The sequence below is a fragment of the Hibiscus syriacus genome, unplaced genomic scaffold, assembly GCF_006381635.1.
Source record: "Hibiscus syriacus cultivar Baekdansim isolate YM2019G1 unplaced genomic scaffold, ASM638163v2 tig00112507_pilon, whole genome shotgun sequence".
NCBI lineage: Eukaryota > Viridiplantae > Streptophyta > Magnoliopsida > Malvales > Malvaceae > Hibiscus > Hibiscus syriacus.
In genome coordinates this window covers 836,596-908,684 of record NW_024063351.1, presented here as the reverse complement: position 1 = coordinate 908,684, position 72,089 = coordinate 836,596, and the positions used below count along the sequence as shown (strand labels likewise).

General features: G+C 32.2%; 1 protein-coding gene and 2 pseudogenes across 1 annotated transcript; 2 read left to right on the top strand and 1 right to left on the bottom strand.

Moving 5' to 3' along the window:
• Nucleotides 1-37,156: 37,156 nt before the first annotated feature.
• LOC120181072 (histidine-containing phosphotransfer protein 1-like) lies at nucleotides 37,157-38,390 on the top strand. Its single transcript, XM_039186290.1, has 5 exons — nucleotides 37,157-37,426; nucleotides 37,604-37,734; nucleotides 37,815-37,883; nucleotides 37,985-38,056; nucleotides 38,147-38,390. The coding sequence occupies exons 1-5, from the start codon at nucleotides 37,358-37,360 to the stop codon at nucleotides 38,259-38,261; spliced, it is 456 nt and encodes a 151-aa protein (XP_039042221.1). The 5' UTR covers nucleotides 37,157-37,357; the 3' UTR covers nucleotides 38,262-38,390.
• A 5,539-nt stretch (nucleotides 38,391-43,929) lies between these two features.
• On the top strand, nucleotides 43,930-44,544 carry LOC120181036 (annotated as a pseudogene).
• A 1,159-nt stretch (nucleotides 44,545-45,703) lies between these two features.
• Nucleotides 45,704-50,087, bottom strand: LOC120181025 (annotated as a pseudogene).
• Nucleotides 50,088-72,089: the final 22,002 nt, after the last annotated feature.

Below are 72,089 nucleotides of genomic sequence, written 5' to 3'. Positions count from 1 at the left end.
AATAAAGATAAAATACAATGCATGTATAAATAAATAAATAGCCAAGAGGGGGTGAATTGGCAATTAAAATTTTTATGGAAGCTTGACAGAAAAATAGAAATAATTTGCACAGCGATTTAGAGTGGTTTGACTTTCTCAACCAAAGTCTACGTCTACTACCTTAGCTATCCACACTAAGGATTTCCACAAATTCACTAATTTGTCTTTCTTTTGAGGACAAAGAGTAATCTTACAACTCCCTTAAGAATTATACCCTAAATTCTTGAGACACTATCTCTCAAAGAGAAATTACAAAGTTTCAAACTTATAAGAAACCTCACAAGAAAGATTGTTTGCACAATTCAAGAACAAATAAGAACACTCAAGAAATGAATACAAATAAGCACAAGTAGTGTTCTTTGGAAAGCAAAATGAATATAAATGAATGTTGACTTGATTTTGCTCAAACTTGAAGTTTAAGGCTTTCTCAATTGTTTTTCTTCTTTCTTGTTTTTCACCAATGGTTTCAAAACTTTTTTATATATTCCTCAGATCAATTCTGAACGTTGGAGTTGTTGTGGGAGTCAATAGAGCCGTTGGGATATGTTTTCCACTCAAAATGGCTGCTGGGAGCGTCTGGGCATTGGTACACCACTAAGGGGTATCTATACTACTTGTTCTAAATTTAAATATTTTGACCGTTGGAGCCAACGATATCGATACTACTATATATAGTAGTATCGATACTAGACCGTGGTATTAGTACCATTTTGAGATTTGTTAAAATTTGGAGTCAAAACCAAAAGAGTAGTATCAGTACTACTATGGTGTATGGTATCGATACCGTGCATGGAATCGGTACCATTTTGGCATTCTGTTGCCATGGTATCGATACTTGCTACGGCAGTATCGGTACTACCATGTTAAAATTGAATTTTTGACTCGATTAAAGTTCGAAATACTTAGTAAAAATTATTTCACAAATAATTTTTGTGTGAATCTCAATTTTTTCATTAAGGAGTAAAAATTGGCATTTTAAAACTTTGAGTAAATTTGTAATATTCAAATAATTTAATCGAATATAATCTTAAAATTTATAAAAATTAATTAACATATTTATTTGTTATATCAAAATATCAAAATTTTTAACAATCTCCCCTTTTTGATATAACAAAACATTTTAGAGATTTTAAGATTTTCTTTTGAAAATTTACTTTGAAAAATTGTTCCCCTTACTTTAATATTTCTCCCCCTTTTTGTTAAATCAAAAAGACTTATAAACAAGATAGCCAATATATATATATATATAGCTGTAAAGATCAAGAAAGCCAAGAGAGGTTAGTCAACATTATCAATATTCAATATGTATTTGGGTATGGTCATAATTGTACTATGATGCATAATGATGAATAAATGCAAAAATATAATCAACATTCAATCAAATTCAAAATATCATTCAATCATCCAAAACATAAATAACCAAATCCATAATATCAAAATGTTTAAACAATGTTCAAGGTTCAAAAACAGAAATCAACTTAAGAATCATTAGCAAAGTATAGTTCATTCATCCGTAGGAGGGTCAGGATTGGATTGATGTGCTCTAAAGAAAGCGACATCCATAGTAAGTGCATCGAGCCTCTCATCTACTGTATTGAATCTATTATTCATTGCTTTGTATTGAGCTCACTTTCCAGTTGATTTTCTAACTGTTGAGTTGCAATAGAGTTAAATGGACTCCAAGGATGTGAATCGTAAATCCAATGTCTCCATAAACGATTGAAAGTATTTACTTAGAGAGGTAAAGTCAATTTGAGTACTAAGAGGTATGGCTACATCGAGGTCTACCCTAAGTCCGGCTTTAATGAACATGTTACTTAGTACACAATCGTAAACTAAGGATTCAACTCGTTTAGAGGGTATATTGTTAACGATTTCTGCTAACTCTCCAAAAATAATTTGAGGGAGGTTTATTCTTTATTGTTTTGTATACAATATATCCACCATATGTTTATACTACGAAATGAGGAGTATTTACTCACGGATGGTCTAAACCACCAAGAAATCATTAAGTGCACAAAACGTTCTTGGTAATCTAGGACACTATCACTTTTATTTACTTCATATAGTGATGGAACAAAATCTCTCTCATTATCTATCCTTGTATTTTCTAATCCAAAGGCATGGGCTATGGAGTCTGAATCAATGGTGATGTAATTTCCCAAAAGATAGGAAAGAATACTTTCAGTTGTAGTACGAGATTTATTTTGGATACACACATCATTGGAGTACAAAATACGAACAAACTGGTTATAGACAACGTGTTTAACTTTAAAGGTGTTGTCGAATTTCCAAGCTTGGAGAGTCAGGAGATATTTAAAGTTCATTTTCTACATAGCTTGAAGCGAAGGGAGATGTTCATCCCTAATATTATAAGACTCAAAATGATTAACGTACCTAGATTAGAGGTTTCTACGATTAGGTTCATTAAAGCAAGAATTTTGGATAGTCATTTCTTGAGGAATGAAAGGAGAATTTGGAAGAGGATTTGGAGGTGGGTTTGGTGGTTGATTGGAACGACTATAAAATGAACTAGCTCGTTTAGACATGTTTAGGAAAATCGGAATATTATACTTGTAAATAAACAACATATGTATGCAAACAATTAATCCCAAAACTCAATATGAGTCATCAATTCAAGGTATCCTACAACTAGTTTATAAGGGGCAAATTTTGAAAAAATATAATATGTATAGTTTTTGTGAAAGCAATATATATATATATATATATTTATGTAACCAAAAACAATTTATTTCGATTTTTTTTAAAATAATGATGATTTTGAAAAAAAAAATTGTATAATCTAGTGTAAAACTATAAACTAAGTAATGCTCATTCACTAATTTAACCTAAAACTTGTCCTAGATTCGAAAAAGGAATAAAATAATGTTAAAAAAATTTACCTTGAAAGATGGATTGAGGAAGGATTTTGAGGTTGAATGCACGATTTTAATGATTCTAGCAGGTGTAGGAGTTGAAGAACGAAGAAATTCTGACTTGATGTCGTTGGATTGAAGTAAGGAAGAGTTGGGGTTGAGAGGGTGAGGAACACAACGGTGAGTGTTTTAGATTTAGGGTTTTGGTAAAATGATGTTTTTAGGGTTAAATAGCCTAAAACCGACGAGTAGTATCGGTACTCCTCGAGGAGTATCGATACTTTAAGGCATTTTTTAGTAGTATCGATACCATGATACCCATTCAAGTAGTATCTGTACTAGATGAACAGTATCGATACTCAATAAGAACAATATCGATACTAGGCTAGTAGTATCGATACCGAACAAGGATAGTATCGATACTATGTGAGTATCGATACCAGGTGCACAAAATGGTCAAAAATTTGCAATTAAACACAAAGCAAGCAACATTTATAAAATCTAGTAGTATAGGCAACTCTAATTGAGAAAATTAATTATGTTCAATCAATCAAACATACAATTAAGCATTATTTGAACATATTTAATTTTTATGAAATATCATAAACTCCCACTAACTAATAGCATATACGACATTAAATATGTCATTTTTGCATGCATTTTTTTGTTCATAAAAGTGCTAAAATTATTTTAAGCACTAAATCAAGGTAGGTTGGTTAGACCTAATTCTCTCCTAAGTGCCCAAAATATTTATTTATCTAAAGGTTTTGTAAAAATATCCACTAATTGGTGCAAAATATCTACATATCCTAGAACTACATCTTCTTTTAAGACATGATCTCTAATGAAATGATGTCTAATTTCAATGTTTTTAGTTCTAGAGTGTTTGATAGGATTTTTAGTGAGACAAATAGCACTAGTATTGTCACACTTGATAGGAATGGTACCTACTTCAATTCCATAGTCCAAAAGTTATTGTTTCATCCATAAATTTGTGCACAACAACTACTAGCTGAAATGTATTCCGCTTCAGTGTTAGATAATGCAACACTATTTTGTTTCTTTGAAAACCAAGAAATTAACATGTTTCCTAGGAATTGACATGTACCGGAGGTGCTTTTCCTATCTAATTTGCATCCTCCATAATCCGCATCGAGAATGTATGCAAGCTAAAGCTAGAGTCTCTAGAATACCAAAGTCTTATACTAGGAATTTCTTTAAGGTATCCAAAGATTCTTTTAACGGCTTGTAAATGAGATTCTGAGAAATGCTTAATTTAGTTAATATTTTACTTTTAAATTACTCCTTAATCATTAATTTTTGTGGCTTATTTGTTCATTTTAATTCATTTTCTATACAGGACGTAAGATTCGGGAAATTGCACAAAAAGGACACAATTCTACAGATTTTTTATTTTTAGAATCAAAGCTGGCATGAATTCGGATTGGATCAAACTCAAGTTTAGGATAATATTTTAAACATTATATTTTATCTTTATATTTTAGTTTAAATAGGTTTTTAGTATTTTAATTAAGTTTTAGGATATTATTTTTATATTTTATCTTTGTTTTAGGTATTTTAGTTGAAATAGGTTTTAGTGTTTTAATTAGGATTTAGAATATTATATTATTTTTTAGGTTTTTAGTTTTAGTTTGAAGTGTTTTAACTAGGATTTAAGATGTTTTATCTTGTTATTAGGAATTTTACGGCTATAAATACCCTCTAAGGGTGAGCCTAGAAACATATCTCTCTTATTCGAGAATAAAATCTTCTTTTTCTCTCTAGCTTTCTGTCTATTTTTCGCATACTTTTCTATTATGCTAAGTATGACTTTGGTCATGCTTAGTTAATTTTCTTTCAAGCCACAGGCTAAAGCGAAGGCTCAATTCAAACGTGAGAATTGTAAGGTACTTAAATTGCTTCGTATTTTCTCTATGTTTTCTAAGCTTACTTTTCAAATCAAAACGATTTCGAAATTGGTTCGGATATTGTTCTGGTTAACGTTTGAAGAAAGATTTGCTTATTGAAGCATATTCCACTTTCTGAGAATACACTTAGCAAAATTGTTTGCTAAGAGGAAACTGAGATCGGAATCAGTTGTTATTGAAACGAAACAATCCGAGTTGGCAGCGAAAAATTGTTCTTGCAATAACCGACGTGAATCTTGAAGTAAAAATCTGTTTTGATGATCCGATGAATTTGAGACAAAGCTGAAGTCTGAGGCTGCTTTCACAATAAGTTTCTTTTATCTCAATCTCTTTAATTTGTTTATTTAATTATTTTTCTTTTATTTTATTTAATTCTTATTTTTTATTTTTTATTTAAAAACAACTTTTAAAAATCCCACTTTTATATTTATTAATATTTATTATTATATTATTTTTCCTTTTTTATTTATTTTATTTTAATATATCTTTTTAACTTCATCTGGAATTCTATCTTCTTCTAAAATCAAGAAAGAGTTTTATTAAATCAGAAACACTACAGTCCTTGTGGATTGAGCCTGCTTCTTTATACTACATTTTCCTTTTTATTTATTAAGAAGCCAGGAATTATCTTGATAGCAAAACGACAGGTATCAAATTGGCGTCGTTGCCGAGGACTAGTACTGATTTATTTTTCTAGTTTTTGATTTACGACCAGAAGAAACCCAGGTGAATAAGTAGATCTAGATCCAGAGATCAAAGCACGAGGACGAAGAATCCACACACAAACGCTTCGAGAAAAGAGAAAAATACAAGAAGAACAAGAGCAAAAATCAGAAACAAATCAAATTTGGACTCTGAAGTAGACGCATACAACATTCCGATGGCAGAACAAACGATCTGAGAGCTAGCCACAGCTCCTGTCACTCGGACGCCATTATGCATTAATTTCCTAGTGGCGTGACTCCATTTCAATTAAATACGGAACTCATTCATCTTCTTCCCAATTTCCATGGCTTTCCCACTAAAGATCCATACAAACACTTGTTGGAATTCCACATAGTTTGCACTAGCATAAAACCACAGGGAGTTACAGAAGATCAAATTAAATTGGGAGCTTTCCCTTTCTCTTTAGTCGACTTGGCTAAAGATTGGTTATTTTATTTACCTCCCAATTCAGTTAATTCATGGGTTGACATGAATTGAATTTTTCTTGACAGGTTCTTTCCAGCGCTAAAACAAGCGAGTTACGAAGAGCATTCTTTCCATTCAACAAAAGAGAGAAGAAAGTCTTTATGACTATTGGGAGTGATTTAAAAAGCTTTGTACATGTTGTCCACAACACGGATTAAATGAGCAGACTTTACTTCAATACTTTTATAAGGCCTTTTGCCAATGAAAATGAAGATGGTAGATGCCGCCAGTGGAGGAGAATTAGTTAACATGACCCCAACAATAGCAAAATAATTTATTTCAACTATGACAACCAACTCTCAATAGTTTTAAAGTGAACCCAGCCAACGGGTTCACGAGATAAGTATTTTTTCCCTTAGAATAAGTTAGACAAATTAATTGAAAAAGTTAATTCACTTGTTGCAAGAAAACCTGGAGCAACAAGAGCATGTGGGATATGCACAAAGCTAGACCATCCGACAGATTGCTGCCCACTGATACAAGAAGGAGGCAATGCAGAAATCAATACCATAGGGAACTTTCCAGGTCCTCCACAAAGACAATACAACCCATACAATAATCCTTACAATCCAGGATGGCGAGACCACCCAAACTTCAGCTATGCGGCAAATCAAAGATTAACTTATCAACCAAGACCTCCTCCCAACAGCAAATGTAAAACTATCATTGGAGGAACTCATAGGAAAATTAGCAATTTCACAAGAAAATCTATTGCATCCCAGGAAAAATTCACAGCCAAACCAAAACACATTTCAAGAGTTAGATAACCAAGTAAGCTGACTAGCTCAAACTATGGGAAAATTGGAGTCACAAGGAAGACTATATTCTCAAAATGAGTTAAATTTGAGAGAGAATGTTAGTGCCATCACACTCAGAAGTAGAAAAGTTATCACCGAAGTTCCAGCAGAAAAACACGCACATCAGGAAGAACAAGAGGAAACACCACCTCCAGAAATACAAGGTACGTCTGACTCACATCCTTCTCTTTCTTCTCATGAAATCACGCCACCACCCTTCCCATCAAGGTTGATGAAGAGTGATAAAAGAGCTGAAGAAAAGGAGATCTTAGAGGTGTTCCAAAAAGTTCAAGTCAGCATACCTCTTCCTGAAGTAATTCGACAAGTACCAAGGTATGCTTGATTTTTAAAATAACTTTGCACTACAAAGAGGAAATTAATGAGACACGAAAAGGTAAATTTGGGAGAACATGTCTTTGTAATTTTTCAACGTAAGCTCCCACCAAAGATGAAGGATCAAGGTATGTTCGCTATACCCTGCAAAATAGGTGATTTTAAAATTAAACGTGCAATATGTCACTTAGGAGCTTCTATCAACGTTATGCCATTATCTATTTATAAAATGATTACTAACGAGCCTTTGAAGAAAACGGGAGTAACCATACAATTGGTTGATCGGTTTGTGATCTATCCAGTGGGAATGATGGAAAATGTATTAGTGAAGGTCGATGTATTATTTTTTCATGCAGATTTCTATGTCATTGCCATGGAGCATGATAGGTCGGATACTTATTCCGAAGTGCTTTTAAGCCGACTTTTCCTAAGTACCGCACATACAAAGATTGATGTTAAAAGTGGCATACTGACAATGAAATTTGATGGTGAGATCGTTGAATTTGATGTTTACAAAACAATGAAATGCCCTAATCATGTTGAAAGAATTAATTATGTTGATGTTATAGATCCTTCAATTGATGAATATATTGAATCTAATCTTTTCATGGATCCCAAACTTTGCCACAAAGAGAAAGAAAGAGAGTTTGAAAATATTAATGAAAAGTATGTTTGTTTGTATGCGTGGCAAAGAATTCCTGGCTTGACAAAGAAGATACCTTTGAATTCTTCTTGAGTGGCTAAGAGGCATAGGTTGACTACTTCATCTTTATCATTGAAATCATTTTCATCACTCCAAGATACAACAAATGCCTTCTTCTTGCTTGACCCTTTTTTCTTTAGAAGAGGACATTCATGATTGACCTGCCATTTTCTTTGACAATTGAAGCACACCGGGAGACTCTTCTTCTTGGTTGATTCATGTTTCACTTTCTTGGAAATCATGAATCTCTTGTGTTCCTTCAAGAGTTTGGTCATATTTTCTTCTTGTTCATCATCGTCTTCATCAACCTCATCACTTGAATCTTTATAGCTTTCATTGGGGGATTTGAAGGCGATATCTACCTCCTTCTTCTTCTTCTTGTTTTTCTTATTTTCATTCGATTCCTTTTCCTTCACCATTATCTCATGAGTGGAAGAGAACCATCAATTCATCAAGTGTGTGAGACTTTAGGTTTATAGCTTCGATAATAGCGGTCTTATTCGATTGCCACGAACTTGGAAGAGAGTAGATCATCTTCCTTACAAGCTTCTCATTAGGGATTACTTCTCCAAATCCCCTGATATCGTTGACAATCACAGAAAATCTATCCGTCATAGCTTTGATGTTTTCATCGGTTTCATCTTGAAGTCTTGTAGCTATGGTTGAGAAGACTTTTCTTTGATTCCCTCACTTCTTCGGTTTCTTCATGAGTGACTTGGAGCTTATCCCATATCTCTTTGGCACTGAACAAGATGAGATTTTTCCATATTCATTTGGGTTTAATGCACAAAATATAATGTAGATAGCCTTAGAATTAAGCTGGAACTTTTTCTTCTCTTCAATACTCTAATCGTCGTATTCACAGGGTAGAGTGGAGTAACCCCTCATGATTGAGTTCCAAGCTCCTAGATCGTAAGCTCAAATAAAGTACATCATCTTATTCTTCCAATGAGCATAATTTGCTCCATTGAAGAAGGGTGACTTGTTGACCGGTTGTGAATTCATAATAGGTAAATCTTCAAAGTTAAAGGCACCGAGGTTGAAGCCATCTTTTTATCGATTATGCCAAGAATCGGTAGAGCTTCTTCGAGGATCATCTCAATAATGTTAAGCCTTCTAACTAGTCAAGATCTGATACCAATTGTTAGGTTAATCGATCGACGAAATAGCCAAGAGGGGGTGAATTTGAAATAAAATTTTGGTGGAAGCTTTGATAGAAAATTGAAAATATTTGCACAACGATTTAGAGTAGTTCAACTTTCTCAACCAAAGTCTACGTCCACTACCTTAGTTATCCACACTAAGGATTTTCCAAAAATTCACTAATTTTATTTCTTTTGAAGACAAAGAGTAACCTTAGAAATCTCTCAAGAATTATACCCCAAATTCTTGAGAATACTCTCTCCCAAAGAGAAACTTACAAATTTTGTAAACTTACAGAAAAACCTCACAAGGCAAGATGTTTGCACAATTCTAGAACAAAGAAAGAACACTCAAGAATAAATACAATTGAGCATAAATGTGTTCTTGAAAGCAAAATGAATATTGAATGAAAATAGGCTTGAAATACTCAAACAATAAGTTTAAGGCCTTTTCTTTTGATTCTCTCTCAATTCTTGTTGATCAATGGCTTCAGAACTTGTTTAAATACACCTTGGATTAATTATGAACGTTGGGGATCATTGATGAAGTTAATAGACCCATTTTGTATGTTTTCCATTTAAAAAATCTATTGGGAGCGTAGGAGTATCGGTACACCTTCAAAGGGTATCGGTACACCCAGTGTAAAATTCAAATATTTCAACCGTTATTTGACCAAGTGTATCGGTACCTCCCAAGGTATCAGTACACTAATTGCATTCGATGTTTCTCAGAGCCAATTATGTCATGAGGGTATCGATACATTTGGTTTTGTATCGGTACCCTTATTACATTCGAAATTCAGGGGTATCGGTACATCCAAAGTGTATCGATACACCCCTACTTAAAATTTATTTTTGGCTTGATTAAGGTTTGAAATACTTTGTAAAAATTGTTTCAAAAATATTTTAAGATTAAAACACAATTTTACACTTAAGTAAGGAGTAAAATTGACATTTAAAAACTTGGAGTAATTTTTTTATATTCGATTATTTTATTTGAATATTAGCTTTGAAATCAAATATAAAATCTTAAAATTCATTTACACTTTATTTGTTGGATCGATATTCAAGTCATCAATGGTCTCTACATCAAACTTCGACTTCGTTCTTGATTCTCAGCCCATCAATAAGCATTCTTTCTTCAATGAAGCTAACTATGCTTATTGGAAGAACAAGATGAGATACTTCATTCAAGCTAATGACATGGGAGCATGGAAAATCGTGATGAACGGATACTCTGAACCATCCACAGATCCGAATATGTGAAGTGAAGAAGAAAGAGAATGTTCCACTCAACTTAAAGGCTATCGATATTCTTTTCTGTGCACTTGGATTAGATGAATATGGGAGAGTTTTATCTTGTACAACTGTCCAAGGAAATATGGGATAAACTACAAGTCACTCATGAAGGCACCAACGAGGTAAAAGAATAAAAAATTAGTCTTCTTACTCATAGCTATGAAAATTTCAGGATAAATCCAGGAGAAGATATCAAAGCTATGATGGATAGATTTTCGGTGATTGTCAATGGTCTTAAAGCATGTAGAGAAATCATTCCAAACTAGAAGCTTGTGAGGAAGATAATTTATTCTCTTCCAAAAGCTTGGCAATCAAAGAAGACGTCGATTATTGAAGCTAAAGACCTAAAGTCTTTAACTCTCGATGAGCTTATTGGTTCTCTCCTTATTCATGAAATGATGATTCAATATGAGGAAGAAGACGGAGAAAAAGAAAAATGTTGGAGTTACTCTTAAATCCACAAAAGATGAGAGTGATTTTGATGATGATGATGAAGAAATGACATTATTTGCCAAACGGTTCAGGAAATTATGAAGCCCAACAGAGGAAGAAAATTCAAATGAAATGAAGGCTTCAAAAATGAACCAAAGGAGAAGGACCTTATCATTTGCTATGAATGCAAAAAGCACGGGCATGTCAAATACGATTGGCCACAATTAAAAAAGAAGGGTCAATCAAAGAAAAGCATAAGGCACACGTGGCTACTTGGAGTGATGATGATGAATCATCAAATGAAGAGGAACAAGAAGTAGTAAACCTGTGCTTGATGGCCACTGGGGAAGATTCTCAGGTAACCTCTAACTCATTTGATTTAGAAGATTATTCTTATTATGAGTTATTAGAGGAATACAATGGGTTGACTTTGGATTATGAGAAATTATTTTCAAAATACAAGAAAGATATTTCAAAATTGAAAAACGAAAATGATCTCATATCCAAGACCAATAATGATCTTGAAAGTAAAATAAAAAATTGCAAATCAAAATTGAAGATTTTGATAAGAAAAATCTAATTTGCATAATTTACTTTCAAGAGTCCATGATGATCATCAAAAGAAAATTGATGATCTTAAAGCTTCTTTCAATAAAGTTGGACCAAAACATTTAGAAAAAGAAGAAAATTCAAAATCCAACTATATTAGAAAAAGCCTTAAATCTTACAATCATAGAGGTCCCCAAATAACATCTAATGGTAAAATCGTTAGGAGTATATGGGTTCCTAAAGGACTCAATACTACTAAAGATAAGGATATTCTAAATAAATGGATACCCAAGGGGATTAGGATTTTAAGGACTAATGAATATGGACCCAAAAGAATTTGGGTATCAAAAATAAAAAATTAATCTATGTTTGTAGGAAAAAGAGCATTACTACAAGGCATAAAATACAAGTTCAAATTCATAGTTTCTTGATAGTGGATGCTCAAGACACATAACCGGAGATAACAGCCGATTTATAGAGCTTAATGACAAAAATGGAGCAGTGGTAACCTTTGGTGACAACTCAAAAGGTTACATTGGAGGATAGGTACTATAGGTAATACCTCTTCCATACAAAAATAGGTATTATATGTGAATGGTTAAAGCATAATATATTGAGTATTAGTCAATTATGCGATAGAGGATACAATGTCTTATTTGAATCAAATGGTTGTAAAGTTATTGACATTGCATCTAATCGGATTATGCTTATTGGTCATAGAATAGGAAACATATATATGGTCCATTTATATTCACTAAATATGACTAATTTATGCCTAGTTGCCAAGGATGAACATGATAGTTGGTTATGGTATAGGAGACTAGGACACACTAGCATGAGTGTTTTATAAAGACTAATTCAAGGAGATTTAGTAAGAGATTTGCCAAAGATAAGTTTAATAAAGATAAAATCTATGATGCATGCTCAAAAGGAAAACAAAAGAAAGTTTCCTTTAAATCCATTAATGATGTATCAACTAGTAAAGTATTACAATTGATCCATATAGATCTTTTTGGGCCAATTTTAGGAATATTAGTTTGGGTGAAAAACAATATGGTTTTGTATTGATAGATGACTATTCTAGATATACTTGGATTCTATTATTAAGTACTAAAGATGAAGCATTAGAAAAATTCATCACGTTTTCAAAAGTAATCCAAAATGAAAAAGATTACTCAATCTCAAGTGTTAGGAGTGATCATGGTACTGGATTTGAAAATCTTGGATTTACTGAGTTTTGTAATTCAAATGGAATTAGCCATAATTTTTCAGCACCTAGAACCCCTCAACAAAATGGAGTTATTGAGAGGAAAAATCGAACTTTAGAAGAAATGGCTAGAACCATGTTTTGTGAAAATAATTTGCCAAAATAATTTTGGCCAGAAGCCACCAATACCGCTTGTTATGTTATAAATTGAGTAATGATTAGGCCTATTTTGATGAAAACCCTATATAAATTTTCAAAATTAAAAAGCCTAACATTAGTTATTTTCATCCTTTTGGATGTAAATGTTTTATTTTAAACAACGGTAAAGATAACCTTGACAAATTTGATGCTAAAAGTGATGAAGGAATTTTCCTGGGTTATGCTTTAAATTCTAAAGCTTATCGAGTATTTAATAAAAAACTTTAGTGGTAGAAGAGTCTATTCATGTTGTTTTTGATGATAAACCCCTTCCGAGGAAGGATTATTGTGTTGATGATGACGTAGGTATTGTAAACGCACATGACGTTGGACATGACGTTGGAGAATCATCATCAAAGAAAGAAGTGAAGGATGAGGAAACTCAAGATGCCTTCAAGAATCTGACCATTGAAGAAAGGGAAATCTCATACCCAAGAGAATTCAACTATGTCAAGGATGGTGAGATTTTAGGTGATCCATCCAAATTGGTAACTACTCAATCTTCTCTTAGAACGTATGTAATTATGTTGTATTTATTTCATGCATAGAGCTTAAGAATATCCAAGAAGCATTAAATGATGAAAATTGGATTATGGCTATGCAAGAATAGTTAAATTAATTTGAGAGAAGTAAAGTATGACATTAGTTGAAAGGCCTAGTAATAAATCCATGTAGGTATAAATGGGTGTTTAGGAACAAATTAGATGAAAGTAGTAATATAGTGAGGAACAAGGCTAGACTTGTTGCTCAAGGCTATACTCAAGAAGAATGTATAGATTATGATGAAACATATGCTCCGTAGCTAGGATGGAAGCTATAAGAATGTTATTAGCATTTGAATGTTTCAATGAATTTAAACTTTATCATATGAATGTTAAAAGTGCATTTTTAAATGGTTTTATAAAAGAAGAAGTGTATGTGGAACAACCTCCTGGTTTTGAAGATTCAAGATTTTCAAATCATTTTTTAAATTAACAAAAGTTTTATATGTTTAAAACAAGCTCTAGAGCTTGGTGTGAAAGATCGTCAAACTTTTTAATAGAAAAAGGTTTTTCAAAAGGGAAGGTTGACACTACATTGTTTTTGAAACGAAAAAATAAAGATTTATTAGTAGTTCAAATTTATGTTGATGATATAATATTTGGTTATACTAATGATGCTCTTTGCCAAGAATTTTCTAAGCTAATGCAGAGTGAATTTGAGATGAGCATGATGGGGAGATTTCATTTTTCTTGGGGCTCCAAATCAAGCAAAGAAAAGATGAAATCTTCATCAATCAAGCAAAGTATGTCAAGGGTATGCTTAAGAAGTTTGGATTGGAGAATGTCAAACCCCAAACCACTCCAATGAGCTCTTCTACAAAGCTTGACAAAGATGAATGAGGTAAATATGTAGATGTTAAACTTTATAGGTATATGATTGGCTCTTTTCTTTATCTAACCGTAAGTAGACCGGACATTATGTTTAGTGTTTGCTCATGTGCTAGATTTCAATCATGTCCTAAGGAATCAAATCTAAAAGCTATTTAGAGAATCTTTAGATACCTTAAGGACACTCATAGTATAGGACTTTGGTATCCTAGAGAATCTAGCTTTAGCCTGCTTGCCTTCTCATATGCGGATTATGGAGGATGCAAAATAGATAGGAAAAGCACCTTCGGTACTTGTCAATTCCTAGGAAATATGTTGATTTCTTGGTTTTCAAATAAACAAAATAGTGTTGCATTATATACCACTGAAAATCCCATCCAACACACTATAACTAAGCACATTGAAATTAGACATCATTTCATTAGAGATCATGTCACTAAAGGAGATGTAGTTCTAGAATTTGTTGATACTTTACGTCAATTAGGTGATATTTTTACAAAACCTTTAGATAAAAAAAGATTTTGGACACTTAGGAGAGAATTAGGTTTAACTAACCTACCTTGACTTAGTGTTTAAAATAATTTTTGCACTTTTAATTAGAAAATGAAAATTGCTTATAATAATAACATTTTTGAATGCATTCTATGCTAGTAGTTAGGGGAGTTTATGATCTTTAGTGAAAATTAATAAAAATTTAAGAGTAAATTTGATTTATTGAACATAGTTAATTTTCGTAATATGAGTTGCCAATACCACTAAAGATGATTAATTTTTCATGCTAAGCGATAAAAAAGATTTTTGACATTTTGTGCACCAGGTATCGATACCCCTTGAACAGGTATCGATACCCTCTTTCGAGGTATTGATACTTCTTCAACATGTATCGATACCCTCTTTGAATGTGTATCGATACCCCTAGATGGGTACCGATACCCCCTGTCGGGTTTAAGCTTTAAATCCCTAAAAATCACTTTTTGTAAAAACTCCCAAAACCCCAAACACTCGCCGTTCATTCCTATCTCTCACCCAATCTCCATTTTTGCTCAAAACCTTTAATACAAGTCGGAATTCAACTAGTTTTCAACATATAATCCTGCTACATTCATCAAAATTGTGCAAACTAGAAGAATCCAAGAAAGGATTTTTGCCTATGAGACATGGCATTTCTCTTTCTAAGGAAATGTGTCCTTCAACTCTACTAGAAAGAGAACGGATGAATAAGATTCCATATCCTTCAGCTATTGGTTTTATAATGTATGCCATGATATGTACTCGACAGATGTATCGTATGCTCTAAGCATGACGAGTCAGTATCAAGCAAACCCTGGTGAAAATCATTGGGTTGCGGTTAAAAATATCCTTAAGTACTTAAGAAGAACTAGGGATAAATTTCTTGTCTATGGAGGAAGCAAGAGCTTAGTATAAAAGGTTATACTGATGACAGCTTCCAAACTGACAATGATGATCACGATCGCAATCGGGTTTTGTGTTTTGTCTTAATGGAGGTGCTATGAGCTGGAAAAGTTCGAAGCAAGACACAATAGTTGATTCTACAATAGAAGGTTGAATACATTACAGTCAGTGAAGGAGCAAAAGAGGTTGTTTGGATCAAGAAGTTCATATCGGAATTAGGGGTTGTTCCAAGCATATCAGATGTTGTAGAACTCTATTATGACAATAATGGAGCCATTGCATAAGAAAAGGAACCCAGATCTCATCAACGATCCAAACATATTCTTAGGTGTTTTCATCTCATTCGAGATATCATTGATCGATGAGATGTGGAAATATGTAGAGTACACATGGATGACAACATTGTTGATCCTTGACGAAACCTCTTACACAGCAGAGGCATGATCGTCACACTGAGTCACTCGGTATTAGATATGTGAGTGATTGTTCTTAGTGCTAGTGGGAGATTGTTAGAGTATTCCCAAAGACCGATCATATGATGATTGTAATAATACTTTTATTTACCGATTTTATTGAATAAAGGCATTGCCGCTATTATTTACATTTATATATATGTGTTTAGCATAAACTGAAAGATAATAAAGTCCATATAATGACATAATTGTTATTATTAAAAGATCCTTAATCAAGTATTATTATGGGCATGGACAATAATAATACGCTTAAGACTAACATGTTATTGATTGATGACAACGAGTTGTCATTGACATAGAGATGTCAGAATTGATACATGATTATATTTTTAGAGAACAATATATTGGATTGACCGACCATGAGCATATGTCTTGGATTATTTTGTGACAGTCATAACATTGCTCATGGTGGTGACTATATGTATGATCCTCAGACTTGAGATCAATACTATCCCAACATATATTGTTGTATGTTTTGATGCAGCTAAACAAGCTCCGTAACTGGTTGCTCTATAAAGACTGTTATTGAATATATCTTAATATGTATAGTGGGTGTGTATGATTAAGATATGATTTGTCCTTCCTACATAATAGGAAATATGTCACTTGCCACTTGATTGAGTAAGACTAGAAACGCATGGCCATGCTCGAGTAAGTTGATATGAGATATCATAAACTATTCATTAATTACAGTCTACTCTAGATATCAAGAAACAATAGATGGGTTATACAAGTGTGACTATTCCAAGACTTATGCCTATTCTAGATATAAAGGACATAAGGATGTAATACATAATAGAGTTAATCACCAAGATGATATGTCGAATCATAATTTCTTGTAACTTAGGTGACAACGATATATTGCTAGATGTCACTCATTGTATGTAATATTAGAATTGTTCTAATAATTATTGCTAACGTTACAAGAACCTACAAGGTCACACCCTAGGATTAAAACGAGCAAAGATGTACAATTTGGTGTATGTTACTAAAATATATATCTAGAGTTAATTAAATATATGTTTTAATAATCCCAAATATTTAATTTCAATTAATTAAATATATATTTAATTAATTTGGAATAATAAAATCCCTAATATGATTAGGGTTACTTGGATATAAAAGGATTATTAAATTCCAATTAATTAAATATATATATTTAATTAATTTGAAATAATAAAACCCTAATATGATTAGGGTAACTTGGCTATAAAATGGTGTGTTAAGTCTAGCAGCCGTTTTAGAACACACACACAAAACCTTCAGCCATTTTTCTCTCAAAATGGTTTTGGGGAAGAAAATTATTGCTTTCAATCGGGTGAACTGAGTAGAGGCCGAGACGTGATTTCATGGAGGCTTACGATTCGAACCGATCTACACCACCAGTATTCACTGTTGTCCTTGCTGTTTTTCAAGGAACCCGCTGTAAGTACTCGCATCCCTTCCTTCCGATTTCAGTTTTTTGTACTTGGATTGTTGGTGAGACCGTCGAGTTTTGTTTCCGCTGCGCCATGGGGTGCGCCAATGGTCCCAACATAAACAACAACAAATCTCACTCAAATCCGAATTTTTAAGGTAATTTTTCTAAAACCACTATTTTATTTATTTTTGAACATAAGAATAGTTTTAATTAGTTCGAGTTCGAAAAATATATCGGACCTTGCTTATATTTTGATTGTACACTAGAATTTACAACAAATTTCATCAAAAAACACAAAATTTTTCAATTTTTTTAAAAAAATTTGAAATAAAAAAATGTGTTTTGTTTTTATTTGTTGTTTCTGATTTAATTATGTTGGTTTCATGAAAAATATACATATTATGATTTTTCAAACATTGTTTTCAAAATAGTTTTCAAAATTGCCTATTAGGTTATTTTTAGAGAACCTTGAATAATGAGGACTCATATTGAGTTTTGGGATTGATATTGTTGCATACATGTGTTTTTCAAATTGCATATATCCTTATCCCATTCCAATTTAAAATCATGTCTAAACGCCTTAGGTCATCATCTAGTCGATCAAACCAACCTCCTATTCCACCTCCCAATTCAAACCCAAATGTACCCGAAATGACTATCTGAAATTTTTGTTTTAACGAACGTGGCCGTCGGGAAAATCTCTACACTAGGTTTGTTGACCTATTTGAGTCTTATAATATTCAGGAAGAATGTATCCCTTCTATTTAAGCTATGATTGATATGAAATTTAGATATCTTCCTGCCCAAAAATCTTGGAAACTTGATAAACTTTTTCAGCTTAAACTTGTCGTTTATCACCTACTCGTCCGCATTTTCTATTCCAATGCGTTTGTGTCCAAAATGAGTCTCAAACTACCACGGTTAGTATTCGGCCTTATCTCCTAGGCCAATACATTCATATTGACTCAAACGCAATCATCAACACCTTGGTTTAAATAATGAGGGCTTAGATAACGAGAGAGAAATTGTGGCTACTCTTTATAGAGCCAAGGCTAGTGCGAGTACGTTGTCAGATCATCATGAATGTTTCTTCTTTTAATCATCTCTTGGTGGTTTAGACCATCCGGAGGTAGATACTCAACTCTTAGAGCACTTGACCTTTGGTGGATACATTGTATCCAAAATAATAAGAAAATAAACCTACCACAGATTATTTTTGTTGAACTAGTTGAAATCGTAAACAACGTCCCGTCTAAACACGTAGAAACCTTAATTTACGGTTGCCTTCTTAGTAATATGTTTATCAAAGTCAAGCTTAGGGTTCAACTTGATGTAGCCATCCCTCTTAAAAACCAAATAAATCTAAAAACTTTGCGCAAATCGGGATGGTCCGGGGATAAAGATCGATGGGTTCGATCAACCCAGAAAACTCCGGGTGCTAGTTCTTCACGGGCTGCTCTGGCATCGACTGCTGATGATCCAGAGCTTGAAGATCTTCTTTGGGATGTCATGATCCCCTTAACCTAGCTGATGACGAGTCAGTCCAGCAAGAGAGTCATATGCCTCCATATTTTCGATCGTTCATAGAGACATTTGACGTGAGGTTTGCATCCATAGAGTCTCACTTAACCGCTATGGGGGGCTCAAAATTGGAGAATCAACGGGATATGTGAGCTAAACGAAGTATATGGCTGCTATGCGATAACATTTTCCTCCTCCCGACCCACCAATGGATGACTAAACCTTTTCTTGCTAGTTTTCATAGGTTGAATTTGAACTTAAAAATATTGTTAAAACATTTTGAATGATTTGGATGGATGTTTGAATATTTTAACTTGGTTGTGTTTGGATTTGTTTGTTTTTTGGTTTGAATAATTTTTGAATGGTAATTAGTTTTTGAACTTAAATTGAATTTTCAATAGTTTTTGCATCATTTACATATTAATATCATATGACCAATTACCATTACATATTGTTTATGAATATTGTTTATGGACTAATGACTAACAATTCTCTTGACTTTGTTCTTAGCAGCTATAGTTATATCTATATAAATCAATTGGTTATTTTCCTTAAAAACTTGTTTAAAACGTTTTTCATAGAGTCTTTTTGATTTAACAAAAAGGGGGAGAATAAAGTAAGGGGAAGTAATTTTTCAAAAATGATTTTCAAAAAGAAAATCTTAAAATTACTAAAATGTTTTGTTATATCAAAAAGGGGGAGATTGTTGAAAACATGTTGATGTTTCGATATAACAAATAAAGTGTAAATGAATTTTAAGATTTTATATTCGATTTCAAAACTACTATTCAATTAAATTAATCAAATATCAAAAATATTATTCCAAGTTTTTAAATGTCAATTTTACTCCTTACTTAAGTGTAAAATTGTGTTTCAATCTTAAAATATTTTGGAAACAATTTTTACAAAGTATTTCGAACCTTAATCAAGTCAAAAATGAATTTTAAGTAGGGGTGTACCGATATACTCTTCAGATGTATCGATACCCCTGAATTTTGAATGTAATAAGGGTACCGATTCACAGTCGAATGTACCGATACCCTCATGTCATAATTGGCTCTGAGAAGCATCGAATGCAATTAGTGTACCGATACCCCTGGGAGTACCAATACACTTGGTCAAAAAACAGTCGAAATATTTGAATTTTACACTGGGTGTACCGATACCCTTTGAAGGTGTATCGATACTCCTCCGCTGCCAACAGATTTTTTAAATGGAAAACATACAACAACGGCTCTATTGACTTCATCAATGATCCTCAACATTCATAATTGATCAAATATTTATTTAAACAAGTTCTGAAGCCATTGATCAACAAGAATTGAGAGAGAATAAAAAAAACCTTAAACTTATTGTTTGAGCATTTCAAGCCTATTTCCATTCAATATTCATTTTGCTTTCAAGAAAACCATTTATGCTCAATTGTATTTATTCTTGAGTGTTCTTTCTTTGTTTTTGTGCAAACATCTTGCCTTGTGAGGTTTTTCTGTAAGTTTGCAAAATTTGTAAGTTTCTCTTTGGGAGAGAGTGTTCTCAAGAATTTGGGGTATAATTCTTGAGGAATTGGTAAGGTTACTCTTTGTCCTCAAAAGAAAGACAAATTAGTGAATTTGTGGAAAATCCTTAGTGTTGATAACTAAGGTAGTGGACGTAACTTTGGTTGAGAAAATCGAACCACTCTAAATCGATGTGTAAATATTTTCAATTTTCTGTCAAAGCTTCCACCGAATTTTTTCCCAATTCACCCCCCATCTTGGTTATTTCATCGATCGATTAACCCAACAGTCCTTCTGATTTAATTCATTTTAAAGCCTTTTTTTCATTGGATTTTCTTCTTTTATTTGACTTCATTAATCTTTGAGTCTTTTGGCAAACAATGTCATTTCTTCATCCTTGTTGTCATCATCAGAGTCACTCTCATCTTTGGTGGATTTAAGAATAACACTAATATTCTTCTTATTCTCCATCTCCTTCTTTGAATTGTCTTTTTTCTCTTGATCTTTCTCATCTTTAACCATCATTTCGTGAGTAAGAAGAGAACCAATTAGCTCATCAAGAGTTAAAGACTTTAGATCTTTAGCTTCGATAATTGATATCTTCTTTGATTGCCAAGATTTTGAAGAGAATAAATCATCTTCCTCACAAGTTTTAATTAGGGATTATTTCTCTGAATCCCTTGAGACCATTGACAATTACAGAAAATCTATTCGTCATAGCTTTAATATCTTCATCTGGTTTCATCTTGAAATTTTCATAGCTATAATTAAGAAGACTTATCTTGGTTTATCATACCTCATCAGTTCCTTAATATGTGACTTGGAGATTATCCCATATCTCTTGGCGTTTGAACAAGATGATACTCTCCAGTATTCATCCGGTCCAAGTGCAATAAGATATGTATTGCCTTTGAATTGAGCTGGAATTGTTTATTCTGTTCTTCACTCCACATCTCCTTGTCTTAGGATGGTATAGAGTAACCTTTCATCATTATGTTCCATGCTCCCAAATCACTAGCTTGAATGAAGAACTTCATCCTATTCTTCCAATAGCATAGTTGGTTCCATTGAAGTATGAAGACTTGTTTATGGGCTAAGAATCAATAATGAACTCAAAGTTTGATGTAGAGATCATGAATGATTTTGATAACGATTAAACTCTTCAGGATCTTCTCAAGAGGTGGTAAAACCTTCAAATAAACTTGGCTCTAGTACCAATTGTTGAGTCAATAGATAGGATGAAATAGCCAAGAGGGGGATGAATTGGCAATTAAAAATTTTGTGGAAGCTTGACAGAAAAATAGAAATAATTTGCACAACGATTTAGAGTGGTTCAACTTTCTCAACCAAAGTCTAAGTCTACTACCTTAGCTATCCACAGTAAGTATTTACACAAATTCACTAATTTGTCTTTCTTTTGAGGACAAAGAGTAACCTTACATCTCCCTCAAGAATTATACCCCAAATTTTTTAGACACTCTCTCTAAAAGAGAAAATTACAAATTTACAAACTTATAAGAAACCTCACAAGGAATGATTGTTTGTACAATTCAATAACAAATAAGAACACTCAATAAATGAATACAAATAAGCACAAATAGTGCTCTTTGGAATCAAAATGAATATAAATGAATATTGAATTGATTTTGCTAAAACTTAAAGTTTAAGGCTTTCTCAATTGTTTCTCTTCTTTCTTGTTTTTCACCAATGTCTTCAAAACTTGTTTATATACTCCTCAGATCAATTCTAAGCGTTGGAGATGTTGTGGGAGTCAATAAAGCACTGGGATATGTTTTCCACTCAAAATGGCTGTTGGGAGCGTCTTGGTATCGGTACTCCACTAAGGAGTATCAATACTACCTGTTATAAATTCAAATATTTTGATTGTTGGAAGCCAACGGTATCGATACCATCCAAGGAGTATCGATACTACTATATATAGTAGTATCGGTACCAGACCGTGGTATCGGTACATTTTGAGATTATGTTAAAATTTAGAGTCAAAACCAAAGGAGTAGTATCGATACTACATAGGTAGTATCGGTACTACTATGGTGTATGGTATCGATATCGTGCATGATATCAGTACCATTTTGGCATTCTGTTTCCATGGTATTGATACTTGCTAAGGCAGTATCGATACTACCATGTTGAAATCGAATTTTTGACTCGATTAAAGTTTGAAACATTAGTAAAAATTATTTCACAAATAATTTTAGTGTGAATCTCAATTTTTCCATTAAGTAAGGAGTAAAAATTGACATTTTAGAACTTTGAGTAATATTTGTAATATTCAAATAATTTAATCGAAAAAATTCTTAAAATTTATAAAACTTAATTAATATATTTATTTGTTATATCGAAATATCAAAATATTTTCAACATATACCAATGAACATTAGGCATTGTATCACTTGTACCATCGAACTTTCAATTTTGCGAATTATAGCACTGAACTTAAATTTTCATTTCAATTATGCCGTTGGGCCATTAAATCGCTAACCGCCGGATCAAAACAACGTCGTTTTGGTGAGGTGTCCATGCCGGAAACCGTTAGCCACTTGATCGAGTCGTTAACGATTTAACAAATCAATTGCATAATTAAAACAAAAATTAAAATTCAATGCTATAACTGACAAAATTTAAAGTTCATTGGTATAAATGATAAAACGCCTAAAGTTCGGTAGTATTTAATGTATTTACCCTTTAAATTATTAATTAAATATTATTTGATGAGGATATTGTTGAAAACATTTTGATGTTTCGATATAACAAATAAAGTGTAAATGAATTTTAAGAGTTTATATTCAATTTTAAAATATATATTCGATTAAATTATTTGAATATAAAAAATATTACTCCAAGTTTTCAAATATCAATTTTAATCCTTACTTAAGTGTAAAATTATGTTTTAATCTTAAAATATTTTTGAAACAATTTTTACAAAGTATTTCGAACCTTAATCGAGCCAAAAATATATTTTAAATAGGGGTATACCGATATACTCTTTGGATGTACTGATACCCCTGAATTTCGAATGTAATAAGGGTATCGATACACAGCGAATGTACCGATACCCCTCATGTTATAATTGGCTCTGAGAAACATCGAATACAATTAGTGTATCGATACCCCTTGGAGGTACCGATACACTTGGTCAAATAACGGTAGAAATATTTGAATTTTACACTGGGTGTACCGATACCCTTTGAAGGTGTACCAATACCCCTACGCTCCCAATAAATTTTTAAATGATATTCACACCACAACAGTTCCATTGACTTCGCCAATGATCCCCAATGTTCAAATTGATCCAAGATGTATTTAAACAAGTTCTGAAGCCATTAATGAACAACAAGAAACAAAATTAAGAGATGAACAAAGAGAAAGCCTTAAACATCAAGTTTGAGCAATTTAAGCCCTATTTCCATTCAATATTCATTTTTACTTTCAAGAACACCATTTGTTCTCAATTGTATTTATTCTTGAGTGTTCTTTCATTGTTCTAGAATTGTGCAAACATCTTGCCTTGTGAGGATTTTCTGTAAGTTTACAAAATTTGTAAGTTTCTCTTTGGGATAAAGTGTTCTCAAGAATTTGGGTATAATTCTTGAAGGATTTGTAAGGTTACTCTTTGTACTCAAAATAAGGACACATTAGTGAATTTGTGGAAAATCCTTAGTATGGATAGCTAAGTTAGTGGACGTAGACTTTGGTTGAGAAAGCAGAACCACTCTAAATTACTGCGCAAATATTTTCAATTTTCTGTCAAAGCTTCCACCAAAATTTTTATTGCCAATTCATCTCCCTTGGCTATTTTGTCGATCGATTAACTCAACAATTGGTATCAAATGTACACTTATTTGAAGGTTTTACCACCTCTTGAGTAGATTCGGGAAGAGTTATATCGATATTCAAGTCATCAATGGCCTCCACATCAAACTTCGACTTCATTCTTGAGTCCTTGCCCGTCAACAAGTCTCATTTCTTCAATGGAGCTAACTATGCTTATTAGAAGAATAGGATGAAGTACTTCATTCAAGCTAGTGACATGGGAGCATGGAAAATCGTGATGAACAGATACTCTGAATCATCCACAGATCCAAATTTGTGAAGTGAAGAAGAAGAGAATGTTCCAGCTCAACTCAAATGCTATCCATATTCTTTTCTGTACACTTGGACCAGATGAATACGTGATAGTTTCATCTTGTACAACTGCCAAGAGATATGGGATAAACTATAAGTCACTCATGAAGGCACCAATGAGGTAAAATAATCCAAAATTAGTCTTCTTACTCATAGCTATAAAAATTTCAGGATGAAACCGGATGAAGACATCAAAGCTATGATGGATATTTTTCGTGATTGTCAATGGTCTTAAAACATATGAAGAAATCATTCCAAATGAGAAGCTTGTAAGGAAGATAATTTATTCTCTTCCAAAAGCTTGGCAATCAAAGAATACGACAATTATCGAAGCTAAAGACTTAAAGTCTTTAACTCTCGATGAATTCATCAGTTCTCTCCTCACACATAAAATGATGATTCAAGATGAGGTAGACCTCGAGAAGAAGGACGAGACAAAAAAGGAGACGGAGAAAAATAAGAATATTGGAGTTGCTCTCAAATCCACAAAATATGAGATTAATTCTAATGATGATGATGAAGAGATGGCATTATTTGTCAAACGGTTCAGAAAAATAATGAAGCCCAACAGAGGAAGAAAATTCAAAAGAAATGAAGCCTTCAAAAATAAACCAAAGGTGAATAACCCGATCATTTGTTATGAATGCAAAAAACTCAAGCATGTCAAATACAATTGCCCACAATTGAAGAAGAAAGGTCATTCTAAGAAGAAACAGAAAGCACCCGTGGCAACATGGAGCGATGATGAATCATCCAATGAAGAGGAAGAAGAAGTAGTTAACTTGTGCTTGATGGCCACCGGGGAAGATTCTCATGTAACCTCTAGCTCATTTGATTTAGAAGATTATTCTTATGATGAGTTATTAGAGGAATACAATGGGTTGGCTTCGGATTATGAAAAATTATTTTCAAAATATAAGAAAGATATTTCAAAACTGAAAAATAAAAAAATCTCATATCCAAAACCAACATTGATCTTGAAAGTAAGGTCAAAGAATTGCAAATCAAATTAGATGAATTTGAAAAGAAAAAATTGATTTGCATAACTTACTTTCAAAAGTAAATGACGATCATCAAAAGAAAATCGATGATCTTAAAGCTTCTTTTAATAAAGTTGGAACAAAACGTTTTGAAAATGGAGAAAGTTCAAAAACCAACTTTGTTAGAAAAAGTTTTAAAACTTACAATCATAGAACTCCCCAAAGAACCTCTAATGGAAAAATCATTAGGAGTATAGGGGTTCCTAAAGGACTCAATACTAGTAAGGATAAGGATATCCTAAACAAATGGATACGCAAGGGGGCTAGAATTTTAGGAACTAATGAATATGGACCCAGAAGAATATGGGTACCAAAAATCAAAATTTAATCTATGTTTGTAGGAAAAGGAGCATTGCTTCAAGGCACAAAATACAAGTTCAAACTCATAGTTCTTGGATAGTGGATGCTCAAGACACATGACCGGAGACAAGAGCTGGTTTATAGAGCTTAACGACAAAAATGGAGGAGTGGTAACCTTTGGTGACAACTCAAAATGTTACATTGAAGGTATATGTACTATAGGTAATACCTTTTTCATAAAAATAGAAAAAGTATTATATGTGAATGAGTTAAAGCATAATCTATTGAGTATTAGTCAATTATGCGATAAAGGATACAATGTCTTGTTTGAATCAAATGGTTTTAAAGTCATTGACATTGCATCTAATCGGATTATGCTTATTGGTCATAGAATAGAAAACATATACATGGTGCTTTTAGATTCATTAAATATGACTAATTTATGCCTAGTTGCCAAGGATGAACATGATAGTTGGTTATGGCATAGGAGACTAGGACACACTAGCATGAGTTTTTTACAAAGACTAATTCAAGGAGATTTAGTAAGATGGTTGCCAAAGCTAAAATTTGATAAAGATAAAATCTATGATGCATGCTCAAAGGGAAAACAAAAGAAAGTTTCCTTTAAATCCATTAATGATGTATCAACTAGTAGAGTATTACAATTGATACATATAGATCTTTTTGGGCCAATTAGGACTACTAGTTTGGATGGAAAACAATATGGTTTTGTACTGGTAGATGACTATTCTAGATATACTTGGGTTCTATTCTTAAGTACTAAAGATGGAGCATTAGAAAAATTTCATCACGTTTTAAAAAGTAATCCAAAATGAAAAAGATTACTCCATCTCAAGTGTTAGGAGTGATCATGGTACTGAATTTGAAAATCTTGGATTTACTGAGTTTTGTAATTCAAATAGAATTAGCCATAATTTTTTAGCACCTAGAGCCCCTCAAAAAATGGAGTTGTTCAGAGGAAAAATTGAACTTTAGAAGAAATGGCTAGAACCATGCTTTGTGAAAATAATTTGCCAAAATATTTTTGGGCGGAAGCCACAAATACCACTTGTTATGTTATAATTCAAGTAATTATTAAGCCTATTTTGAAGAAAACTCCATATGAAATTTTCAAAAATAAAAAACCTAACATTAGCTATTTTATCCATTTGGATGTCAATGTTTTGTTTTAAACAACGGTAAAGACAATCTTGGTAAATTTGATGCTAAAAGTGATGAAGGAATTTTTCTGGGTTATTCCTTAAATTCTAAAGCTTATCGGGTATTTAATAAAAGAACTTTAGTAGTAGAAGAGTCTATTCATTTTTTTCGATGATAATCCCCTTCCGAGGACGGATTCTTGTGATGATGACGTAGGTATTGTAAACACACATGACGTTGGAGAACCATCATCAAACGAAGAAGTGAACGATGAGGAAACTCAAGATGCCTTTAAGAATTTAACCATTGAAGAAAGAAATCACATACCCAAGAGAATTCAACTATGTCAAGGATGTGAGATTTTAGGTAATCCATCTAAATGGGTAACTACTCGATCTTCTCTTAGGAACGTATGTAATTATGTTGCATTTATCTCATGCATAGAGCCTAAGAATATTCAAGAAGCATTAGATGATGAAAATTGGATTATGGCTATGCAAGAAGAGTTAAATCAATTTGAGGGAAGTAAGTATGGACATTAGTTGAAAGGCCTAGTAATAAATCTATTGTAGGTACTAAATGGATGTTTAGGAACAAACTAGATGAGAGTGGTATTTAGTGAGGAACAAGGCTAGACTTGTTGCTCAAGGCTATACTCAAGAAGAGGGAATAGACTATGATGAAACATATGCTCCCGCAGCTAGGATGGGCAATAAGAATGTTATTAGCATTTGTATGTTTCAATGAATTTAAATTATATCAAATGGATGTTAAAAGTGCATTTTTAAATGGTTTTATAAAAGAATAAGTGAATATGGAACAACCTCCTAGTTTTGAAGATTCAAAATTTCCAAATCATGTTTTTAAGTTGACAAAAGCTTTATATGGTTTAAAACAAACTCATAGAGATTGGTATGAAAGGTTGTCAAACTTTTTAATTGAAAACAGTTTTTCAAAAGGAAGGTTGACATTACATTGTATTTAAAGCGAAAAGGTAAAGATTTATTAGTAGTTCAAATTTATGTTGATGATATAATATTTGGTTCTACTAATGATTCTTTTTGCCAAGAATTTTCTAAGCTAATGCAAAGTGAATTTGAGATCAGAATGATGGGGGAGCTTTCATTTTTCTTGGGGCTCCAAATCAAGCAAAGAAAAGATGGCATCTTCATCAATCAAGCAAAATACGTCAATGATATGCTCAAGAAGTTCGGCTTGGAAAATGTCAAACCCCAATCTACTCCAATAAGCTCATCTGCAACGCTTGGCAAAGATGAAGGAGGTAAATGTGTAGATGTTAAATTTTATAGTCAATGATTGGTTATTTTCTTTATCTAACCGTAAGTAGACCGGATATTATGTTTAGTGTTTGCTTATGTGCTAGATTTTAATCATGCCCTAAGGAATCACATCTAAAAGCCATTAAGATAATCTTTAGATACCTTAAGGACACTCCTAGTTTAGGACTTTGGTATCCTAGAGACTCTAGCTTTAGTTTGCATGCCTTCTCAAATGCAGATTATGGAGGATGCAAAATAGATAGGAAAAGCACCTCAAATATGTTGATTTCTTGGTTTTCAAAGAAACAAAATAGTGTTGCATTATCTACCACTGAAGCAGCCGGTAGTTGTTACGCACAAGTTTTATGGATGAAACAACAACTTTTAGACTATAGAATTGAAGTTGGTACCACACCTATCAAGTGTGACAATACTAAAAATCTCATCCAATACTCTAGAACTAAGCACATTGAAATTAGACATCATTTCATTAGAGATCATGTCACTAAAGGTGATGTAGTTCTATAATTTGTTGATACTTTGCATCAAATAGCTGATATTTATACAAAACATTTAGATAAAGAAAAATTTTGGACACTTAGAAGAGAATTAGGTTTAACTGACCTACCTTGACTTAGTGTTTAAAATAATTTTAGCACTTTTAATTAGCAAATGAAAAATTCTTATAAAAATAACATTTTTGAGTGCATTCTATGCTAATAGTTAGGGGGGTTTATGATCTTTAGTGAAAATTAATAAAATGTTCAAATAAAATTTTATTGATTGAACATAGTTAATTTTTGAAATATGAGTTGCCAATACCACTAGAGCTGATTAATTTTATATGTTGAGTGATTAAAAGCATTTTTGACATTTTTTGTGCAAAGTGTATCGACTATGTATCGATACATCTTGAATGTGTACCGATATATTCCTTGAATGTGTATCGATACCCCTAGAGGGGTACCGATACCCCCTATCGGGTTTAGGCTTTAAATACTTAAAATATCATTTTGCCAAACCCCAAAATAAAACACTCTCCACCGTTCGTCCCTCTCTTCTCACCCAACTCTCCATTTTACTTAAATCACCATTTTTAAGTCGGATTCCACTTGTTTTTCATCTCCTAAACCTGCTACGATCATCAAAATCGTGTAAACATCAACACATTCCACTCAAATCCGAAATTTTCAAGGTAATTCTTCAAAAATACTATTTTATTGATTTTTGAACTTAGAACTAGTTTTAGTTCGAAATAGATAACGGCATTGCTTATATTTTGATTGTAAACTAGATTCTATAACTAATTTCATCAAAAATACAAATTTTCTTCAAAGTTTTTTAATTTTCGAAATAAAAAATGATTTTGTTTTTAAATTGTTGTTTTTTATTTAATTATGTCGTTTTAATGAAAACTATACATATATTGATTTTTCAAACTTAGTTTTTCAAATAGTTTTCAAAACTGCCCATTAGGATTAGTTTTAGAGAACCTTGACATATTGAGGACTCATATTGAGTTTTGGGATTGATATTGTTGCATACATGTGTTTTTCAACTTGCAGGTATCCTTATCCCATTCCGATTTAAAATCATGTCTAAACGCCCTACGTCATCGTCTTAGTCGGTCAAACCAACCTCCAAACTGACCTCCTATTCCACCTCCAAATTCAAACCCAAATGATTCCAAAATGACTATTCGAAATTCTAGTTTTAACGAACCTGACCGTCGGGAAAATCTCTACAATAAGTTTGTTGACCTATTTGAGTCTTATAATATTCGAAAGAGATATTCAAGCTATGATCGATATGAAATTTAAATATCTTCCTACCTTCCAATCTTGGAAACTTGATAAACTTTTTCAACTTAAACCTATCGTTTATCACCAACTCATCCACATTTTCTATTCCAATGCGGTTTGTGTCCAAAACGAGTCCTAAACTGCCACTGTCAGTATTTAGTCTTATCTTTTAGGCCAATACATTCACATTAACTCCGAATCAAACGCTAACACTTTTGGTATAGATAATGAGGGCTTAGATAACGAGAGAGAAATTGTGGCTACTCCTTATAGAGCCAAGGCTAGTGCGAGTATGTTGTCAAATCATCATGAACGTTTTCTTCATTTAATCATTTCTTGGTGTTTAGACTATCCGGAGGTAGATACTCAACTCTTAGAGCACTTAACCTTTGGTGGATCCATTGTATCCAAAACAATAAGAAAATAAACCTGCCACAAATTATTTTTGTTGAACTAGTTGAAACCGTAAACAACGTCCCGTTTAAACACGTAGAAACCTTAGTTTATGATTGTCTTCTTAGTAATCTTTTTATTAAATCCAAGTTTAGGGTTCAGCTTGATGTAGTCATCCCTCTTAAAAGCCAAATAAATCTCAAAACTTTGCGAAAATCAGGATGGTCTGGGGATAAAGTTCAATGGGTTCGATCAACCTAGAAAACATCGGGCGCTAGTTCCTCATGAGCTACTCCGACACCGGTTGCTGATGATCCAGAACTTGAAGATCTTTTCGGGATATCGATGATCCCGTTAACCTAGCTGAGGACGAGCCGGTTCAGCAAGAGTCATATGCCTCTATATTTTTTATCGTTCATAGAGACATTTGACATGAGGTTTGCATCCATAGAGTCCCACTTAACTGCTATTGGGGCTCAACAATTGGAGAATCAACGGGAGATGCGAGCTAACCGCGAAGCAATGGATCGTCAATTTAATGCTATGGACGAAAGGCTCAATGACTTACACTCGATACGGCTACTATGCGAGCACATTTTCCTCCTCCCGACCTACCAATGGATTACTAAACCTTCCTTGCTTAGTTTTCATAGGTTGAATTTGAACTTATTTTTAAAACATTTTGAATGTTTTGGATTTGTGTGGTTTGCATTTTGGATATATTTATTTGAATGGTTTGAGTGTTTTGTTTGAATTTCATGTATATATTGATTTCATTAATTTTTGCATCATTTACATCTTAGTTAAATTATGACCAATTACCATTACACATCATTTATGAATATTGTTTATGGACTAATGGCTAACAATTCTCTTGATTGTGATCTTAGCAGCTATAGCTATATCAATATAAATCAATTGGTTATTTTCCTTAAAAACTTGTTTAAACAGTTTTCATAGAGTCTTTTTGATTTAACAAAAAGGGGGGAGAATAAAGTAATGGGGAGTAATTTTTCAAAATTGATTTCAAAAAAATTTCAAAAACAAAATCTTAAAATTACTAAAATGTTTTGTTATATCAAAAAGGGGGAGATTGTTGAAAACATTTTGATGTTTCGATGTAAATAAAGTGTAAATGAATTTTAAGATTTTATATTCAATTTTAAAATATATATTTGATTAAATTATTTGAATATAAAAAATATTACTCCAAGTTTTCAAATGTCAATTTTAATCCTTACTTAAGTGTAAAATTATGTTTTAATCTTAAAATATTTTTGAAACAATTTTTACAAAGTATTTCGAACCTTAATCGAGTCAAAAATAAATTTTAAGTAGGGATGTACCGATACCCCTGAATTTCGAATGTAATAACGGTATTGATACACAACCGAATGTACCGATACCCCTCATGTTATAATTGGCTATGAGAAACATTGAATGCAATTAGTGTAACGATACACTTGGTCAAATAACGGTCGAAATATTTGAATTTTACACTGGGTGTACCGACACCCTTTGAAGGTGTATCGATACCCCTACGCTCCCAACAGATTTTTTAAATGATATTCACACCACAACGGCTCTATTGACTTCACCAATGATCCCCAACGTTCAGAATTGATCTAAGGTGTATTTAAACAAGTTCTGAAGCAATTGATGAACAACAAGAAACAAGAATTAAGAGAAACAAAGAGAAAGCCTTAAACATCAAGTTTGAGCAATTCAAGCCCTATTTCCATTCAATATTTATTTTTGCTTTCAAGAACACCATTTGTGTTCAATTGTTTTTATTCTTGAGTGTTATTTCTTTGTTCTAAATTGTGCAAACATCTTGCCTTGTGAGGTTTTTCTGTAAGTTTGCAAAATTTGTAAGTTTCTCTTTGGGAGAGAGTGTTCTCAATAATTTGTGGTATAATTCTTGAGGGATTCGTAAGGTTACTCTTTGTCCTCAAAAGAAAGACAAATTAGTAATTTATGGAAAATCCTTAGTGTGGATAGCTAAGGTAGTGGACGTAGACTTTGGTTGAGAAAGTCGAACCACTCTAAATCGCTGTGCAAATATTTTCAATTTTCTATCCGAAATTTTTATTGTCAATTCACCCCCTCTTGGGTATTTCGTCGATCGATTAACTCAATAGATATATAAAAAGTATGTTAAATAAAAATATTAATTTAAGATTTGTTCGTAAAAGTATTTAACGATATTAATATATGAGACTTAATTTATTAATAATATAAGATAAATGATTTAATTTGATTAGATTAGAGAATTTTTATCTAAATAAAAGTTGAAATTAAATTTTTTTCATGCATATGAAGTAAAAACAAGGCAGTAGGGTATGCAAATTCAAATATCGAATATGATCCAATCAAAAAATTCGGATAATAGAAATTTTGGATACCTAAAATAGTGATCTATATCACATCCGAAAAATTAGATATCCAAATTTTGAATATCAGAATTTTTGGATCAAATCTGATATATCAATCCGAATTTAAAATTTAATTTGACAAAAAAATAATTTTAAATTTTATGATTTAATATAACTTATTCGATACTTTTACTATATATTTTATATATATTTAATTACTTACACATAATAAATAATTAATATAGTAATTTTTATTGGGTTAGAGCTTTAATGGGTTGATGAGTTACTCATTTATTGGGATAAAGGGTATCTAAAATCTAAAAGCTCAATATATTTTTGGATTTTTGGATAATATGAAATTAAAATTTATTTGATCCATATATGATCTGATTATCTAAATGTTTTTTGGATATTTGAATCACTGGATTAACAGATGGGATCGATCGGATCCGATCTTTTTGCACACCCCTACAAGGCAGTATCTGTTCAATACTCTCAATCATTTGACAATGAACCTTTAACTACTGAGGTCACGTGGTTGGTGCAAGTTGAAATTAAGTTCAATAATCTAAAACGTAAATTATCTTTTATTACATGATTAAAGTGATAAGTGATATTAGGTTGAATATAATTATATTAAGAAATATATCTTTATGTAGATTCAATTTGATAGTAGTTAAAATAAAGCAATTATTGGGATTTTTAGACTTTAAAGATAAAAAAAAAAAGTCAATAAGGGGTGAATTGGCCTTTTGAAAAATTTGGAGTGGGGAAGTAAAAGGAAAATTTACACAAAAATTTATAGTGGTTCAATTTCCTCAATGAAGTTTACATCCACTACCTTAGTCCACACTATTTGTTCTTTCTTTTTCTAGGCTCAAGAGTAATCTTTTACAAATTTCTATTTTTTCAAAGGCTAGGATAGAATCACTCCCCTACTACAAAAGATACAAATATGTAAACAAAAAAAAACCCTCTAAAGGTAGGTGTTTACGAGAATTGAGCTCAGAGGAATGAATCTTAAATATTTTCAATTAAACTCAAATCATTATGCACAAGAGAAAATAATAAATAAAGAGTGAAAGGGCTTTACTTTAGATATATATTGTTTGGACCTTGAATAGGTGTTATAACCTTCTTTAAGTGTCATTAACTTATTTTTATAAGTTGGAATGTGTTTGTGATAATTTCTAGCAGTTGAACGATGTTTAAAGCCATTGGGGACTTATTTTTCTGTAAAATAAAACTGTCCAAAACAGGGAGTATTGGTACTACCTAAGGAGTATCAATATTTCCTTTATATGCAACACACAAGTTGAGGTAGGCATCATGGTGCAGCTGAGGGTTACATAATGGAGCTCACACACCCCTCTAGCCTACTTATACCTGTGTGTAATCTGGTGTGAGATCCGAAACTACATCGTAAACGTACACCCTGCCAACTTACTCGTCGAGTCTTGGGGCATCTAGGCCTAGATGGTAAAAGAAGTGTCGTAGCACTAACTGGTATATACATGGACATACTAACAAACAAGACAATCGTCCTACTGCTAAAGTAACTCGGGTTTCCTGGTTGTTTCCCGAGTGCCACACAAAGGCTAGTTTTATTATACTTATCTCTTTAGTTATCTAAGTTATTTCTATTCTTGTTTATTACTACTTCTAGCTGTTATCTTGCTCGTTCTTTCCTCTAGAACGTTATTTGAAGGCTTATTTGTTTGTTACTACTTTTATTTATTAGGTTGCTCTATGATGGTCGTTAGATACTTAAGAGGGTTTTAGTTGATCTCTGCCTATGGTAAAGCCTCTATGTATTCTCAGGGTTGTACGATGATTTTTGAATTTACTGTTCACTGGTTGTACAATTCGTTAGCCTGATACCTGACCCGAGTTTAACTCTGAGTGACGACACTCTTGTCACTCCTACTATGTTTCCCTTTAATTCACCCTAAAAATAGAGGGACAATTGTACAACCACCATCTGTTGATATTTCTACAGTTCACAATTTTGCTAGCTCATGATCTGATGAATTTGTCCTAATGTTTATCAATACATCCTCAACAATGATCCATCATTCTTAGATACTCGTTATGTGCTCGACTGAAAAAAACTTAAACGCCTCACGCCTACTATGGTTACTTCAGGTGTAACCCACTCCTACAAGTGTATTCAAGCCTCTTTGGCCTTTTTCACCCCTCACAAACTAAGTCTTACTATTAAGGGTCACCCTTAGCTCTTACGTGCCTTAACTGGGTCAAAACTAACCATCCAAAGTGAGAAATATCGATACTCTACTTGTAGTATCGATACCCTAGGGTCAAGTATCGATACTCCAATGAGTATCGGTACAAAAAATGCATTATGTTGCTGAAAAATTGTCCTGGTCTCGAGACCAACCCTCTGAGTCTCGAAACTGAGGGGAATTATCAATACTTCTAGCCTGAAATCCCTAATTTTCCCCAACTCATCCAGTATCGATATTGTGCATTCCATTGTTGATATTCAAACCCTAAAAGTTATTTAAGCTTGAGACTACACCCAAAAATCATTCTAAAGGCCATAGTTTTGGTTCCTAATCATGTGATAAAAATTTAGGGAGTTAATTAGGGTCTTAAAGTAGCATACAAATGCCTTTATAACTTCAAAAACTTAATTTGATCATGATATAAAAAATAAACCCTAAAATGCTTAATTACTCAAAACTTAGCAAATTCTTGAAATTTATGAAAACTTAATACTTCAAATGATTAGAAATATAATACTTTGGTTTTTAAACTCGAAATGAAGCTCATTGCTTAGCCACACTCATTTAATTTGGTGATTTGGATAAAAAACCCCCCACTTTTCTTTAGCTAAGAATAATCCAAGGCTTTGATTCATTAAAACGATATTGCTAGAGGGATTATGAATGAAAATGAAGCATGAAAAAGGCTTAAACTCTGACCTTTTGCTTAACCTTTTGGAGAGGAGAATGAGAAGAAGGAAATACGAAGAAATAAAGGGGAAAAGAATATGAAATAAATAAATAGGCTCATCTTTTGAAAATGGGATAATTGCACCTTTGGTACTTTTTATTTTTCCAAAATTTAATAACCTTTTTGGCTAATTGGGCTTCGAACTCAACCCAATTAAACCCAACTCGGCGCAATGACTTAAAATATGAATTTCACGGAATCCATTTATCTATCGGGTAAACCTGAAAATACTATCCTAGAATTTGGGGTGTTACATATTTATTATCAATTTTTTTGGTTAATTATAATCAAATTTTGGATAATTATTTTATTGATTATTGAAAGTTAGTTTTTAGTTGGTTTGTTTCAAATTTTAAATCTTTTTACTAAATTATATTAGTTTATGAATTTGATAAATTTGAATTAAAAATCGAATTAAAACAACTTAAATGGACGAATTTAATATTTTAATTTTTGAATGTTAATCGTTTATATTTTATATTATTATTTTTATATAACCACTGATATTTGATATACTAATCGATTAATCTTGCTCATATGCTACATAGGTTTAATATGGAGTGACATTCTCAACCCAATTTGTTCTATTCATAAACACCAAAATTCAAACTCATAATTTTATTAAAAAGATCTAATACGTTTAATTACTAAGGTAACTTAATTTATACTTAAAAGATATTATTAAAATAGATAAATATTAACTCAAAATATAAGAGCCCTAAAACACCAAACGTCAAAGGTCAACTCTGGTGTACATGATGTTAGTTAAATGGGAATGAAAAGTGATTTGACAAATTGCCAATTGACAAAAGTGTGAGGAGGAAAGCAATGATGAAGCACACGAGAGAGGGCAGGTGGGCAACTGCACGCACCAAATCTTTTTGGAGAAACTAAACTATTTGACTTTGACTTCTATAAAGTAAATAATAAAAAATAGTTAATATAAAAATAAGTGCTCAAAGTATATTTTCTTCATTTAGGTACCTAAATTAATTTTGGTTAATCTAGGTACCTAATATATCAAACGTTAAACTTTTAGGTGTATGAACCGTTATCGTCGCTAAATGACATGTGTCGCCTTTATAAAATTTTAATTTTTTAAAAAATAAAATTTTCTAAGGTGACACGTGCACTTAACAGTGGAATGTACCATCCGCTAGGTCGATGCACCTAAAAGTATAACATTGAAAACGTTAGACGCTTTATTGAACGAAAAAAAGTTTAATCAACTAAATAGGAAAAACATTATAGTTTGAGCATTTGTTTTTACATTAAACATAAAAAGAAAGCCAAAGTCCCTGAAAAAGTAAAGAAAACAGATTAATCTAATTCCACCCTTCTTTCTAGGCTTGGAAACAGGCATGTTTGTTTTCCTGTTTTCCTTCATTATTTAAATCAACTAGTTTCTGTTTTCTTGTAGTCCTCCGTTACACGAATCAAAGTAGTTTCAGTTTTCTTGAGTCGTTTCAAGTAGGGGTTTGGTGTTAAATCTTCATAATGAATCAAATGGCTATAGCCGCCCTCAAGAATCAGTACAAGAGTTTTGTTCAATCTATGTTCGATGAGGTACCATGCTAATTCTTTCTTATGTTCCAGATTCCAATTGTAACAAAGAAAAAGAAAGTAATTACTGATTTCATTTCTTGAGAAAGGATCTTGTGTACTTGAAAGGGTTTTGCCTATTTTCTGGAGATGAGTTATTAGATGATTTTGAGGGTTGGAAATTTTCAATTTTTTTTCCAGGGAGTGCTTGACAACCAGTTTAGTCAACTTCAAGATTTACAGGACTCCAGTAATCCCAACTTTGTGGATGAAGTGATCACTTTGTTTTGCAATGATGCAGAGAGGATCATAACTGAAATGAACAGATATCTGTAATCTCTGATGTTATCATTTTAACCTTATGTTAGAAAGTTGATGCATGTAATCCTAAAACTAATCCATATTGCTGCAGGAATTATCAGAATGTTGATTTTAGCAAACTGGATTCTCATGTTCATCAACTTAAAGGAAGCAGCTCAAGGTAATATAGATGTTCACCTATTTGCTCAAATGTTCTGTTTTATGCTATTTTCAAAATATGGTATTTTTTCCTAAAATGATTTTTTGTGTTTGATCTCTCAGCATCGGCGCGCATCGCTTGAAACTCGCTTGTGTTAACCTCCGGCAAGCTTCATATGAGCGGAACAAGGAAGAGTGAGAGTCTGAAAATTCGGAACCATGAGTTCACTTTGAATTTTATTAGGCCATATAGTTGATAAATATGTATATGTTTATGTATGGCAGGTGTGTTGAAGCCTTCAATTCCATCAGACATGAATACTGCCTCTTGCGCAGTAAATTTCAATTCCTGATGCAGATAGAGAGGCGCATTGTGGCCCTTGAGAACAACCAACAATGAATAGAAGATAGCAACCAACAATGGAGGAACAGTTTGCCTTCAATAGGATCACTTTGTTGATCTGCATTTTACAATAAGCCATTAGGAAATCAGTCACTGCTTTGTATTATGAGAATGTTTGCATGAAAAATGAAAATCTGGTCCTTTTTCTTTTCTTTTTTACTTTATTGGACCATTTTCTGCATAATTTGGTTCTTCCTTCTTATCTTTAATCCCATCAAGAGTAAAAGGTAAAGATTTATTCTGAAAGTTGAGTGACACAATCTCATCTCTATCCAAACGATGGATATACAAATAATTGTTTTTTCATACTAGAATCCTTGCAATCAACTTGTAAATGAGGCATCTTTGGACTTAATTGTGCTAAACTACTTGCACTACAACCGAATAACATCATTTATTTTTGGTAAACTACATATTTAGTACTTCAACTATTATTTTTGTTCTATTTTGGTACCCAAATTTTATTTTTTTTTCAAAATAATACCTAATAATTAGTTTAGGTTTCATTTTGATACCCACCATTAAAAACTTAATGATGATTTTGATGTGTCATCATAAGATAATGTCATGAAGTTTGGGTACCTAAACAAAACAAAAATAATAGACTAAGTACTAAATATGTAGTTTATCAATTTATTTTTTTAACTTTCCAATGTTATGTGTAGAATGAGTACTAGCGAGCCCATTCAAACCTTAGTCCATGTTCTTCCATAAAATTTATGTTGGAATAAACTTATATTATTTTTTAAGTAAAAAATTTATAAAATTATAATAACCAAAAAAATTATTATTTATAATATAAAAAGTTATTCAGAATTTTTAAAAATTGTCCTCCCAACCCATCGGTTCATCCCTAAATCCCATGGTCGAAAGAAATGGAAATTTCATGGATTTACCTATTCTAACTTTATTACATCTCTGCCCATAATAAAGTAAACGTGAAGGAGAGAAGATATGAAAAAAAAATACAAGAGACAGTATAAGGAGAAAATTCTGATAGAGTCAGAATAAGGAACATAATTGGACTGAAAAAGAAAATATTTGAATCAGATATGATATTATTATAATAAAATTTAATACTATTTGATTTGAGTTTAAAATATTTTTATTTGTTTTTAATTTGATTTGTAATTTTAATTAGAATTTTGATTTAAAATATATTTGCTTTTATTGAGTTTAAAATTTAATACTATTTTAGTTGTTTAAAATACAACATGCTTCCTCGATGAATTATCTTTATGATTTTCACGATGTCAATTCCATGGAACGCGTTCATATCAAATATTTGTGTAGGAATTGGTTGATGAGACAAATAATCGCAACACTATCTGCGACGTGCATCTAAACAATCGCAAAGTGTAGCAAAGATGAAACGGTACACCACAACTTTGACCTTTCAAAAAATCCCACTATAAAAATGCCAAAATGACCGAGCCCCAGCTAGTGTTTTGACACTTAGTAAAATTTTTCGATATCGGAATATATTGAATGTGCGTAAAATTACCATATTTATTATATCACCCCTTTTCATGTATTTGTCTCCGAATACGAGTTAGAGATGTCACATCACAAATTAAAACAATTCTCATAGGAAAAATCGGTAAAATTTTGTTTGTTTAAAAGTCATTCAATTTTACATTTATAAACAAATATATTTTAATCGCGTAAATAAAAATGTAATATTTTAATATTCAACTCAATTTTGATTTCATGCAGTAACGTGGTAGTTCAATACTATTTTATATAAAGAGTGAAACTACCTAATTAAAATTCATCCAAATAGCAATTAAAATATAATTTAATATAATACTAACTATGCAAACCATTTCTTATATCTAATAGTATTTAATACTATTCATTATAAGTCAGTATATATTAATTATTAGTTCAGCCCAATTTTATCATACTCATATCAGAGCAAACACAACACTAAATATACATGCCAACTAAAAATATCAAAAACATCAAAAAGATGTCATATTGATATAGTGGAGCTGATCTTCAAAAAGTGATGCAAAACTACGCTCCTTACTCCACTCTTCTTTCTTTACTTACGCGTGAAACCATCACACGGTAAATAAACACTTAACGAGGCATTATAAATACTAAATAAAACATATCGATATATAAAATATCATATAAACCATTGTTCATAAAATAACATATAATAATATATGAACATATAAAAAAGACTTATTAAAGGGGTTCTTTCATCATACTCCCTGTAAAACAACAATTCTAATATAAAGCACATATAATCAAATCAGAATATTAAATGAATGTCTTACTTTCAATTGAATCAGTCAACCTGCACTTTTCAATTTCATTTAAATCATAATCCAATATATAACAAATGAGAATGTAAAGTATGTGAGTTAGATAAGTGGGTTCAATATGTAGTTTTTTATCAGTATTAAATTACACTTTTAGTGCTAAGCAGATGCATAGGTATTGTGGAACATAACATCACTATACAGGAAATCAGTAATCAAATATGGTAACTCACAACATCAAAACATCATGAATCCTATAATGCACATGTAGTGCCAATAAACTGTACACAAATGTACCAATATAGAATTAATGATCACTCAACCTCATGGCATGCCAATTGTATCAATAACTCTCAATTCACATACAATGGGCTTTATATCATAACATATAACATCCATTTACCATAAGCATCCATCGATACGTATATAGCAAAATCTTATAAACACTGCATTGGGCAGTTCATACCCGAAATCATTCAAATACCATTTAGTAAAGCATTATGAAAATATATCATAATACGATTCAAATTCTTTTTCATTTCCAAAACATTCAAGGTTGACTCATCGTAAGTCTTCCTTGTATCACTCATATAATAATATAAGTGAGAATTCACTCACCTGAATACCTTACTAACAAACCTTTACTATTGGTATAAATCTCACTCTTGTACTTTTTCGCTTGCTTTTAGCTTGCTACGATCTCAGTCTCGATCACTATCTACACTAACATTATTTACAAAACATATATATTTCAAAGTACATGTTAGTCCTACTAACATATGAGAATATTAGTATAAAATAACTAAAAGTTCTTTCAACATTTATTCGATATTAATTCCATTTCCTAAGATCAATGCCAACCTTAATACTTCAAAACACAGCTTCAAGTCCCTTAATATTCAAATCAATGAATAATTCACATAATCATTTTTAATTCCACAATTTAATTACTAAAATGAATTTTTATAATTCATCCTAATATTTCTAATTTATTCAAAATGGTTCCTTTCTATTTAACTTCAAATTCAAGCTTCTAACAACATATTCAAGCATTCCAACAATACATTTAAACATTACACGTCAACTTCCAATCAATTTCCATTTCAAACCTATATTTTCTATACTTTGTGATTTGGTCCCCCTAAACTTTACAAACTTCCAAATTGATCCTTATTCTAAAGCTTGTAGAATCATTCATTCATCATTTCTAACCTTAGTACAATTTTCCCATGTTTTCCCTAATTTTCTTCCTTAGGTTAAATCATAAATACAACTTTAGGCATGATTTCCAACTTGATTAAGATATGAATTTTACTTCCAAACATCTACAAACAATCCCATTTCAAATTCAATTCAAACTTCAAGTGTCCATGATAAACATCCTGTTCATCCATCCAATTCAAGAACTTAGGGTTTCAAGATGAACAAACGGTACCATATGATAGAGAATTTTATGTAGAACAATTTTTTATTTCATGCTCTCATTCAAAATCCTAATAAATTAACTTGAAAATCAAAAGAAAATACTTCCCTTATCTTAGAAACCCCACAGCAAAGAGAAAAGAGAAACCTCTTGCTTTTTCTTTTTCCTTAATTAAAGCCATTTGTCATTTAAGGTAAAAATGAATTTAAAATTCATTTAAAGCCAAATAATCATTTTGCCCTTGAAATCTCATGTTTATTACCATGCCACATAGTAATTTTATTCATCCAAAGGTCAAATATGAATAAGAAAATTAATTAGTTTCCAACTTTGCCCTTGCACTTTTCTGAAATTATAATCTTATCATTTTCATCCAACGGTTCATATTTAACATGGAAAATCAATCCTAAATCCAATGATCCATATTAAATCCTACCATTTTAAGGCATGGAAATGAAATTATTAACCTTGACCTATCATCCTTTAAAATATCTCAAAAATTTGATTCGATCAAATTGTCTAAAATTTTCTCAATCTTTATCACTTTAAAGCTTTTAATATAAACTCCGTACAAAAAATCCGAGTGACACGAAAACTTCATTCTTGGGTTAAATTTTTCATTTATGGAATAAAATATCTTTTTGGGGAAATTACCACTTTAATCTTTAAACTTTTGCCAAGTTTACACTTTGGTCTTTGAACTTTCAATTTATTCAAATTGGTCACTATCCAAAATTTTGGGTATTACATTTATCCGATAACAATATCTCTTTAATCAATCGGAGAAGATACGCTAGGGCTGCAAATATGACCTCCTCCTCGGTAGAGTCATTAATCACATTAAATTCACACTCCAACCAAGTGATTTGTATCTTGTACTCGTCTAAGACCTCTGGTGGTGACATTTTTCTTAAAACTGCCTAAATAATAGCAAATCGATTGAAATCATTGTCTTCATTAGTGTTGCACCATTAACCGAAAAATCAAATTGGTAAGCGACATTTTCCAATATAATTGTCACTTCACCATTCTAAAAATGGAAAGTATGCGTCTTGGGCCTCCAACGTTCAATCAGAGCCAAAATCAATGTCGGATTCACCTTAAAACAACACAAAAATGTGGCTGGATACAACCCAAATTGTTGTAGATATATAATAATCCGCTGATGCAGATCTCTTAATATCTCTCGTCATTGATGAATGACTCGTTCTTCTTGCAAACCAAGTTCAGTGGAAGAAATATGAATAGCATCAAGGCGTAACATTTCATCTCGGTAGACATTTTTTCGGAAATTCTTCAAAAATATGATTTTTTTCTCAATTGTTTCTTAACAATACACAATAAAAATCTAAACCTCAAACTCCTATTTATAATCCCAAATCCAACGGGTATAAATGAGTATATTTTTCAAAAATCCCACCACACTCGCCACCTCGAGGTGACAAGTTTTGCCTTGACAGTTGAAATCTGACCGTTGTAGTTGTCCGTTGCACAATGGATATAAACGACTATTTTTTAATTTAAGATAAACTCATCACGTCGACGTAACGAGTTCCTTAATTTTTTATTTTTAAAATAATTACTGAATAAAAAATAAAAAAATAATTTTCTAAAGGACTCGTCACATCGACGTGACGAGTCTATAGAAATATATTATAATATTGACTCACGTGGGATTCACGGACCTCAAACCATTAAAAAATATTTTTTGACCAAACTCATTACGTCGACTTAACGAATTTATGTTGCACTGTAGCATTATCGTAGATTATAAAATAAATTCGAAACTGAACTATTAGGCCAATTAATTTAGCCGCCCGGGGCAAGGGGAAAAACCGAACTAAAAGACTCCCGTTTCTCCAATTAAAACCCTAATTTTGCATTACATATAATAACAGTTGGGTTAAGGATGAGGTCATCTGATCTATTTGGGTTTTGACATTTCTCTTTCTCAGTTTGCTTTAAGCAAATGAAGGTTGTTGGTGCATATTTGTTGGCTCTACTTGGAAGCAACACATTTCCTTCAGCTGAAGATATCAACAACATTCTTGACTCCGGTAACTTCATATTTCCTCTATCCAAACGTGCTGCTTTACTCTCTCAATTGTTAATATGTTCGGAGGAGATGATTGTTTCATATAATGGTGTATATAGTTGGGGCTGAAGCTGAAGAGGAGAGGCTTCAGTTTCTTTTATCTAAGGTGAAGGGCAAAGATATAACTGAGCTTATTGCATCTGGGAGGGAAAAGTTTGCCTCTGTTCCTCACTTCGTTGTGGGGGTGGTGGTGTTGCTGCTGCACCAGGAGCTGCTCCAGCTGCAGCTGAGACCAAGGAAGAGAAAGTTGAGAGGAAGAGGAGTCCGATGATGTAATAACTCTATAACACTACTTTACTTCCAATTGTTGTGGTCCAAAATTATTAATATCATGCGCAGGTAGATGTGTTTCAACTAATCAACTTCCATTTTTATTCACTGTGCTGCAGAATATGGGTTTCAGTCACTTAGACTAAAAACAACCCCGCGATTAGAGATTCAGTGGTCCAAATACGTTTGGTTTACAGAGATTTTCTTTTGAATTTAAGGCTTTAGTTATTCGGTATCATGTAGTTCTTTGTTTCCTTTTTGGTTTCATATATTTTGTTAAGATATTTGCTCTGCTATATGGAATTCTTCCACTCCATTTTAATGAACTTAAATTTTATGCCCAATGCTATATGAACAATCTAATAATCCATAATCAGTAATGTTAAATTTTTATGGATTTGTTGCCCATTTACCCTTTTTCCAATGAAATGATCTGTTGATTTCAGCACCAGCAAAATCATATGAGATATCAGGTGCGTGTTTTTCGTACCGCATAATGGTCATTATTAATCACCGAAAAGAAAACCATGATGAACAAAGCAAACCCCAGAATTTGTATACTCAAAAATGCAAGGAGTAATATAGCACAACCCAATGAACTAGTAGATCCAACCGCTTCACGTACGTAGTCCTCTTGCAACAAGCATGCATCAATGTCCTGTGTACTCTTGCAACAATCATGCTGGTATTTAGATAGTATGCGTATTCTTTTCCTTTTTTTTTTTTTTTGGTTCCTCTTTCAGTTCCAAGGCGAATTGACTAATCTAGACTGACTCGGGTCACACACACAACTTTGGTGAGTGATTTTCCTAGCAATGATTTTTTACATACACAATTACTCAAACCTGAGAACTTAAGCGATATTAAGTTGTTTACCGCTTGAATCAAACCCGTTGGTATATTCTTTTATCATTTCAATAAATAGTATTTAGATAGTATGCATATTCTTTTATCATTTTAATATGATTATGAGATAATATTTATATTCAATTTTTTAAAGTTATTTTATTTTATTTAGAAAATGTAACTTCTTTTATATTTTTCTAACAATTTTCATTTTTACATCATCAGAATAAATTTTAATATTAAAAATTAAAATCAGAAAATTTGAAGTTACTTTAATAAAAAAAAAGTAATCATATTAAAAGTATATTTAAAGAATGATAATAAACTCAGACTAATGAGAAACAACTAATGACTTGTATAGGAAAAATTTAAATTTAAATTAATTTTATAATACTTTCTAAAATATATTTTTTATAGCTTGTAATACTTCTTTTGATTTTTGTTTACAATTTTTTTATACTTTTTAATTCAATATGGTTTCAATAATTAAAAAAAAAAGGACTGAAGGGTAGAGGTGGTGAGTGATGAACTCGTGGGAAAAGAGAGAAGTGAGCATGTGCGACTTACGCTAGACTAAAATATTTTGGTGTGTGATAATAATGACAAGCAACTTTTACCAACAATTCCCAATTAAATATACATCATGAGCTACACATCCTTGATTACAACAGGGGAAGAGAGGCTCAGGGTTCTTCACTCGTGGCCAACCATGGAGAAGGGTATCTCATGCCTTACAATACACATTTTCTGTCAAAACAGCTCGAACTCAAGGTGGTCTCCCGTGGCTTTACATTCCAAATAATTGCCCTCTGCTTCCGGGGACATCATGCTTGGAACCCCGAATTCATACAACTCCGGTAGTTCCGGTGGAACAGCACATCGTATCAGAGCCCAATTCAAGCCTTCAAAGAAAGGATGTTGCTTGATCTCGGCAGCGCCTTTTTCTGTTCCCAAGCGATTCTCTGGCTCTTTTACCAGCAACCCTCTGATGAGATCCCTGGCCTGGAAACTAACAAGTAGGTGGTCCGGGAACTTGAGGCTCTCCAGCATAACATTAGCCAACGTGTCTTCATTCCCTGCACCTTTGAAAGGTGTCTTACCATAGAGAAGCTCGTAAAGAAAGATACCAAAGGTCCACCAATCAACAGCGGCTCCGTGACCCTCTCCTTTAATGATCTCAGGAGCCAAGTACTCGTGAGTCCCAACAAAAGAATTGGATCTTGCATCAGTAGGCTCAGCCACCAGCTGTGGCAGTGATCTGACTTGGGCAGCAAAGTCGGCTTTTAGCTTCCTCTTTGATTTTGCAGCAGCAGGCAAGAACCTAGGACTGAAGCATGCAACTTGACACGGTGGTTCGATGCAGAAGGGTTCTGCACAGCTAGATGCTGTGCATGGACCAGATATCCTAGCAGGATCCATATGTGATGAAGATTTGAGGAGTGTTGGACTAACTGTGCATCTAAGTGAAAGGTCAAAATCTGATAGCATTATGTGGCCATCTTCTCGAACTAGAATGTTTTCTGGTTTCAAATCGCGGTAAACTACTCCAAGCATGTGCAAGTACTCCAAAGCAAGCAGGACTTCAGCTACATAAAATCTGCATGTAGAATAACATATATAACCAGTTCAGAGATATTCTGATGTCAGTTTTGATGACAAGAAAAAAAGACGAGAGCACGGAACACACTCATTCAATTTCACACTTTCTTTATGCCTTACTACACACAAGTCAGCACAACAAAGAAAACTAGTAAAAAGATCACCTAGAGACTAGCAGAAACTACTAAAAACTGATATTAAGAAAGTCAATTTTAGACAAGCCACCACTACTAAAAACATCTCACCTATGACCTATCATAGCTACTCTGAACCATTTCATAACTTTAACCAGATAAGCCACTAATACAATGCTAAACTTATTGTGCTTTAGATGTTCAAACTGAATGAATGACCAACAAGATGCAAGATCAAAAGTTCTGCCTGTAAATATGACTTATCCAACCATATCTTAGGAACTTAAGCCCTCTTACATTATATTCCAGACATGTGCTATGAACTTAAACCATCTTATTTTTCATTTACAATTCTGAAAGTAAAAGTAAACCTAATTTAAAATGACTTGTCAACATATAAGCATCTTACCTAGCTGCTGGCTCAGGAAAACATCTCCCAGGCTGCTTTTGCCGAAGAACATGCAGGTCCCCACCTGGGCAGTACTCCATCACTAAACATGACAAGTTATCTGATGTAAATTGGGTATATAAAGTGGGGAGAAAAGGGTGATCAAGCATCCTTAGTATCTCCTTCTCTGTTTGGGCCCTTGGCATTTTCTTCCTTCTTGCCAAAAATTCATTGTCCATGACTTTTATAGCATACAAGCAGTTTGTACCAATAAGCTCAGCAAGATATACCGTCCCAATATCTCCACAACCAAGCTTCTTTAAAAGATTGAAATGGCACAACCCCAAGACCCCATGCTGCATTTTAATGTGGCGGATGGCCGCCCACCTTACATCCTTTGACATGTGTGGTCTGCTGCTACAGCTAGGCCTACTTAAACTGCTGTCATCACTGATGCTTGTGCCAGTATTATCACCAAGGCTACTAGAACTTGGGGAGAAGTGTTCCTTTTCTCTGGATTTTGGGCTCTTTTTAGCCCAGGGAACAGAAGCATGGCTTTTATTAAAGTCATTCTCAACCAACGTAGGTTTGCTCACATCAGAATTCAGATGACTTGAGCTTACTTCAGCACTAATACCAGCCAACTGCAACCTTATAGATTCTTGATTAGATTCATTACTTGAACTCTTCAAAGAACACTGGCATCTCTGACAAACTAATTGATTTGCAGTGGAATCCAAACTGCTATTCACTTCACTGGAAATATTAGCAGCACAAGAAGCAGTAAAGGAATCCTGTTTTATTTTCATCTTTCCATTACTTTTACTCCTAACTACTATTTTGGCCACCCGCGGGGCATTTCTTGTTATCCTGCTTACTCTGTTACCATTAATTGATCTAGAAGAAGCAACAGCACGCAACCTGCCTTTTCGTCCCGACTTTGGTATTGATGCTCTTTCTGTTAACTTGTTTGAAGCAGGCATAGTATTTTCAGGCTCTAGCATATTACCATCAGCATAAGAGCAAGACGTAGAAGATGCAGAAGTATGCTTCTCATTCCGATGCAGCTCTGCCTTTGGAGCTTGAGTTCCAACTTTTATTGATGCAGAAACATCAGTTTGAGTTGATCTAGAAGTGCCAGGTCTAATTTTGTTCTAGCACAAGCAAACTGAGGCGAAGAATTAGCGCTTTGGCCCAACGACCTATTCTGGGAAGCTTCATGCGGCACAGCAATCATTCTAGAAGAAGTTGATTTGCTTTCTTCAGGCACCAGAGACACTTCAACCATGCTCCCCTTGTTTTCATCTCTGCAAAGACCAGATCCACTGGCAGGTTCAACTACTACTGAATTGAACAAGCTTCTTATCCTTCCAGCTTCAGAAACCGTAGGAGAACTAGTGGACATGGATAACCGTTTCACGACAGCCATTTCTGATGCCTTAGAAATGCAAAGTTCCCTTAACGCCTGCTTCAAAGACAGAGACTCTGAACCACCGATTCTAGGGGAGTGGGGCATCCCCACCGCAATCGGCTTCTTCAAAGCATTTTTCTTTGATAAGCTTGAGCTTGCTCCCTGGTATGAAACACTTAATCCTTTTGGACCTTTAAGATTGATAGCTTCAAAAAGCTGATTAATATCCTCTTCGAGAGAATCCTTACATCCCATTTTCAGCAAACTACGCTTTCCACCTTTGTCACCCACACCCAATCCTGAATGCGGTCTGTACAGCCATTTAGAATGATGTTCCGGCTTTGACTCTTCACATTCTTCAACTATTTCACAAGTACCAGAATATGAACCCATCTAACTGTTCCGCAGTATAAATTATTCTCAGAAGTATCCTAAAAATAAAAGGTATGGATATCAACCCTTGAATTTATACTAATTCATGTTTCTGTATCAACCAACTTCAAAGATCCGGATTCATAGCTACTTGTCACCTTTTCTTCATCAACTAAACCCATATATTTCAAGAACCTAAATACAATCACCCAATTGGAAAACAATTAAAACCAGAAGCATATATGAAGGCCGCAAAAACAACAATTAAGCAAATACACGCATATGTATATATAACAAAATTGATACAAAAACATAAGCAAATCACACCAGCATCTCATGGCGTTTCAATTTAAAATTTCAAAATAAACAAAATCAAATTAGGTACAATAATTTAAATTTCCAAGCTTACTGTCTTTTTCTCTTTTAATGTATCATGGTTAATCACTGGACCACATACTATATTTAAACTAACAATATACCGTTAATCGAAAAAGTTGTATATTCAAACTACATAGCCAAACAGGCAAACACAAATTTTAATTCTATTTTTATTTTTCACATTATTTTTCTTCCACAAAAACAAAATTAAAAAAAACAACCCGAAGCCAAATCCAAATTTGAAAACTACACTTTGTTCCGTTTCCAGCTTTAAAAAAAAGATCACTGAGCCAACAAACATACGAAGAAAAAGAAGCCGTCAACTGTCAATCAAAGCCCAACATCCCAGAAAAATAATTAAAAGAGAAACCCAGACACCAAAACCTCCTGCATCCTAAAGAACTGTAGCGTTCATCAAATTGAAACGTAAAACTCGGATGAAGAGAAAGAGGCATTACCTGAAGAAACAAGACGAGAAGCGAAAAGCACTGAAGAACAGATTCTATGAGTAAAAGCGTGAGATGGGGACGTTAACAAATGGGTGCTCAGGGATTCAAACCCTAAAACCGAAGACGAGAAAGGAGGTGAAGGAGAGAGAACAACGAGGACGGTCGGCTTGTTTTCCCTCTTTTGGGTTCTGATTATTTAGGACGATGACAAGGGTGGGTCCCACGTAGCAGATTGGATGTGAACACTGCTCACTCAGATTTAATAACCGAAATATTTTATGATTATATTAAATGAGGCCTCCTTTAAATAATTAGGTGGTGACGGGAATAGTTATTTATTCCAAAAAGATTGGTCTTCAATAATTCACGATTTTCACTTTTTATTAAATAAAAAATATTTCACCAACTAAGTAAACAAGTCATAAGGAGCGTCATTGTCAGCTCCATTAAACCATCTCTTCGAATGCAATAAATTTATTTGATAAAACCATGGCTATTCCATGAAGAGATAACCAAATTGACAACTCTGTAATTTGCTGCAGGGAAATCGAATTTTATATCCTTTGATAAATACTGGCATTCATTAATACGAAATCATATCAATTGTATTAAAAAACACAAGTATTTTTTCTTTAAATTTGTATCGTTTTTCATAAGTTGGATCAACTTTTTATTTTTTGATTTTCTTTAATCGACGGCGATATTGATTTTAATATTGGTTGTCGTTTCTTGATTTTTTTTCTCTTGATTTTTTTTATTTTTTAATAAGAATAATTCTATATGTGTTGCTCATTTAGTCATTTATTAATGATTTTATGGCATGTTTTTTAGTTTTTTTCTCGGTCGTTTATTTGTTCTTTTATTTATATTTTCTCGGGGTTGGATTTGACGATGCCACGACTGATCAAGATGACGCTTATTTGAAATCTTGTTGATCTTCCATGCTAGGGACCTTTGGATTGAATTTAGATAGTGATTTTGCGTTCGTGGATAGTTTCTCACGACGCTCGGCTCTGATTTACAGTTCTCGGTGGTCTTTAATAGTTTAATTCCCTTTTGTGGCAATCAGATTTGTTCGTATCTATTTTTTTCAAGTCTTTTAGTTGGATTTTTAACTTTTTTCCATGTATGGTCCTTATATGATATAAAGTGACTAGTTTTAATATAGTAAGAAAAGTTCAAATTATGTAATTAGTTTACAATTATTAGTTGACCCTTATTCTCATATGTAATGAGGTAAGGGAGAGGTAGGATAGTAGACTGCCCCAAAACCAAGTTGAGAACAGCTTCCGTAGGAGACCTCTGAATTATGAAATGCCTTCCGTAGGACTCGATCCCACGACCCTAAGGATAAGAACCTTGTGCTCTAAGCTGGATGGTCATTTAATAATACTAACTGCTTGTATCTCACTTTAATTTGATATTTTACAACTAATTCGAAACTCATTTAAATCCATTAGTTTTATTCTATGGAAACATTTAGATAAAACAACACAATAAAATGGAAAGAAATAAGGTTACCGGTAGTTAAATTTACGACAAAAAAAAAAAAAGAAATTTATATGTTATCTTTACATGCCCAAGAGAATACAAAACTTATATTTTTAACCATATTTTTGAAGGTTTATCGCCTCGTTTTAGATTCTCTTTCAATGATACCCACTATTATTTTTCGAACATATTTTATATCCTAAGTCGGCCCTTCCGGACAATGATCCAAACTATATTTATTTATAATTTTTTATTTCTTATATAAAAGTATTTTATATAGATAGCTAATTTATTAAAAATAAAAAATATCTAAATTATAATAAAAGTTTATAACTAAAATAGTAAACTAAATACATGATAAAGACATTTTTCTAAATACAAGAAAACTAGACACTTAGGATTACAGTGATCATACCATGAAAAGGTTAAAAAAGCATAACCAAATAAACTCGAATAAAAGATAGATACAAACAGATTTGACTGTATCGGTAAACGAACTACTACAAATGGGTTTGAAAGGCCACGGACAAATTGTAAATCAAAATTGAGTGACGTGAAAAATACTATCCACGAACGCAAGTAGTGTATCTAAATCCAATATGAAGGTCCAAAGCATGGAAGATCAGCATTACAGCAAATAAAACGACATCTTAATCAGTCATGATAATGTTAAATCTAACCGATAAATGAAAATAATGGTAAAACGACCAAAAACGTGCCATAAAGATAGATGAAAATGTGTCATAAAAGTAGAAGAAAATATATCATTAAAATAAAACTATTTAAAAAAAATTAAAGATACATTTTAATAAAATAAAGGAAAAACAATGAATATCGACGATCAACACTAAAATTGATGTCACCGTAGATCAAAAATAAAAAAAAATTAAGAAAAAACTAATGACGACTAAAGGGAGAAAACCCTGATTTCTTTTAAAATACATATATGATGTTACTTTTATGTAAATTATACCACCATTCCATCATAAAGTATGTGACAATCTCTTAGTCTTATTTTCTAATTTTTTTGAAGAATATAATTACAACATTTATTTAGTTTACATGTTACAAATAAGGATCAATCGAGAGGGAGTTGATGAAGTTAATCTCTACCTTAAATTTTTAAATTTTTATATAATTTTTATATATTTTTATATAAAAATATATGGTTTAATATGATCAAATTTAAATTTGAAATTAAGAATCTTTCAAGTGGCATTAGAGATAAAAGAAAGTGTTATTCTATCTAGGAATTTCACATTCAAGTAACTACGTTTACAAGGTACGTACATTATCAACAACTAAGAAGAATTTTGAACATATATTACCTTATAACTATTTAAAATTCTTTAAAAAAACTTGTAACTCTTATAACAATAACGAGAAACCTCATCAACTATTAAAATAAATATTTACAACATTAAATTTTAAATAATATTGTAATTAAATATTCAAACTTACAATTATATTTGAATCCATGGTTATTGATTGCATTTATCTTATTAAAATAGAAAAGTCGTAGAATAAGTAGTTATTACTAACACTAGTTAATATATATACACATAAATTAGTTAATAGAAATATGGATAAAAACTAGTTGTGTTAATAGAAATGTTTATAGCATGGCAAATGAAAATTATTTAAATTAAAAAAATTAAATTTATAAAAATAGAAATAATTATTGGACCACAAATAAATCTAAGTGATCAATGAAAATATAAAATTTTGAAGCAAAGAAAAATAAATAAATAAAGTAGTAGAGGCATCGTTCTCACATGGTATGCCCGCTCCCTAGAAAAGGATTGTTTGGGTGTTTGTCCTTACCTCGAAGCCAAGCTATCCACATCAATTGCCATCCCTAATTCAAAAACGGTATATAATATAATATAATATAATATTTAAAATATATCCCTTAAAATCAACAATCAATTGGTATAGTAAGATAGAACACTAGGTCTCTAAAGCAAAGTCATAAATTCGAATCCTAACGTTTGTGAATGAAGTAAACTAGTTGAGATAGTCGATCTAAATTAGCCGCGATTAATAAATCAAATACAAGTAATTAATACAAAAATAAATAAAATATACTCTTTAACGAACTGAGCCACACTATTTTTCTAAAAGAAAATAAATAGGTAAAAAGACCGCATAACTTCCTGTACTTTTATGAAAAAAAAATTAATGTGATATTTGTATTATTGTTCTTTCAATGTGACCCTTTAATTCAGAAAATAAACTCAATGTGGACCTTTGACATATATTTTTTATTTTTTACCATTACAATACTGGTGAGCTAATTCACGGTGTTGACTTAGTAGTTCACGATACTGATGTGGTAGTTCATTTGTTATGTTAGAGTTACCAATTTAACATATTTGTCATGTCATCCGCAATGTTAATCTAACACTCAAAACTGTCATGTCAGTATCGTGAATTGTCACGACAATATCTTGAACTATCACGTCAACACCATAACGACTAACGAGAAGAAAACATTATTCAAAGGTTTACATTGAATTTATTTTCTAAGTTAAAAAATTATATTAAAATATAATAATACAATGACACGTTAATTTTTTTTGAAAAGTACAATGACCTCTTATTCCTTCTTGCCAAATAAATAACACCTTAGGATCCTGTTATTTTCAATGGAGTTAAATAGTTTTGTTTTCTACTCTCTTCTCAGACAAATTTGCCCCCACTTGCCCAACGTACCATTAACAACTTACAACCATGTTTTTTTGTTTGTTCAGAAAAAAACCATCATATATAATTGTCAAAATCATATTTTAAGGAAAAATACTAATTCTGAAACTTTAATTTATTGATCACAACCTTCAAAAAGAAATTTCTTGAACACAGTTTTTATGAAAGATGTTATAAATCAACTAAATTCAGTTTTAAGTTTCTATTAACAAGCATTGTGAGTAAAATTTAATTTTTAAAATGTAGTACACAACTTTTTAATTGAATATTTTAAATGTAGTACACATAAATTAATATTTTAATTATCAGATTACGAAAGGTACAATCTTTAGAAGTATTTTAAAATATAAAGAAATCGTTTTATACTTATTTTTAACGAAGCTTCGAATAAAGGATAGTTTAAACATAATCTTGGATAGATATTGTTGGCTTTAAAGAACTTTTGGTTTAAAGGTGTCAAGCCTTGTTTTGTAAAATCCTAAATCAATCTTGTACATTTTAGAGAATTTGGGATGTTATATTGGATGATTTGGTCACCCAAACGATGAATAAATTTAAAAAATCAAGTGACCAAATTAATGTTAATTTTTTTAACAATATGTGACAAAAATAGAATTAAAATGTAATATTAGGTACGATATTGAAAAAAAATAGTTAAGTGACCAAACATGCACCACAAGACTCACATCAAAGGAAGATGGACTAACCTTCCAATTGATCCACACATCCAAGCCTTGAAAAAGAAGACTAGAATATCAACAGAATTGAGACGAGTTTTTGAATGGGATACATGTGTTATTTGGTTGAGATGTCTTCTACAGTTACGACTGATTGTCTCTTAGCTTTCTAACGTTCTCTAATCGCATCAATCCGATATCGAGAAATCAATATACGTCAATTTTAGTGAAGACAACATGCAAAGATTTCTATACGAGATTAATACGTGATTTTGTAAATATTACGAATTTTTAATATTTTTATTGATTATTTATAATATAATTTAATATAGGATATTGCATTATCTTTTATGATTAGATTTATTATTTTATTAGGAAATTAAGATAGAATTCAAATATTATTTCTAATTTATTAATATTTTATTAGAAATTAGGATAAAATCAAAACATTATCTTTAGTTTATAATTATTATTTTATTTAATAGTTACTTAGATTCATGAAATTCCTCACCCTGTATAAAATAGGCTCCATTCACCCTTTTAGGACATATTTTTTTTATTAATAATACAACGAGAGTTCATTTTTACAAGTGGTGATTGCCTTGTGTGTTCAAAGCCCTTGTGTGTTCAAAGCATTCTTCTTCATTATGTTCTTCAAGTTCTTCATAAAGGAGGTCTTCACACTTCGGTTTGCCTTCTCATTGCGATTAAGAAGGCTACTTAGAGTCGATTTATCGAGTTTTCCACAGCGAAACATATCCTACGAAGGCATAAAGTGTGGACCACGAAGGCTATTTGCCATGCCTAACATGAGAAAACATTTCCTACGAATTAGTTGTTAATTTCACCCCCACTAAAAGGGACAACCCGGATATAGAGTTTATATCATGCAAAAGCAGTGAGGTGTTGGGAGAAATCTACCAACCTTTACCAAACACTAACATACAATTCTTGAAAAAAAAATCAATCCACTTAATAAACTAAAACATCACGAATATATAGATCAATACAAACAATCACAAGTATGCATATGCTATTAGGGTCTAAAAATGAATGCAAACAAACAAGCGAAGTCAGCAAGTTGTTGTATCATCATGAAAAACTAAAAAATTGATTTTAAGGGTTCGTTTTGACTAATATTGGGTTTTTCTTTTAAAATTAAAAAATGGTTTGAGGAGTTTACACTGTCGCGGTCGTCTTTAGGGTGGGCCCGAAATTGGGTTTTGACTTAAATAAAACACATTAGAGTCACCACCGATCATTTAAAAAATATTTAGGTTGATCGGACACTATCTTACATGATATGCGTTTTACCATAAATATGTCGGATTCGGGAGTCGGTTTCAGTCAAGGAATGATTAACACCCTTGAACTGCCCTTTCGGTACCATTTTAATTTGTCGGTTGTCTTAATTGCGAAAAGTAAAATTTAAAGGCTCGATTCGAATTACTTACCTTTGATCTATTGAAATTACCTCTAAAAAATGAAAATGTTATATTATAAAATAAAAGAAATATCAAATAAAAATTAAATCTAAAAAAATAAATCAAAGAAGGAAATATTAAACTTTAAAAAATATTATCTAAAAAATGTTAAAAGAAAAATAAAATAAATGAAGAAAATATTAAATTCTAGAAAAGAAAAATAATAAAATATAAAAAATGCTAAAAGATAAAATAAAAATAAAATACAATAAAAAAATAAAAAAAAGAAGTGTGAAAATAAAGATAAAACAAAATAAAATAAAAAAGAAATTTTAAATTTTAAAGAAAATACAAGGGAAAAAATAAAGGTAAATAAAATGTATAATAAAATAAGATAAAAGATAAAAGATAAAATAATAAATAATAAAGATAGAAAAATGATTTTTAAAAGTTGTTTTTAAAATTAAAGATAAGAATTAAATAAAGAAAATAATTAAATAAATAATTTAAAGAGATTGAGATAAAGATAAACTTAGTGAAAGTAGCCTCAGACTTCAGTTTTGCCTCAAATTTCTCGGATCATCGAAACTGATTTTTACTTTAAGATTCACGTTGGTTACTACAAGAACAATTCCTTTGTTGCAGACTCGGATTATGTTGTTTCAACAATAACTGATTCCGATCTCTATTTCCTCTTAACAAACAATTTTGCTAAATGTATTCTCGGGGAGTCGAATGTGCTTCAATAAGCCAATCCTTCTTACAATTCTCACGTTTAGAATTGAGTCTTCGCTTTAGCCCTCGACTTAAAAGAAAATTAGCTAAGCATGACCAAAGTCATACTTAGCATTTGTTTAAAACGAAAATTAAAAGAAAATAAAGGAGTATGTGAAAATATAGAGAAAGCTAGAGAGAAAAAGAATATTTTATTCTCACATGTGTGTGTGAGCTCAGATGTGTGTGTTCTTAGGCTTACCCTGGGAGGGTATTTATAGCCTTCAAATTCCTAAAACAAGCTGAAGATAATTCCTAAAAACAAGCTAAAGATAATTCCTAAAACAACATCTTTTATCCTAATTTAAACACTTAAAACTATATAAACTAAAATACCTAAAACAAAGATAAAATAAAATAATATTTAAAATAATATTGTAAGACCCCAACCCGTATCCGAACCGGATCCGAGTCCAAGGTGTCACATTGAGTTTTCAAAACATTTTCTTTACAAATTGGTAATAATTTAAATCCATAATTCAAGAAAATAAATAATTTCCATTAATTTAAAAACATTTTCTTTACACAACATATCATAGCTTATACAATTCAAATATTTAGATTACATGCAAACTATGTTCTGTATAACAAAATACATATACTTCAATAGATTTCTGATCTAGTCAGTGGAAAGGAGAATATGACATGTCTTTCTCCTTTTAGCGTCTCTTCTCGCTCCCCATAACCTATGTGTGAAACACTCACACGCTAAGTCATTGACTTAGTGAGGCATAAAACATACCTATAATTAGAACTCTCTATATACTTAACAATGCATGAATATATCATACTATGACATCACATAAAATCACCCATATATATATATATAGGCTTTCATATTATCAAATATATATGCATATCACTCGCCATTTTCATCATTAACCTTATTTCACTATCAACATTACTATCATTTATATCTTTTAAGCATATATTCTTGTACCTATCATTTTAATCAACAATACACACATTCTCGTATAAATCATGTAATACAATTCATCCCAAAGGACATAGGTAACCATCGACTCTTGGCATGCCAACTATACCTCTAGCCCTAATGACACATAACATGGGCATAATTATTTATTATTTCACATATTCACATGTACATATCACTATTCATATGATTTTATATTCATATGTCACTATTATAACACTTCTCATGTGTTCATATAACATGTATATCATTTACATCTCTTGTTCACATATGTTTCCCATATATCATATATATCACATATTCACATATACACGTAGATCACTTTCATGTAGAACATTTTCATATAAATCACATAGCACATGACTTATAACTTGCTCTTATATCTTCTCATAAACATATGCTCTTATAACTTCTTGTCATATTACTCTCATAAAGTCTCATAACCTTTCTTGTATAATCATTTATACCATATAATCTAACTTATACTTGATTATATTCTGTTAACATATATTTATATCAAATGATTTTTTAGCTTATAGCTTATGTCACATGTTCATCTAATTCGTTATGTCCTTGTCACGTAGCTTATTTCATATTCTTATATAATCATATATATATCATTTGTACTGTTCACATGACTTATCACACTAACATGTATTTATACAAATCATGTAACTTACATAATAACATGTCAACACATATACTCATGCACACATATAAATCATAGCAAACATATACTTCTATTTATGAATTCATGCATTTTACTATTGGAAATAGACTTGTCTCAAGTCTTATTTCCCATTAAACATCATATACTAAATAATGTGCACTCACCTTAGCCTCACTAGTCCAAATATACGCTTATTTTTTTTATTGCTCAATCTTATCTCGTTGACTCATCAGAGGCTCACTTCCAATCGATATCTATACGAATACAAAATTCAATAATTATCGAGATTCAAACTACTCTAAAGATTCATATCAATACAAACTACATAAAACACCAATTTCAACTTTTCAACTTAAGTGGTATCGGTACCACCCTCACGGTATCGATACCTCTATGCTAGGGTACCGATACCCTACCCAGGTACCGATACCAAAATTAGCTTCGAAGTTCCCCGAGTATCGATACCCTATACATAGGTATCGATACCCCTTCCATATGGTATCGATATTGTTCATACAGGTATCGATACCCCATGAATCAATTCCTCATAATTTGCCTTGTGGTATCGGTACCTACTCAACAGGTACTGATACCCCTTACCTAGAAAATGCTTCTTAGCCCAAAAATTTCCAAAATTTTACTTAATTCTTCTTATATAACCCTTTTTTATCCCTTTAAACTTAACTACACTTATTCTAGCCAACTTATATCACTTTTAACTCATCTTAATATTCAATCTTCTATCTTAAATTTGGAAACCAAGAATCTTACCAATTTATCAACATGTTCTAAATTCATTTCTAACAGTTTGAATTTCTTATTTTGACTGGTGACAAGTCAAATTTAACTTTAAAACTTATTTACTAACCATATCTCAATAATTCCCTTAAAACCTCTTTACCGTCAATCTTACATAACTTAATCCTCTTTGAGTTTTAAACCATCTTAAGCTTTCCTTAATCTTTTGTATCACTCCAAGAATCAAAACCAAATTTAAAACGAAAGAATTAACCAACTTGAGACCAACTTACCTTACCAATGGAACCACGAGAAGAGGAGAGGAAAAAGACAACCCAAGCTCCAGAATTTTCGTTCATTTTCATTCATTTTCATGTGGGAGTTCTCTTATAAAGGGAAAAATAAAAATCTTTCTTGTCAAATGACCATTATACCCCTTGATTCACTTAATATTTACTAAACCATCATCATAAAATATTACCAATTAAGTCCCTGAACTTTTCAATCTTTTTGAATTCATGCTTCAAAGTTTCAAAATTTCTATTTTGGTCATTAACCCGACTTTTGGGATGTTACAAATCTCCCCTCCTTTTAAGAAAATTTGTCCTCGAATTTTCACTGTGCATACAGATAATAATATATCTTCTAATGTTCTCATGTTTCTTCCTCTACTTACTTTTAACTGTTAGAAATCCATCTCATGTCACTTATTATATAAACAATAATATTCATTCTTTGTACTCAAGATCATAATTCAATTGATTTCTGTATACAACCTTACCTACTTTTCTTATTTTTGTATCAACTTATAATCCATGCCTCAATATAAATTTTATCAAATCTGATCATTTAAACCCCATCATTTTCATTTCCTTATAACATAAATCAAAATCTCCTTATAGCATAGGTCGTATTTTTCCTTTATACTCTCAAATTCTTTTGTATCACTTATACTTATCCTGATTATCGATCTTTATCACATTTTCATGACTTTAACAGTTAAATTTACTTATACATAACCTTATTCTTTATCACCTCTTGTACTTGTATTTTCTTCAAACATACTAATCCTTATATTCTTTACTAACTCACAATTCTATGTTCAAAATATACAATCATATCCCAAATTCACTTCATATTTGATTAACTTAACTTGATAGTATCTTCAAATCTTTTAACTCCAATACACTTCCCATCACATAACCTTGTTAACTAGCGCCAATTCTTTCAATCTATGATGCAAACCCTTATCATATCTACACTCGTACTTATATTCAATACTATTCTCTTGTTTCAAACTCATAAACTCGGGTTTCATTTATCTTATAAACTTGTCACTGATACACTTATTCTTGAACTCTTCTACAAATTCTAACCACATCGTTTAATCTTTTAACGTTCTTGTGGTGACACTTTACCACCATACTCTATCTTATCCATACCATACTTGGTTAGCTTAACTTATCAATTCCACATCTTTTCTCATACACCATGCAATTTTCTTTGTTCAAACTCAACATTCAACTTCCTTTGTCTTGTAAACTAATCACCGATGTACCCATTCTTAAATTCTTCCGAACAATATCTACATCATTTCATTCAAATTAGCTTAACTACAATTCACTCAACTTATAAAACTGCACTCTTATCTATACACATAATTCCCCTGTTTCAAATTCATGAACTCTGGTTTCATATATCTGATAAACTTATCACTGAATACTTATTTCCAAACTTTTCTAAATTAAGAACCATGTCACTGAATCTTTTATCATTCTGGTGATAATATCTATTCACTATACTTTAACTCATCCGCATAGTAAATACGTTATTTCATCTAACTTCTCCACTTCAGAACAGTGAAGATCCTATAACATTATTCTAACATGTTTTCAACTTTCTGAAAACAACCTTTTCTTTTCCAAAGCATTTCCTGAGGTGTCCGCTCTTCATCCTGCCTGGCCAGGACAGGTAAATTACTACCACCATCAGTTTTATCATCTATCAATTCACTTCGACAATTCTTATAATCAATTTATACTATATCATACTAATCTTATTCTATTAGCAAGACAGTATACTCCTTATACTATCAGATCAAAAATTATTCACTTTAAATTGGCATGTACACATTCTAAAACTTCTTTGACTTCGGTTTAAGCCTAGAATCGGCTAAACCTTAGCTCTGATATCATTAAATGTAACACCCCGACCCGGATCCGAGTCTGAGGTGTCACATTGACTTTTCAAAACATTTTCTTTACAAATTGGTAAGAATTTAAATCCATAATTCAGGAAAATAAATAATTTCCATTAATTTAAAAACATTTGCTTTACACAACATATCAGAGCTTATACAATTCAAATGTTTAGATTACATACCAACTATGTTCTGTATAAAAATACATATACTTTAATAGATTTCTGATCCGGTCAGTGGAAAGGAGAATCCGACCTGTCTTGCTCCTCTTAGCGTCTCTTCTCGCTTCCCAGAACCTACGTATGAAACACTCACACGCTAAGTCGTTGACTTAGTGAGGCATAACCATACCTATAATTGAAACTCTCTATATACTTAACAATGCATGAATATATCATACTATGACATCACATAAAATCACCCATATATATATATATGCTTTCATATAATCAAATATATATGCAGATCACTCGCCATTTTCATCATTAACCTTATTTTACTATCAAAAATTACTATCATTTATATCTTTTATGCATATCTTCTTGTACCTATCATTTTAATCAACAATAAACACATTCTCGTATAAATCATGTAATACAATTTGTTGGGATTTTTGAAAGCTCGAATCGACAACCGGAACGATTTGCAAAGAGGGGTCGAAATGATTTTTGTGTTTAGGGAGTAAGGAGATTGAAAGATAGAGAATTGCACAGCGATTTATAGTGGTTCGACTTCTCAACCAAGTCTATATCCATTGCCTTAGCTCCTCACCAAGGATTTTCCAACAAATTCACTAATTTGTTCTTTCTTTTTAAGGACACAGAGATAACCTTTACAACTCCCTAGTTTTTCATGAGATAAACTAGAACCTTTCCCTAGCTTTTACACGGGCTAAGCTATAACCTTTCCCCTTTACAAAAGGATAAAAGAAGTATACAAATAAACCTCTCATAAGAGAAAGGGAAATAAGAATAAAAAGCTCTTCTCTTGTGTTTGATTACTTGGATAGTTGTTCTCTCTTCTTCAAGTGTCAGCTTGTATTTATAGCTTGGAATGAGTTTGAAGTCGTATATAGCCGTTGGGATGTTTTGGAGCCGTTTGAGGATTGTTTTTCTACAAAAATAGGCTGCCAAAACAGAGTGTATCGGTACACTATCAAGGTGCATCGATACCACTTCATTAAATTCAAATTTTATGACTGTTGGGTTGTGTGAACAGTGAGTGCATCGGTACACCTTTTACATTCGATGTTTTTTAGCATCGGTACTGTTCACACAGTATCGTTATTGTTCATTACTGTTTATCAAAACATTTTTGTGATCAATTTCAAATTTAAATGGACTTTGAATTATTTTTGAAACCTTTTTAAAAACTTTGAATAAATTCAATTCAAGTCCAAAAATATTTTGCCTTTAAATTTGTTATATTGAAACATAATTCAACACAATTTATATCACACAAAAGTTTATACATTACATGTAATATATTTATTGTTATCTCTTTGTTAGCCCATGTACACATGTGAGAACTTAAGGTATGCGATTACTTTGAGGTTGTGCACACATATGTTGTCACCACAACTCGTATACAGGTTCACTGAGTGGCATGAGAAATATGTCCCAATGGACCTATCTATATGTTCCGAAGAACATAGGTAACCTGTCCGTATGTCACGAATGACATAGGTAATCCTATCCATATTTCTCGAAGTACATAGGTAATCTTGTCCATATGTCCCGAGGCTATAGGTAACCCTAGACTCTTGACATGCCAACTATACCTCTAGCCCTCATGACACATAACATGGGCATTATTATTTATTATTTCACATATTCACATGTACATATCACTGTTCATATGATTTCATATTCATATGTCACTTATCTTATAACACTTCTCATATGTTCATATAACATGTATATCATTTCCATCTCTTGTTCACATATGTTTCTGTATATCATATATATCACATATTCACATATACACGTAGATCACTTGCATGTAGAACATTTTCATAGAAATCACATATCACATGGCTTATAACTTGCTCTTATATCTTCTCATAAACATATTCTTATAACTTCTTATCATATTACGCTCATAAAGTCTCATAACCTTTCTTGTATAATTATTTATACCATATAATCTAACTTATACTTGATTATCTTATGTTAACATATATTTATATCAAATGATTCTTTACCTTATAGCTTATGTCAAGTGTTCATCTCTTTTCTTATGTCCTTATCACGTAGCTTATTTCATATTCTTATATAATCATATATATCATTTGTACTATTCACATGACTTATCACACTAACATGTATTTATACAAATCATGTAACTTATATAATAACATGTCAACACATATACTCATGCACACATATAAATCATAGCAAACACATACTCCTATCTATGAATTCATACATTTTACTATTGTAAATAGACTTATCGCAAGTCTTATTTCCCATTAAACATCATATACTAAATAATGTGCACTCACCTTAGCCTCACTAGTCCAAACACACGCTTATTTTTTTCTTGCTCAATCTTATCTCATTGACTCATCAGAAACTCGCTTCCAATTAATATCTATACGAATACAAAATCTAATAATTATTGAGATTCAAACTACTCTAAAGATTCATATCAATACAAAACTACATAAAAACCAATTTTAACTTTCAACTTAAGTGGTATCGGTACCGCCCTCACAGTACCGATACCGCTATGATAGGGTACTGATACCCTACCCAGGTACCGATACCAAAATTAGCTTCGAAGTTCCTCGAGTATCGATACCCTCCACATAGGTATTAATACCCCTTCTATATGGTATCGATATTGTTCGTATAGGTATTGATACCCCATGAATCAATTCCTCATAATTTGCCTTGTGGTATCGGTACCTACTCAACAGGTGCCGATACTCCCTAACCCAGAAAATGCTTCTTAGCCTGAAAATTTCCAAAACTTTACTTAACTCTTGTTATATAACCTCCTTTTTGCCCTTTAAACTTAACTATACTTATTTTAGCCAACTTATATCACTTTAACTCATCATAATATCCAATATTCTATCTTAAATTTAGAAACCAAGAATCTTACCAATTTATTAACATGTTCTAAATTTGTTTCTAACACTTTGAATTTCTTATTTTGACTGATGACAAGTTAAATTTAACTTTAAAACTTATTTACTAACCATATCTCAATAATTCCCTTAAACCTCTTTACCTTCAATCTTACATAACTTAATCCTCTTTGAGTTTTAAACCATCTTAAGATTTCCTTAATCTTTTCTATCACTCGAAGAATCAAAACCAAATTTAAAACGAAAGAATTAATCAAGTTGATACCAACTTACCTTACCAATGGACCCACGGGAAGAAGAGAGAAAGAAGACAACCCAAGCTCCAGAATTTTCTTTCTTTTTTCCTTCCTTTCCGTGTGGGAGTTCTCTTATAAAGGGAAAACTAAAAATCTTTCTTGTCAAATGACCATTACACCCCTTGCTTCAATTAATATTTACTAAACCATCATTAAAAAATATCACCAATTAAGTCCCTAAACTTTTCAATCTTTTTGAATTAATGCTTCAAAGTTTCAAATTTTCTATATTGGTCACTAACCAGACTTTTGGGATGTTACATATATCCTAAATCCTAATTGAAATACTAACATATATTTAAACTAAAATACAAAGATAAAATATAATATTAATATAATATAGTAAATAAGCCCCGAACGAAAATAGGTGTCTACAGCTTCCCATCTTTTTCCTTTTTCGTGTAACGAAAAATAAGACAAAGATAAAAGACACAAAATTTCGTTTGGTAGTTGCAGATGACTTTTCTGTCGTGAAGTTGGGTCAGTCTTGAAATGATATACTTATTCATGTAGTTCAGAATTTGAATCGGAAGGTGCCTTCTTGTGGTCAAATCGTAGTCAACCTTGGTCTTCTTCTCGACTTAAAGACCTCAGTTTGTAAATTCAACCAAAAAGTAGTTCCTCGATGCTACCATGTGGTTGATATGTCCTCGAGTTAAATGAAATCAAGTTCGAAGGTTTTTGTTGACAGATAACCCTTCTCGCCTTGAGCTATGATATGACTTATGTTAGGAGATAGTTCCTTGTTGTTGCAGATGACTCATTTGATATGGAATTGAGTCAATCCATTGGGCACGATATCCTTCTTCGTGAAGTTGAAATCGTGAGTAGCTTATTCGTTGTGAAGTTGAGCTTTGAACTGAAACTCCTGAGCATGATATCCTTCGTTATGAAGCTAAAACTGGGCTCAAAGTATTGGAATATTCTCTTAGATAATATTCTAGCCCAATATACTTCGTCGTGAAGTTGAAATTTGACCTGAAGACTTTGGTATGAAACTGGTTTTTCATTGTTGTGTTACAGATGACTCTTTCGTCATGAAGTTGGGTCAATCTTTTGGGTACGATATCTTTCGTTGTGAAGTCGAAATCGTAGATGGCTCCTTCGTTATGAAGTTGAGCTTTAAATTGGTTATATTTCGTTGTGAAGTTGAAATCAAATCTTGTAAATTGAATCGTTTTGAGATTAATATCTTTCACTGTGAAATTGAAATTGTGGATGGCTCCTTCGTTGTAAAGTTGAGCTTTGAATTAGATGTCCTTCGTTGTGAAGTTGTAACCCCCTCAGACCGATACAGATAACCCGATCCGATCTGGAGTGTCACATTAGGGCCACTGGAGCGACCATTGTAAAAATAGCGGAAAATTTAAAACTTTTTATCAGAACATGTAAACTTATAAAATCATTTTTCACTATTTAAAAATAAAATAGATTTTCAGACTCGTATATAAAACCAACTACAATTACATGCCCCCTAATTACATGTACCATACTCTACAAGCAAAGCCGGAAGAACTTCCTTACTGATGTCGATAGATATATTGGTACGATTCTTTTAACCTGCAAAGGTGAGTAATAGAGTGAGCTTCGAAAAGCTCAATAATACAGAACTACCAAATGATGCTGAAGAACGTACAGATACAGATAAACATATGTTTTCTTATTGTTTCCGAACATCCATAGACTTTTATACTGAGCGGAGATCCTACTAATATTTCATATGGTAACGGACAATGAGCTTTCAGTTCAGAGGAATATTTCGGATGACTGAGTTCAGGAGATCAGAATAGGTTATCTAGTGTGTTCCCAAAAACCATGTAACTTTTTAGATCTTTTTAAAACATATATATATACCCCCATCAGTCACGAACAAAATGTGTAGGTTCCCCAGAACCATACAACCTCGTCACGAATAGTAAGGCCCTGAGCACACAGCCGAGGAGCCGGTAAGTAAGGCCCTGAGCACAAAGCCAATGAGCCTCCATGTATTCTTCCTCCAACATTACCCCCCAAATAAAACATGTTCCATCCATAAACAGATATATCAAAAATCAAACCATAATTCATGTCAAGTATCATATCAAAATCCAGATCAAGTATCAGATCAGAATCCATGTCAGATATCATATCAGAATCCATGTCAAGTATCATATCAGAAATTAAATAAAAAATTAGGTAAAATATTCATGTGAGTGAGGAACACACCAGAATTTATAGATAGTATTCAAAGATATTGGATAATCTTAACAAGTAAAGGAACACGAATATTCAATTTACCCGATAGAATATCGGAATTCAGAATCACTATTGGAAGAGTTCAATAACTGACAGAATCATCAGTTATTCAGAATGTGACTTGAGCTGATAAGGAATAAATAAAGGTTCAGGACATTTACATTCTATGCCGAATGATCGGATTATCGGACAACTCTTAGATAAATAGTTCCCAGAACTAATGCTTGTCGATTGGTCAATTCATTGTTCTTCCAGGGTATTTACTCTTTAATACCACAAATTCTTGTCCATAGATTATTTTCAGAATCATCGCTGAATAGATCTTCTAATGTCTTTATTTCATTTCCACGCTTCCATAATATTATGTAATGCTGACGTACTTGATTAATTTGTTCATAGCCCATTGTAATTGTAAACTATGTAAACTTATCAGAGTTTCCAAACTTATCCAAATCACTTACTAAATCCTCAGTCATTGAGGTTACCTAGTTCATTTAGCAGTCATGTCCATTCCAGTTACTTCAGGATTTTCCAGAGTAATTCAAACGTTCCTGAATTTCAGATACATGTTGTACTTTTATTTCAGTTAATTTGGTATTTGTGGTTGATTTGTCGAACAAACGTCCAATTCTTAGTACAGAATGCGATCTAGACTTAAGCTGAGTTGAATACTTCCAAAATTTATCATCAAGCCAAACTTGAGAAGACAACACGCATTCAAGTAATATATATGCCATCTAGGTATTGACATAGCTTTAGGGTTGATCTACTCACTTAAATTATGTTCCATTACTTTTAAAGGTAGTCTAACACCTATGCTTATTTAGAATCCAGAATTAATCCAAGACATTTACTTAGTTTAGGCCATAAGGGTAATTTGGTCATTTTAGTGTTTAGTTTTATTTCAATCATTACAGAGCTCGAGAATATCCCATCATTCCTGAGCTTGGTGGTATACTTGGGTCATTTCCATTATAGGGGTATTTTGGTCATTTTATAAATTCAGTGTATTTTAATCCTTTTCTTTCGTCCGATCTTACTATTAAATTCAATCTTATCATTTATTTCAGTCCTTTCGAATAATTCTGACATCAGAATACCCCGATAAATTATTCTTCAGGTATTTACTCATTACTCGAATATTTTCAGGTGAAGTGCCTTCTCAGATTTTACAAACGGAATATCATGAATTTTTCTGTACAAAGATAGGATCTTAACAATTAAATTCGTACTTAATCGAGTTAAGTACAAATCCTCAAAGTACTTTCTCATTTAGGGTCAACTCATACTATTTACCTCTCAAGGGCATTTTCGTAATTTTTTAACCAGATAATTTTGATATTAGTTCTTAACAAAAATAATTATAATTTAAAGATCCTATGGTTAATTGTTTTCTCGAATATTCTCTGATCTTGAAATGATTCCTTAACATATTTCTAGTCTTGCTCAAACCCTTTTGGGGTTAAAAACCGATTATCTGCATTTCCTAGGCAAAACTAACATTTCTTATGCACATCAGTAATTTTAATCGGATCAATATGCCTTTTCAGAGTTATTAACCAACTTCCAGGGACAATTCTTGTCATCCTACAATATAAGGGTATTTTCATAATTTTACCCAACCAGAGTATTCTCATAATTTCTCATCTGAGTATCTTTCGTATTTAACCTTTGTTAATATAAAATATAAGTTACAAATCCAAGGATGGTTCCTTTATCACTAATCACAAAACTTGTAATTTAATTCTAACAATCTCTCAATCTCTTATAAAAGTCATCTGCTCCATAATCAATTACTGAACCTTTTTACCGTATTCAGATCGAGTGTAGAAATTAATCAACTCTACAAAAGTGACCAACATTATTTTATTCATGCATTTACCAATATTGACATGTTCCATAAAGCACAAAGAGGTAGTAAATAATTACTCGTTTCCGTGCAATATGATCGACCATTAAACTATATTCGAACGCCCTTGATCTTGAAATCATCTTCCAATATTTCCTCGGATCCATATCAACAGAAATTACATCAAAACGGAGCTTAATTCTAAAAAATGAATCGAATCGGATGATAAATCAAGTGAAAAACAGCTTACCGGGTTCGAATTTGGTGAAACGGACTTCGGATTCAGATTCAGGATGTCGAAAACATAAAATATGACTTATCGAAAATTTGGATTTTTAGTCAAACTCAAAGTCAATGGGTTTGACTGGCAAGTTCGAGGCCTTCTGATCCGAATTTTGAAAAACGAACTACGGAATTGGACTTGGAACGTCGAAAAACGTCACGATAGGTATACTCAGTCAAAGTCAAAGGTCGTTTAATGCCTGATCAACGCCGGTCAAAGTTTTGGTCAACTGTGGTCAATGTCGGTCAACAGTCAACGCAAGTCAACGGTCAACAGTCGATCATTTTACACAAATATCACCATAACAGAAATTAATTACCAAATTAGCCATATTCTGTAAATATTTACTAAACTAACACCATAATTTTACACAAATAGCACCCAAATAGAAATTAATTACAACCGGACGATGCCCACTCTCGGGGGTGGCACGTGAACAGTGACACGGTGTCGTAAAATTTCCGAAAAATTCTTAAAAATTATTTTAAGGCATTTTGAGACACTTACCAAGCTTGGTTCACAATTTTGAACGGCAGAGAGCTCGATTCTGAAACATCGGGAACTTTGACGATCTCACCCCTCCACGCACGACGACAGAAAAACGAAGAACACCAGTGGACTCGGAATGATGCAAGGAACACGATGGTGCGGGAGGTGTCGAAAACAGATTGTCGGATCATCGTGAATCAACGAAAAACTAACTGAAAATGTTATTACGACGATACTTCCGACTGAAATTAACGACGAACGGCGACGATTCATGACGAAAGGTTTGAGGGGTTTTGTTCCTCGGTCAACAACGAACACGATGGTGGTTTTAGTTCGTCGATTGGAGGTCGGACGACGAGTAGATCAGAGTTGAAAGGAGGGTTGAAGGGGGAGGGAAACTGAGAAATTATCTGCAGAATACACGGAAATGGGTGTTATAATTCATCCCAAAAGAAAAATAGTCAAATCATGAGTTTAGTCACTGAATTTCTTGCACTTTATAAAATGGTCTGCCAACTTTGAAATTTTTCAATTTAGTCCTCAATTTTCTTCCAAAATACCAATTAAATCCACCACTTTATAATTTCTAAAATATAGCCCCTAAATTGAGGTGTTATAGAAGTTGAAATCCAATCTCGAAAATTGTATTTGTTTGAGTTTAATATCCTTTATTGCGAAGTTGACATTGACTCTAACAAGAATAATTTTGAGGGAAATCTTCAATCTCTGGTTATCAGTCCTATTACTCTTAATTCTGGAATCTTGAATTTCTGATATTGATCTTGGATTCTCCACCATGTTTAAATCCGATGTATAAAATTTTATTTCTAGTATTGTTTTAGGCAATGCCTTTCAGTTACCTCAGGTATGGTGCATAAGCCTTGACGGCTTCCGAATATCTTCTATAAATAGCCACGTCAAATCGTATCATGCCCAGAGTCGTGCCCATATCTCCAGCCGTGACCAAATAATAAAACAAAACTGCAGAATCATTTCCTTTTAGTGCAATTTCTTAAATCTGACGTCCTGCACATAAAATGAATGAACAAATAAGCCACAAAAACCAATGATTAAGGAGTAATTTAAAAGCCAAATATTATCTAAATTAAGCACGTATCAAATTCTCCCTACTTATTCAATGCTTGTCCTCAAGCATTCCTCAATTAACATATCAAAATCATAAGTTGTCATCTTCAATTTCAATTTATTCCTTAAACTTCCAATCGAACTAAGTCCATGACATTTGTCGAATTCAAGTTACAATCAAGCAAAGACATAACTAAGAAAATTTAAAGTAAGCAAGACATCCCAATTAATTGCCAATTTCAATGAAATATGACTCAATGCCTCATAAAGATTCATACATATCCACTCAAAGTGTTTGGGGTGAATGAAATTGCTGAAACCAAAACTAACAAAACATTACCATAAGCTTGGAATCCAATCAAGTCTTCACTACGAAAAATGAACATAATGCAATAATCAATGGGTCTTTCAACAAGGTATAACGAGGATTAGGTTAGGGTAGGGAAAATGCCAAAAAGGAATGTTTAAAATACCAAAACAAGAGATCCAAATAATTAAGAACAATCCACGAATTAATATGAAGCACAATGAAAAACAAAACAAGGAAAAAGAATAGATGAAAGACGATCGAAACGATCAATTTTTCCTTCCTTTTTTCGAATGAAGGGGTTTTTTTGCTGTTCGAAACTATGAACAACTTGTTTTTTTCGAAACAATGATTTTTTTTTCTTTTCTTTTTTCATGAAACAAGAGTGATACAAGATATCAAGTCTCGGTAAGGGTGTGAAAAGATAGGAAAAATAAAAAGAAATGCTTCAGGTTTAATTGAGGTGTAAAATAAAGAATGGGAAATAGACTCAAATGTGGTTCACTAGTGGATATGTAAATGGGTAGGTTTTTTGGGAAAAGTGGGTTTATTCTAGGTGCCCTATCACATTAAAACATTACGTTCAATATGTAGTCTCGATATGCATTATGATTACAAGTTCTAGAACATCTTAATTAGTCCAACACACACAAGTCAAACAATAAGCAAGAAAGAAAATGTATGCTCGTTAGGCTCAAATCTCACAAGAAAAGTTTATATGCACTTAGTCAAGTTCATCTATATTAACAAAAGCATGAAATATCAATAATCAACAAAAAATTCACCAGTTATACCAATCACCAATCATGTAAATTAAATTCGATCAAAATATGATCACAATTCAAAAGGAAGCAAGAGTATAAAGTGAAGTTCAAGACTGGCAACCAACGATCCCAACACATCAATATCAGAATAACTCAATTTCAAACAATCA

Coding starts and splice junctions, on each gene's coding strand:
- LOC120181072 (XM_039186290.1), top strand. CDS start 37,358: ATGAATCAAATGGCTATAGCCGCCCTCAAGAATCAGTACAAGAGTTTT. Junction 37,735..37,814: donor ACTGAAATGAACAGATATCT/GTAATCTCTGAT, acceptor ATATTGCTGCAG/GAATTATCAGAATGTTGATT. Junction 38,057..38,146: donor TATGAGCGGAACAAGGAAGA/GTGAGAGTCTGA, acceptor TATGTATGGCAG/GTGTGTTGAAGCCTTCAATT.